The 72,089-nt window shown below is 46.0% G+C and overlaps 1 long non-coding RNA gene across 1 annotated transcript; it reads right to left on the bottom strand.

The window, feature by feature from the left end:
* Window positions 1-22,399: 22,399 nt before the first annotated feature.
* On the bottom strand, window positions 22,400-59,692 carry LOC141424603 (uncharacterized). Its single transcript, XR_012449476.1, has 5 exons — window positions 59,411-59,692; window positions 37,043-37,137; window positions 36,136-36,716; window positions 27,604-27,810; window positions 22,400-24,614 (listed from the first exon to the last, which is right to left on the bottom strand). It is a non-coding gene; the product is annotated as an uncharacterized lncRNA (long non-coding RNA).
* Between the last annotated feature and the right edge of the window lie 12,397 nt (window positions 59,693-72,089).

Raw genomic sequence — 72,089 nt, 5'->3', positions numbered from 1 at the left:
CTTGAGTGCCAATCTTAGAGTTGATTTGCTTTCTGTCCACCCAACCCCCACCCCCTCCAGCTCCCCAGAGCAGAGGGATATTAGTGGGAGGAGATAAGCCATCTCAACGGAGGGTCAGGTAACACAGTCATTACTTTCTTTGCTTGATGGCAACTAGATTCCCATTTCTCAGAAATGGCATCTGCATGAGGCTTGGCATTGAGTGAGGACTGGATAAATATTTATTGAATGGAGAAGGCCCACAGAGATTAAGGTACTTCCCTAAATCTCACAGCCAGTAGGGGGCATATTAGCTATTTTTATTTTCACTGTTCTCAAACACCTGGCAGAAGCAATTTAAGGAAGGAAAGATTGATTTTGGCCCACTGTTTCAAAGGGCTCGATCATGGTTGCTTGGCCTAGGTGCTTGGGCAGAGCATTATGGCAGCAGGAGCGTTTGTTGGAAGAGGTCTGTTGACCCCTTGGGTGACAAAAAGAAGAGAGAGAGATTTAGAGAGAGAAAGAGAGAGAAAGGGAGGGAGGGAGGGAGAGATAAAGGGGACCAAGGACAAGATACCTCTGGGGATCCAACCCTAGTAACCACTTCTATCTCTTAAATTTTTCAGAGCCTCCCAAAGTAGCACCATCAGCCTGGAACCTAGGCTTTAACACATGAGCCTGTGGGGGACACCATAATGTGGGGGCAGGGGGAATCTCCAGGAACTTTCCCTACACTGTGACCCCAACCCTGTGCTGGCATCTGTCTGCATCCTGCCCACTATGGACACAAAGAGGTGTTTACTTGGTGCTCATGGACTGAAGGCAGCATCCGTGAGACTCTAAATTTTGAAGCCACTGGCCCGTCCATGGCCACTGCCCAATATCACTAACTATCCTCCGGGAGGTTCAGGTTCTGGCTTCCTGGTGGACACGGGCAGGAGGACACTGCATTCCACATCCCAGCCATTACCCGCTGTCCTGCTGACCCAGCCAGTGACCCACAAATGAAGGAAAACGTGACCATACAGCTGCTTAGTTGCACGAGGGTCTGTCAAGCCTGATGTCCTTATAAACACATGGCAGTTCACAGACTGTCTCCACACCTGTACATCTGAGTTATAGGCTAGACGCTCACCAGACAGACAGTGAACTCTGGGAGGCATCTCCAGGAGGAACCCAGTGGAGTGGGCTGTGCTGTTCTACATCCGAGTCAGCAAAGGCAGAGGCAGCTGTGACCTAACCAAGCCCATACTTAGTTACACATCCACAATGAAGGCCATGACAACTTGTGCAGGTGGGACATTTCCATTAGGAATAACAAAAAAACATTGTACTAAAGAAGTCATCACACAAAATAAAAATGGGCTCAGGTTTGTGACAAGCTCATAAGGAGAACAAGACAGGGGCAGTGGAACAGAGGCTGTCCATTGAGACCCAAGGTACCTCTTAAGGTTCTTTTGGTAAAGTGGCTGCCATTTAGTCAATCTGCCATCTAGCTCTTTCTAAGCACAGACATGCCCCGGGGGCTGAGGACACAGTGACCCCTGCATCTTTGGAACTCATGGAAGAGGTAGAGGAGCAAACGGGAAACCAGAACCTGAGTGAAAAATGCCATCTGGAGGGGAATTACTCTGTAATCTCAGCACTCAGGAGGCTGAGGCAGAAGGATCATGAGTTCTAGGCCAGCCTGGCCTACATAGGGAGACGCTGTTTAAAAAAAAAAATTAGAAGAAAAGAGAAGAGAAAATGCTAAGAGAAGGAACCTTGTGGATTCTTCCTGGGGGACAGGCGGTAGGGAGGGAGGATTTCTAGGTTATAGGAATGAAAGATAAAAGTCAGCAGAGGCAACACTCTTAGGCAACAGATTTCATTACTATCCTCATTTTAAAGTAGAAACATGGAAAACCTTTTAACTTAACAGCCCATGACACTGGGTCAGGAAGTAAGGAAGCCAGCAGTCAGAACCAGTTCCCAGGAGTTCACAGCCTGTGTTTTCTCTCCTCTTAGTCCTTCACGAGCTCTCCTGCAGAAGGGCAGCTTGCTGAGTGGTGAGTGAGTGGTGGAGGGGTTGCAGCTTCTTCAACATGGAAATTCAAGGACTGATTGACATGGAAGGACCAGTGTGAGATCTGCACCTGCTCTGGAGCCTTCTTCAGGCATACCCTGGCCCTGAGCGCTTGGAGATGGAAGCCTATGGCATCCTGGGTTTAAATCCTCTTGCTTTTGAAATTGTGGGCCTGACATGTGTGGAGAACTTCTGGTATGACTGGAGACCTGTGAGGGAGACAGGGAGGAAAGCAATGGTTCACTTAAACTTGACGGCAAAGATTACAGAAAGTCTTCACAGGTTACTAAACAAAGGAACAACTCCCATTTGCCAAAGCTGTTTCTCACCCAGTCTTTGACTTGGGTATTTCAATCAAAATAGTCCAGATGTCCTACTTGAGAATTATGATTTTATAGCTGTTGTCTTCAAAAAAAATTAGAGTTGAAAGAGGAAAGAAGTAGAGGCAAGAAAACCTGTGAGGAGGCTCTGAAGTGACACACGGAAGTTAGCCGTCTGCCCAGGGGAAGTGGTCCTAGTGTTCTTGAGAGAGGACAGACATGGAGGTGTTAGAAATACCTGTGCTTGCTGAACAGACAAATATGCCATCTGCAGGGCACTGAGAATTGAGGCTGGTCCCCAGGTTTGGGACCTGGGTGGTTGAGCAGATAGTGAGGCCATTCACCAAGGAGAAAACTGAGGAGGCAAGGAGGTACAGGATGAGGTGAATTTTGGCCAATTTTGTCTGAGGTTATCAGTGAATCATCAGACAAAGTGGGCAGTGAAGGAGCTCAGGATGGAGCTAGGTCTATGGAGAACAAGCAAAGCCCCATTATTGCTGCTGGAAAACAGACAAATAAGAGCTTCAGACTAGCCTAACAACTCTGTGGCTGGTACCAGGCAGCAGGTTGATTGTGCTGAGCTCAGCCACTAACATCTTTGTGCCTGGGCCACAGAAGCCAGAGTGGCAGCCGACAGCAACCATGCCATCCTGTCACCCTTGGTGGAGTACCGGGTGTCAAGGATGACATCCCAGGCTCCTTTGGATTTCCTGGGTTTTGTTGGGCCTGGGTCACCACCTTAATGTTATTTAAATCGGGGGTTTTGGATTGAACGTTATTAAATGCCTCCTCAACTACATGATACTTGGGATGGGCCCTAGTGAAGACGGATTAGAGATAAATTGCTATTGTGATTCTAACATTATCACCAGGTCCGCTGAGGACAATAATTATGAAGCTTACAGTGTTTGGAAATATTGCCTAAACCTCCTCCCCACGTGTTGTTTGTGATGGAAAACAATTAGACAAAAGGCCCTTTTGGTAAGCGGCCTGGGACTCAGATCGCCTTGATGAATGGCTTTTCTCCCAGACCCAAAGCATTTGTTAGAAGTAAATTATATGTCATTTCAAATCCAAAAGGTCTGCCTCACCATGTTTATTGGGATAAATTAAATCTTCTAAGAAGGGTAAACAGAAAGCCCAGATAATTATTTGCTTCTGTATAATTTAAAGTGAAAAGGATGTCTCAGAGCGGAGGATGAGGTAGTACCACCCCTGCATTGTCCCCACCACAGGGAAGGCACAATAGGGAAATTTACTTTGATACTGATCTACACACATCATATCAAGTCCTGATGGGCAGCTCTGCTCTCAAGGCTGTTTTCTAATGCTGCTTTTGAGTTGCAAATTTCCACCAAAATCCTTTTGATTTGCTCTTTGAGAATTAACTTTTATCATTTCAAGGGGTTTCTTTGCACAGAGAATGCTGCTTCTCTATCAGACAGGCTTCCTGTCCTCATTAGACCAGGCTGGGATCCCCTCTAGTTTCTTCTCAGTTCAGACCTGAAGACTTCTTCATCAACATTGGTAAGAATCTAGATGTTTATCCATCTGCCCGCTCATCTGTCATGCATCCATCTACCCCCGATCCATCCATCCACCCATCTATCCATTCATCCATCCATCCATCCACTCACCCACCCACCCCTCTGCCCATCCAGACCCACTTATCTATCCATTCATCCACCTACCCACCCACCTGCCCATCCACATCTACCTATCCATCCATTCACCCATCCATCTATCCACTCATCCACCCACCCATCCCTCCATCTATCCAAATATATTTTGCCCATTTGTCCACCCATCCACTCACAATCTACAAATACTTACTGAGTGCCTCTGTTGAGAGTTGGCTCCCCAAATACCACAACACAAGCTATTGATAAGATAAAGCTGAATTTATTGTGAAGGATGGAAAGACCTGCAAAGCTTTGAGAGTGTCTCAAAGTAGAGACAAGTTTGGATTTAATAGAATTGAAGCATGTTTTTAGAAGGAGTTCTTTCAATGCTAGATGTGTAGGAAAACTGATTAGTGTTAAAAATTATGATACAATAGTCCAGAGTTGGTGGAAGCTATTTGCTTGAATAATAGGCTCCATAAGAACCACGTCATGTTGGTGAACACAATGGAACACAAAGTCCTGTTCATGTAGACATGTGTGGCTTTGGTTCTCAGTGTCTAGGGTGAGCTTGGGACCAACAGACTTAGTTCTTATCCACAGGGCATCTGGCCCTGCTGTTTCCCCAACAGAACCAGGCCCCACATGTCAGAACTTACATCAGGGGGAGAGATGGGTGTTAATGAAATCACAGCAGAGATAAACGTGTAGGAGCATAATAGAGTAGGGCATCTGACATAATTGAGGAGATCAAGGAAGGCTCCCTGGGGAAGTGCATTCGAGTAGACATTTCAAGGTGACTGGAGATGGCTGGAGGGGAGCATACCAAAGTGAGACCTGAAGGGAATTTCTGAGTCTGGCTGTTCTGGGTCAGGTGGGCAGCTCTGCTGGGATTCGCTCCCTCTGCCTCTGCCCTCCATCCCTGACACTATCCGACAGTAATCTCGGAACATCAACATTCTCCCACTTCCAGGTGAGACTGTGCCTGCATCCTGCCTCTCTCCCTCCACTCACCAGACCTTCACTCACCAGACTGGGAGGGGAAGAAAGGAGGTGGAGAGGAGGAACCACTGACAACTCCCAGGCTGACATCACTAGCACCCCAGGCCCAGAACAGCTCCCTGCCTTGATGGCAGCCTGGCGCCTGCCCCAGGATGTCATCTGTGGTGGAGAGGGGCAGGGAGGGTGTCCAGGCTCAAGTTTCACTGGCCGAGCTGTGATAACATCTGGCTTTTGGCTCCAAGGCCAGTGACCTCTTAGGCTCTCTGGTGCCTGGCAGTCTACAGGGAAAGTTTCCTCCTCCTGAGCTGACAAGCATCCTTTGCTGATCTTCAGGGATGTGTAGGTCACCCAGCTTCCTGTCCCTCACAGCTGACTGTCTCCTTCACACAGGAGTCCTGCAGTGTCCTGCCCCAGGGCTCTGCCTGGCTCCACTTTGAAAAACATTCCACCCACTATCACCAGTCTGCACCCTCAGCCTGAGCAAGGCTGCAAGAACCAAGCTGTAAAATTCCAAATGTTACGTTTTAGCTTCTGGGGTCAGCCTTACACATGGCAGTTGGAGCTGATGGACATTTATTAGGGAAGCATAGGCCTCGTGCAGAGTCATGTCAGTGCAGGAGCTGATTTGATTTCATCCTTGGTGTGCAGCGATAGCCCCATTTCACAGAGGTCCTTGGTGAGTCTGTGGGTAGGTCCATTCCTAAGGACACACCCAGGAGGTGGGACTTCCCAACACCTCCTCCCCCCCCACACTACTGGGCTTCAGGACTAGGAATGGGGTTGGAATTGCTTGTGTTAGGACTGGGTGGGAGTCTGCCTCTGTCTCCCTTGTGCCCTGAGAAGGTTGTGCCTCTCTTGCTCATCCTGAGAAGCCTCTGCTGTGAGCTACAGCATTGGTCAGATCTTTTGGAAGTTGGGATGGTGAGCTCATGTCATACTTGCATTTCGTACATCAGAAACGTGGCTGAGTCAGATGAAGCAGGTGTCTTTCTTTTACAGAGTGGGCACCTCACTTCCATTCCCTACATCCTCTCCTTCCTCGCTGTCACCTGCTCTCTGCCTAGAGCACTTCCGGTTGCCTCTTCCTTGCTTCTAGTCCTCTTCTTGCTAGGCCTGTCAGTGACACTGGGCCTTTCTTCCTTTTGGAGCTCCATCTGCTCATGCTGGACACATCCACCCTCTTCTGGTTCATCTCTTTTTACTTGAACCCTCCTGTGTGTCCCCCCAGAGACTACTCACTCCACCTGACTTTTAGGGATGCTCCTGGCCTCTGTGACCACCTCTGCCCTTGCCCCTTTTCTCTCTGCACACCATTGGCTCTCAAAGATGTGGCCCTTGAGCCAGAAGCACCAGCCTCATCTGCAGCACGTTCAACACCAATGTATATAGGGAGACCCTGTCTCAAAAAACAAAAAATGAAAAACAAAACAAAAAAGTCCCGGGCTGTCCTGTGCTCCACACCCCAGGTCCAGCAGGCCTCCTCAAAAGGCAAAAGCTCCTGGGGTTTCTCTGGGGCCTCTTTGGGAAAAGCAGGGGGCCTGAGCTGCTGTTGGCCGCCGTGAGATTAGGCACGGGTCACAGCCAGGGTCAGAGGACGGAGATCAAATGTCGGCACTTGGGGCCAGGCCCCGGTCCATGACACAAGCGATGTTATTTTCCTAAGTGGCTCATCTTCCAGTCCAAACCTGAACTCAGGGAAGGGAGCTGTCCAGGGGCAGCCAGGACAGGGGCTGCGAGGCTGGGCCTAGACTGATTGCAAGGTGGCCTCTCATCTCTTCTGCTCCCGACCTACTGTCACCTTCCCCCAGAGGAGGTGGTACCCATGAGGCACAGGAGTCCGGGGCCTCCAGAAGAAAGGACCTGGGAGCAATACCAGTGCCATCATAGCTGCCTGTCACTGAGGTCCACTCTGCACCTGTGCCCTTCACCTGATTCCTCCTTCGCCAGGGGGAGAGGAACTAGAGAGAGTGTTTTTAAAAATTGAGGTGAAATTCACATAATGTAAAACTAGCCAGTTTAAAATGCACAACTTGAGGGCATTTAGTATGTCATATTGTTGTGCAGCCACTATCTCTATCTAGTTCCAAAACATTTTCACCACCCTAAACTAAAATCTGGTTCCCATCACATAGATTTCTTCCTACGCCCCCTGGCCCCTGGCAACATCAATCTGCTTTCTGCTTCTATGGATTTACTAATTCTGGACATTTCATATAAATGGAGTCACACAACACATGACTTTTTGTGTCTGTCTTCTTCCTTAGCACAATGTGTTCAAGGGCCATTTACATTGAGGCATGTGTCAGAACTTCATTCCTTTTTATGACTGAATAATATTCTATTTGCTTATCCATTCATCTGTTGAAGGACACCTAGGCTGTTTCCACCTTGGGAAATTCTATTTTTAAACCATGTCACAGACAAGGAAATTTAGAGTTTGACATCCTTTCCCAAGGTCACCCAGTTGGTAAGTGTCAGAACCAAGCACGAAACCCAAGCTTTGAAACCTCCAATCTTGCCTCCCTATCAGTGTGGGTGCTGGTCATGGTCTACAGAGATGGAAGATCCTTATTCTCTGATACTCCTGTAATATGACTGTTTGAGGAAGGGACTGCTCTGTGTTTTGTATACCATTTATCATTAGAAATCAAGACTCCTCAAAAGACATTGATCTCTAATTCAACATAAATGACCTCACCATTCTGGTATTTTTAAATCTTTTTATTTAAATAATCTTTATTGAGTTATAAGTTACATGCAATAAAACTCATCAATTCTAAGTACAATTTGATGGACTCTCACATGTGTACAATTGTGTAGCCAACTCTGCAGTCATATAAAATATTTCTATCACTACCCAAAGTCTGCCCTTTTTATAGCAACCCTCTACCATGCCCTAGCTCCTCTCATTCAGCATAACACTTTGTAATGCACCTATGCTTCAGCTTTCAGTATTCTAGTCCTTTTTAGACCAGTAATATTCCCTGATTTGAATATACCCAATTTGTTTATTCACCCCAGGTTGATGGACATTTGTATCCATTTCCCATTCTAAGCTATTATGACTAAAGCTACTATGAATGTTGGTGACCAAGATTTGTCTGCACTGAGAGTGGATGGCTGGGCCATGTGGTTCTGTGCCATATTTCTGCACAGAGCGGTGCCTTCCTGTGACTGACTCACTCTGGGTCTGGCCCAAGGACACTAAAATGAGGGACCTGAGTCTGTTCTTCCTGGGATGGGGAGGCCTGTACTTTGCCTGTAGTTTACGGTTCACCTGTCCCCCACTGGGGTGATCTTGGGTGTGTTCATAGGGTGACTTCCCATGTAACAGACAGTTTGGAACTGGGGAGGAAACTTGTATTTTATAAATCTCATCTCAGTATTCTGAGTTGGTGACTTTGAATATGTTAAGCCCTTGGCTTGCAATGGCTCTTTCCAAGGGCCTTCCTCAGTGGGTTTCCTCCCAGGTGCCCTTGGATCTGCTTTTTTTCTTGGATAAGATGGGGCTCTGCTTGAGTCAGGGTTTCTGGGTGTTGAGTTAGGCCATTCCTCACTGTCTGGCTGGAAGGCAGTTAAGCTTGGGTGTCAACAGGCCTCTATCTACCTGCTGTTAGATTTTACTAAGCTGGTAAGTTTTGATATCCTAGGTTATTTGGGATGGAAAAGGGAAATAAGCTAGGGAAATATCCAGGCAAATGTCTGTGTGTTTGGAAACAGAGCCCTTCTCTGCCAGGCCCTTTCTCTTGGAGCCATTTGCATGCCCATCTGATAACAGGGCCCAGCCAGGCCCAGCAGATAAAACCCATCTGGGACTTTTGAATGAAAAACAAACATTCACTTCTCTTAGTTTCTGAAGGTCATTTGCATAAAAACCTAGAGGATTTTCAAGGCCTTGGGGTGGGGCAGAGACAAGGAGGAGGGACAGGAAGTTTGCATGATTCTGGGAAAGCAGAACTAAGTGGTTCAGATTAACCCTTATTGCTTCCTTGTAATTTGTGGAGTCCAGAGAAGTTGGGGTGGGGCCCTGATCCTCCTTCTGGGCCTACTTCTAATTTCCCACTTGACCTCTTTGGACCTCAGATCCTCCTCTGTAACACCAGTGAGACACAGCAGAGGATGGGATGATTGCAGGGAGGGCTACCTTGCAGGGCAGAGAAAGCAGGAGAAAGCAGTAACCCTTTTCATCATCCTCCCTCCTTGGGGTTTGGGGTGATAACTACAGGCCTTGGCTGCAGCATTTGAGAGGAAAGTGGAGCTGATTTGCTCTGGGCAGGGAATCTATACCCAGCCATACTTGTCTTGTGTCCTGTGACACCCTCTTCCACCCCTGAGACTGCAAAGTATTGCCTAGGGAGGCAGGCTGAGTGGGAAGGACCAGGATACCCTCAATGACTGCCACAGAATCAGCCTCCCACCTTGCAGTGGTAAGTCCTTTCCAGCCATGGTCCCTGAGGGAAACACAAAACATGGAGGCTGACCCAGCCATTCCCTAGCTACTCTGCCCTCAGCCACAAATTACAGTTCTGCCAGGCTCCAGCTCCTTTTTTTCCCAGCCCTGCTCCTATGGACCCTCTGTGAGGTAAGTCACATGCCTCTCCCAGAGAAGGGATAGTGCCTGGCCTCTGGAGTTTGATCATTCATTGTCCCTCACTTCTCTGAGGCCTACCTCAACCTAGCCCAGAAAAGTAAGCTCTATTTAGAAACTGCTCAGTGAGAGGAGCAGAAAGACATACAGTCGTGACTCTGCTTCTGCACCAAACAGGCAGAACTGTGAGCAACTCCTGCCTCTGCATCAGTCAAGGGCACCTTAAATGGACTCTGCCCCAGACATAGGTCATCCTGTCTAATGAAGCATCTCCGCTACTCTCTCCTGCCTTCCCCTTCCCTTTGAACTGGGAGTAGGCAAGTCACTGGGGTGATGTGGACAGTATGCTCGTCCACAAAGGCCTGCAGGCCTGGCATGCACTTGACATAGGATCTTGTTGGCATAGGTAGTTGAAGTCCACAGCTGTGGTCTGCTGTGTGCTGATAGATGTGGTGGTGGGCACCTGGCAACACTCAGGTACATAGCCTGGATGTGCTGGGAGTTGGAGCTCAGCAGCACAGGGGCTGGTCTCCTGGCTCTTGGAATGAAGCCAAGGAGGATCGGTGCATGCTACTTATCCATCAGAGAACTGCATTGCAGGTGCCTGGCTCGGTGGCCACAGGTAGCCCCACCACCATTCTTGGCCTTGCAGGAGCTGCTATGTGGCAGTCCTCAGCGCAAGCGCACATGGAGGAGTGTAGCTGTGTTGGCACACAGCAGGCTGCAGCTACCATACCCTGAGAACTTGGCAAAATCAGCCAGGAAAAGGACAAGCATATGGTCATTCCAATGCAGTGAGGGCAGGAAGGCGTGTCCTCAGCCCTCACCAGTGTGTTACCACTTATGTCTACTCAGAAGCACACTTTGGCAGAATCTATTACAGTATGAAATGTGCAGACCTTATTGCCTGGCAAGTAAAATCTTGGGACCTATTCTAGAGGAACATTATCCATTCATTCAGAAAAGACTTCATACGTACCTTCTACGTGCCACTTCTAGGAGATAAACCAGTGGATTTTAAAGTAGATCCACGTCTTCGTCCCCATGAAATTTATAGTCTGATAATCAATGAAATATTGTTGCTATAATAATAAAGGAAATGAAGGTGAAGCAAAAGCAAATAAAAGTCACTAAATAAAAATAAAAAATGAGCAAATAGTCCAGGCCTTGAGGTTGTTCATTCTCTCAAGCCATGGACATTTATTGACCATCTATTGTGTACCAGACACTCCACCAAGAGATTAAGATACAACAGACAGTAAAGGTCCCTGCTTTCAAAGAGCTCCCAGCCCAGAGGGAGCCAAATAGGCAAGTAGACACCAGCCTGTATGGTGCCAGCTATATTTAAGAAGAGAGATAAACCTGTGTGGGGGATGGGCATGATGGAGGATGGGGAGGGGAAACTTGGGGTGGGGGGAAAGAAATACTATCTTCCTTTTATGACTTTCAAATGTGGGACTATCCTGCTTGCCCTCACTGGGAAATGTGGCTTGTCACATGAGGGCTGGTGTCATGCCTGTTCCTCTGAGTGAGGAGAGGGTAAGAGGGATGGTGAGTGACTGTGTTGTTTCTCAAGCTAGAGGTGGACTGCTTACCCGGCCTTGCACACAATTCTTTGCACTGAGGATTCTTGGCTCCAGATGACCTGGGGGTGGGGGTCATGTCCAGATGACAGCCAGTGTTTCTCTGATATTGACAGATCTCTTTTGTGGATGCTAGTGGGGAGTTCTAAATGAGGACCCAATGTAAGAGCTGCTTCTCCCTGCTGCCCCTTCCCATCTCTCCATCGCCTCCAGGGCATAACCAAACTGTGGGTGTGTGTGGCTGGGAGACATTTATCACAGAATTATGGCTCCAGGACCCCAGCTCTGTGGCTGTGACGTGATAGCTGTGTATTTCACGCCTCTCAGTTTCCCAGCTGGGATTCGGAGATTTAAAGACACGGAGGATGTATTTTTAAATTTATGAGAGGGCCATTGATTTAATTAATTGTGCCCAAAGAGCGCAGTCAGTCAAGATAGGAATTCTTAAAGATGAAAAGGACAGAGGAGGAAGGTCCCGGATGGCTGCCAAAGCTGTGGTTCTCTAAAAGGCCAGTGAGGCCTCCTCGGAGGATGCATGTGCACACAGTGATGCTCCCAAGAGCACTCAGAGAGGGCCCAGTGCAGGCACCAAAGGATCCATGTAATGTGATCCTTCAGAAAGGACGACAGCCAACTCCTCGCCAGAAATATTCCTCTTTCTGGTACTGGCTGGGCCAGAGCCTATTCCTCCAATTCTTTGAATCAGGTTTTTCCTAGACAGTGGCACTAAGGATCAAAGTCGTGTATCAAAGACACCTGCAGCCTACATGGCAATTTTACAGAGGGGAAAACAGTCCCAGAGGCCTTTCAGGTGACAGAGTCTCCTGATCCTGCTCAGGGCTCTTTTTGCCATGGATGTTGCCTTGTGTCTGGGACGACTTGGGTTATTCCTCTGACAATGCTAAATTCTTCTGTTTTCAGACTTCTCTCTGTGCAGGAAAAAATTTTAATGAACATATTTTATTCCAGAATTTCACCCACGTTTTCTTGGGTACTTGCAATGACACTAAAATGGTATCATTGATACCTTAAACCCAGAAGCCAAAGAGACACAGCCCCATAGACACCAGGGCAGACTGGAGTAAAAACAGTCCCACTGTGGTGATGGTTACTGGGCTACCCTGTGGTTGGCTAAAGGACTGATGTGGACTAGGGCTCAGACAACAATGAAAGGCAAGATTAAGACTTTCTAGAAGTTCATAATACATTTGTCTCCATCTGTGGATTTGGGAAGAAAATCCAGAAATTCTAAGATTGCTAGGAAGCAGTATGAGGGCTTGTGTCATGCTTATTCCTCTAAGCAAGGAGGACCTAAAAGTGATGCCAGTGACTGACTGCATTGATTCTCTGGACAGAGACTGGAATGCTAATCTGGCCTTGCATAGAACTCTCTACTGAGGACCTGTGACAATGGCATTCGGGATGCCATGGGGACAAGAAAGCCGGCTGCTGCCTTATGACAATTGACAGCCTAAAAAGGCCAAAGATACATAACCCAGGAAGTCAGAGCAAGGTGACCACAGGAAGCAACCATGGGGCACTTGCCTTGCTGGATGGAGGTCACCAGAGAAGGCACTCCTAAGTGATGCTGGAAGAACTGACAGGTTGCTAGGGTTTCCGAAGTGAGAGATAAGGATGGAAAGTGGTCTTGGAAACAGGAAAGTCCCCTGTGCAGAGGAATAGGGGAGGGACAGCACAGCACAGGTTAGAGAAGAAGGATGGGGCAAGGGCAGGAGCAACCTGGCTAAGGCCTGAGCTTGGCACTGGATCCCTGACAACCTGGTAGGTGCCATCTCCATGAGCTTAGAGGAAGAGTGGGACTGAACGACCCAGGAATGTGTGGTGGCTCCAGCAGGCAGAAGGCACCCTTCCATGGATTTTGGAAATTCTCTTTCCAAAGTTGAATCTCTGCTAATTCAACTTGAAATGATGTTGAGAGTGAGGCTTTTCTGACCTGTTGGTTTCAGTAGATTCTATTTGTTTTTATTTCATTTCTTATGTATTATGTATTCATTCACTCATTCATTTTCTGCTATTGTTCCCAGTTCACTGATAATGGTATTTTAGAAAGTACTGTTTTCTGGACTCTTTGGCAGAAAGTTCCTTTTTTTTTCTTTGTTTTGACAATTAAGGAAAAGTCCCATGCCCAGGTCACACACACTAATCAATCTGCAGAAACTCCCCTTCTCCAGGAAATCCAAGCAGGCAGAATCCACTCACCCACCAGCTAGTGGAAATGTCCTAGCCGTGCTAGCCATGCACTTCCTTTCAATACCAACAGGCAGTGAAGGGGCCCTTGTAGGACAGCAGCGCCTCACTTATTCTCTCCAAATCCTACAGAGGGGACACAGTTTCCCACCTCAAGGTGTCAGCCAGGGTCTGAGCAATCCTAGGACCATCCAGGAGAGAAGGAACAAGACTTTCACCAGGGACAGAGCCCCTCTGCCAGCCATGGCGCCCCACAGTGAGGGGAAAGCTCTGAGCCAGTCTAGCAAGAAAGTCCAGCAATTGCCACACAGGTGACCTGAGCTTCCACAGAGAGGAAAACTGCACTGTGTGTGTTGGGTGGACCTCAAAATTGACAGTGGTTTCTGCCACACTGGAGGCTCAGTGCAGAAAGACACAGGCAGGGTGGTGAGCTTTCTTTTTTGCCTGCAATACGGAGTGTCCAGTGTTGCTAGATGCACCTGCTGAAAGCAATTCACTAGAACTGTTGCTTTTAAGCTTATTGTTTTAGCAGTGGAATTGTAAGACTAGTTTAATTTAAGCCAATTAAAAGCATACATAAGTAGATACTACAACTATAAAGTACACTGTGTATGGCAACAGGAGGTAGGGGAGAAGGAGGTCTTGCTGTTGCCTCCTTTCTCAGCTTCCCTATGCTGCTGCTGTGCCCTTTGCCCTCCTCCATGCAGCTCTTCAGCCCCTGGGTCTTTGTGAGCACCATATGAAAACCACTGATTGAAAATATTCTTGAATCTACATCTATTTTCAGCTTATGCTTGGCTCTTAGCATTAAAATAAACCCTAGCACCTCATTACACACTGGATGAAGCAGAACTGCCTTTCATTTTTAAAACTGTCTCCTTCAAGCTCCAAAGGCTGCTTTCCAGTTTCTGCAGGGAGTCACGTGATTTCTTGGGAAAGTTGCAAGTTTGAGAGGCTTGGGTTTGATCCCAGCTGGGTGGGCCACGTAGTGATTATCCCCACTCTGAGTGTCAATTCTTTCTTTGGTAAATATCCACTTTATAAGGAGTCGTGATCATGCAGTTAGACACTGTGTGTGATTTTGTTATTGTGGTCCAGAGCCCTGGGTTGAGAGTCCATGTGTACCACCTTCTCTATGACTCTTGGATACTGTGTCTTGCCTACTGCACTTCATTGCACAGATGGACTGTGCAAGTCTTATAAAGGTGGACCTTAAATAGCCTCCCTATTTTTTAGGTTTCTTCCCCCTCTGCCAACCCTCCCGGTCGTTTTGCAGTTTGAACTCAGGGCCTCATGCTTGCTATGCAGGTACTCTACCACTTGAGTCACTCCACCAGCCCTTTTTAGTGTTGGGTATTTTTTGAAATAGGGTCTTGTGAACTATTTGCCTGAGCTGGCCTCGAATCATGATCCTCCTGATCAGGAGGACTACAGGTGTGAGCCACTGGTGCCCAGCTTTTAAGCTTTTTTAAAGTTCATCCTGATTCAGTGTTCTGACAAAGCAAACAGTAACTCACTTGAACGTGGTGCCTGCAAACTCTGTTAGCTTGGGGGTCTCTGGTGGGTGCATATTGGAGCTGTTCAGGCCTCAGGGTCTCTGGTTTCTGCTCTAGGCAGTGCCCTGTGACTTCATCAGTCAACCCCACACTCTGCCCCTCAGCCCTGCTCTCTGCACATTACACCAACCCCTCTTAGTTCCCCAAAGAAAGACTTACGGTCCTGATCAGGCCCTGGACAGCTGATGGAGGCCTCTCTTACTCCTTTGATTTGGTCTTTGGCAGAGTCCCAGGAGCAGAGTCCTTGATGGCACCTGGCCCTTTCTAGTCACCGACAAGGGAAACCTGAGAAACCATTCTCAGAAATGGAACTAAATTGTCAGTGAATCTGTCCCCATCTGGAGAAGAGAGGAAGGTTTGGGGTAGCAACAAAGGCTCCTTTGATTTCCATTAATTAACTACTTTGGACTCCAAGGACCGGGAGCTGGGAGCTCCTTTGACACACAAAGAATCCGGGGCGTGGATGATACCCAGGCACAGGGTGTCTGCACTGGAAAGGGCCCCGTGTATTTACCTGTAGGGCAAGTCAATTAAAACTATAGAAAGGGGCAAATCTATGAGATTAGCTTAGGGACAATGGCACCAATTGTGGCTGACTCCAACGATCCTGACTAAAGCAGATGTTAAATAAATATTTTGATGGCTCCAATCATTCCCAATGTGAATTTTGTATTTTTCTCCTTCATTATCTCCAGGGATGGAAATTCTAAAATCTTCCTCAGCAGCTTCCATTGATGATCTATTTTTAGGACCATATGTAGAGAACTTGATTGGAAACATCCCCATGAAAGGGCACAGTTGATTGATAGGGACATATTCTGGTGGTATCCTCTTGCTTTTCCCCCCTCCTCTATCCTTAGAAGGTCCTTCCATTGCTGGGAAGGTTTCTGGGCTCTGTGACAAATTCTGGAGAGGGGACAAAGGTCTGTGGACTGACGACTGGGGTAGCACTGCAGGGAGAACCCTCGAAGAAGGCCATGGTGTTAGCTTTTTCTAAATATTTCAAAGAGAGGAGATGAGTGTGTGAGAAAAAATTATGGGAAGGAAAACGAATTTAAGAAGTGTCATCCTGGGCCATGGATCCTTTTCATGAATAGATACGAAGGAACGTATGTAGAAATGTGTGTAGGAGAAGTTGTCACGTGGAAATGGCTTTTTGATTGCCAGAAAGTTATGTGACCATGATGTTACTCAGAACTGGGACCACTGGGAAATGCCTTCCCCAGGGTGATGCACTTATCTACAGATGGACTCAAGGGATTTTTGTTAGAGTATTATTTTTATTTTTAATGGAGCAAGTGGAGAACTTGGCATCTTTTTAAAATGTCAAAATAGAAATATTTGGGTAGAAATAAATACACTTTAGACTATGAACCACACTTTGATCTCCTATAAAAGTGGTCTCACCACCTCTCTTCTGCAGACCCCTCCTTTCCCTAGAAGAGCCAGATGTCAGGCTCTGAGGATCAGGGCACAGTTACCTGGTCAACTGGGCCATTGCTTGCTCACCGTGAGCCTCCCCTGTGTCTTTGTTGAGTGAAGGAGGAAGGAATGGAAGCAAAGCCAGGTTCTCAGTGACAGCCAGTCCACAGCCATTTACACCAAGATGAAGCCCACCCATTGTCCACTCAAGGCCTCTGGGAACAAGTTTCTGCTGTAGCTCAGATGGGAAATTTGCTCTTGTGGGACAAATGCTCTGAGGATTTCCTTGACCACCACCATTGCCTCATCTTTACAAAGCAATTGGGCTGCATTTGTGACAGTGTTGGTCAAACTGAGGCAAGTAATAAAATCCAAGTGGTAGATATGGAATCATTTCATTTGAACACTTTTAGTTTCACATTTTTCAAACAGCCATTTAGCTTTGTATAGACACAATGAAAAAATTACAACTCTTGGCCAACATTACTGAGCAAGGCAATAAAATATAGTGGAAATGTATATATAGTGCCTTTTGATTTTTTTTGGGGGGTGGGAGGTGAACATTATTACAACATGCACTAATCTATGTCATCGGCATGGCTGGGGTTAGGGCATTCAGCAGAGGCTGCAAAATCCTCAGGCTCAGCCTGGGAGCTTTAGGGAGGGGGCAATGATGCAGGGGGTCAGGGGTGATGGGGACAGAGCTGTTCATGTGCTTATCGATCTGTGAGGAAGAAATGTCACATCAGCTCAGTGAGTCACTTAGCCACTCTGAGCCTCAAATGTCTCCCTTATAAAACATGGAAAATCACCATACCTGTTCTGCCTTCTTTTGGCCATGATTACATGAAGAAGTCAGGAAAATACACACCAATGTACTTTGCAGATTCTAAAGTTCCATGCAAATCTGTCTCGTGTCTTATGAGCTTAAAGCAACCCTACCCCAAAGGCCTGGGGTATATAACGTACATGTATATGTTATATGGCCATATGAAAAGATAAATCTTAATATTTGTTTTAAGGGTCAACAATACAGCATTAGTCTGCTACATAATCATTATTTACCCACAATTGCTGATTACTTTATGAGACTAATGACTCTTGGGTAATTGCTTTGTCATAGCAAGATATCCACACACTTATGGTCAACCATGTGAATTATAGCTTTTTAATCTCACAATTACAGAGCAGTGTGTGGCTACCAAAGAGGTTGAGATAAAATTGCTAATTGCCAAACAGCACACTAGGACTTTATTTATTTCCTCCTGTGACAGTTTAACGGTGAATGCAAAGTGAGGTGTGCCATTTGTCCATGGTTTGCATATGCCCAAGGTGAGAACTTGCACAAGATTGTTCAGAGTTGCATTGCTTTAGCTTGTGTTGCAATTGGACACTTCCCAATTGGAGATGCAAACATGTAAATTGGAAAGCTTGCCTTCAGTTCTCCAAGTGACAACCTGAGATGGCAGATAGAGTGGCCTCTAGGTTTCTTCTTGAGTGTCTACTTTGTCTAAGGCTCTCAGCAAGGGGTCAACATAGAGGTCACACCCTAATGACGCACGTTTGGATTGATTCAGGAAAGGGATCATTGACTCACATTCAAGTCAATAAGTATTGATTTAATCTCTTGTTAAGAGATGGCTAGCTCTAGAGTGGGCCCTTTGAGTCTGGGTCTTGGTTCCACCATCTGTGAGCTCTGTGACCTGGGCCTTGCTCACTTTTCCTCTCTGAGCTTTAGTTGCCCCATATACAAAATGGAAATGATAATAATGGAAACTTGGGGGCTGTTGTTCCTTGCCGGGTTAAATGAGGTGATTCAAGTTAAGTGTGTAGGGCACTGCTTGGCATGGGGGCCATTGGTATTCATGGGGATATCCCAGACCAATGCATTCTCCCACTGATTCCTGACATCATCGCATCATGGACCCTCACCATGGCCACAGGAGTCCTCCTATGCTGCCGAGTTACATGTGGATACTCTATTAGCTTGAAATGATGCTGCCTGTGGAGGGAACTAGTGTATGACCATGGCAAATCCTTCTGCTCCTCATATTGGCAAATCTTTCCTCTGGTGAGAATCAGTTATCTACCAGAGGGGACTGTACTTTGCATCTGGACATCCGGAAGATCCCAGAAATACTTTTTAGGGTAATGAATGGGACTTGGCTCACAGGATCTTTGTAAAGGTTCTTGCTTCTCTAGCTGGACTCTGCATGGGCAGCGACCCTCTCCTCACGGCACTTTTTTCTTTTTTCCATAGAAATTCCCTTTAGTTGCCAGAGATCATGTGATTTCCAACCTCTTGTGGAACTGTTTTCTTCCATTTCACCTTGCACATTTGTGAGCTGCCCGTAGTCCACACTGGTGACCTTCACAGTATGTTATCTAAGAACTCAGTTTTGACAGCTTCTTTGGAGAACGTCTACCCAAAGCCTTCAAACTTGCCTTCCTTGCAAGCAGATAGCAACTCTGTCTTTCTGAAAACTTCTGAAGTATCACTTAGGGCAGAGATCTTCTGGAATCTTCCCCTAGGAATACTCCTAGGAATACCTTAAGGAAAATTGTGTTGCAGAGTTGACATTTACATCAAAATTAGCTTTCTAGAGCCCAGTATGGTGACTTGTCCCTGTAATTCCATCTACTCAAGAGGTATAGTTTGGGAGGATCATGGTTCAAGGCCCTACCTAAAAAATTACTAAAAGATAAAAACAGCCTTGGGTTGTGGCCCAAGAGGTAGAGCACCTGCCTAGTACATGCAAGTCCCTTAATTCAAAACCCAGTACCATAAAAACATTAGTTTTCTAGCTTCCTAAATCCATAGTCCCAAGAGGTTTTTGACCTGAACAGAAAGACACGGGCAACCACAGGAAGAAAAGACCCTGCTTTTGATAGAAAAGACATGTGGGCTGGCTTGAGGTGAAGACATTTCCCAGGTGGCAACCCAGGTCAAGGCGTCTGTTGCATGAGTATGTCCTGGCCATTTGCACAGCTGTGAATAGAAACTCTCTCACAATTCTGCCCATTCTCAGGTCCAGGGGACGCACCCTGGAAGCATGAAACTTTGGATAAATGGGAGCCGTGCATCCTAAATACTTGACCTTTAGCATAAATGCATGGTGAATGGCTGCCTTAGCCACATCTTTTCTAATGCCATCAAGCCAAGTGCAGAGAAAATGCACTACCAAAGCAGAAAAGGCCAAAGGGTACCCACGCACAATTTTAAAACTGAGAGAATGAAGGCTTTTCTTTTTCTTTTCCTAATAATGCAAAAGACTTTCTATTCGAGGTAGGAGTCTTGAACTTTCTGTACTAAGGGACCTTTGCTTTCTAAGCCATGGTCAATTCAAAAGTTCTATGTGTTGGGGCCTGACCACCCTCTTCTCTCTGACTCTATGTCTGTGGGGGTCACTGGTCTGTAGGCAGCAGTTCCTGATGCTGTGCCCAGGACCTTCCAGGTCTGAATTCATGCTGTTCCACTTCACATGGTCATGGCTAGTTGCTGGTATTCTTCACTTGGCTGTCTGCACCTCTGGAGTAGCATGGTAACAGCTGACTAGTGGTGACATCCTGGGGATGTCTAACCTGTGGGGACACAGGAAACACCCTCAGGAAATGTTCATGCCTCCTCTCATCTGTCTCTTTTCATTTCTATCCCATTGTTTCCTTTCTTCCTTCCTTTTTTTTTGGAGTGCTTTCTCTAGAAAGTGGAGGTGTGGGGGAGAAGTGGGGGTCATTTGCAGGTATAGGGTAACAGGAAACTTGCAAATATTCCCCACTGAACAATGTTCCTGGGGTGTGGTCTGAGGTCACCCTGTCAGAGGCACCTTAGGGCTGTATGTCAAATGAGGGCTCTGAAGCCAACCATGGACTTCTGAATCTAACCAGAACCTGGGGGAAAGGCCTGCAATCTGTATTTTCACTAATACCAGTCACACCTGCACTGTTGAGTGACCACAAACAGCCACTGCCCTCCTTTTTTCTACGTTCTAACTTTGTTCAGGTGTGCTTCCCTCCCGACAAAACCCAAGGGCAAATATTGATTGGTCTAAACAGATCAGTAAGTCCCTAGAACCTCGGCCAGTGGCTGGGTTAGTGAAGGGATGGGGCCAGGTCCCAACCAATCAGATGTGAGAGGACATCTGCTGGGGGTGTGGCCCAGTTCTGACCAATGAGATGTGAGAAGACATTTGGGCATGTGACCAAGTCCTGACCGATGAGGTGTGAAAGGACATCTGCCAGAAAAGATCCTGCTTCTTTGATAAGTCACTACCATGGTGGGAAGGTTTGTGTCCTCTGCAAAATTCATGTTGGAACTTAAACCCCCAGTGCAAGCATGTCAAGTGGTGGAGGCCTCAAGGAGGTAATGAGGCCAGGAGGCTCTGTCCTCACAAGTAGATTGATGCCCTTATAAAGGAGGTGTCATGCTGTGTTCTTTTTTTTGCCCTTCCATCTCTTCTGCCATATAAAGACACAGTGCCTTCCCTCCAGAGGAGGCACCAAGAAGGTGCCATCTTAAAAGCAGAGAGCAGCTTTCACCAGAAAACTGGACCTACCAGTGCCTTTCTACCTCCAGAATTGTGATGAATAAATTTCTGTTGTTTATAAATTACGTAGGCTCAAGTATTTTGTTACAGCTTCACAAACAGACTAAAACTATCAACCAAGGGGGAATCCTCTCTGCTTCCACTAAATGTGGTTGTGTCTGTGGGTGATGGCTGGAACCTGAGAAATCATTCTGTAACTCAGGGATCAGCCAAGAGCAGAGCTGAGAGATTGTCACTTGTATGTCAGGTGGTTCCTTTTTTTGGCAAATTTTTAATTGTGCGGAAATTTATATGACATAAAGTTAATCATTTTAAAGTGTACAATTCAGAGGTTGGGGAGTACATTCATAATGTTGGGTAAACATCAGCAGGATCTAATTCCAGAATATTTCCAATACCCCAAAAAAGAAGCCTGTCCCTATTCCTAGGAACTCTCAATTCCCCCTTCTCCAGTGATCTACTGATCACTGACAGTCAGTGATCTACTTCTGTCTGTATGGGTTGGCCCTTTCTAGACATTTCAGTAAATGGAATCCTCCAATATGCAGCCTTTGTTTCTGCCTTCTTTCATGTGGCATAAGGTTTCCAAGTTCATTACATTCTTTCATGTCAGCACTTCATTCCTTTTCATGGTTGACAACATTTCTTGCATGAATATCCCCCTACCCCCTCCCCCGCCCCGAACATTGCTTATACACACATCAGCTGATGGGATTTGGCTACTATGAATAGTGAGTGAACATTTGTGTACAGGTTACCATGACGACGCATGTTCGCCATTGTCTCAGGTATGTGCATCTGTTAGTGCTTTTATTTCCTGGAACTTGAGCAACATGGCAGAATGGCGCAGAGGTAGACTCTGGAATTTGACAGCATGGACACAATTCCTGATTGTAGCACTTACTGGCCAGGGGACATTGGACGGGTTACCAGACCCCCTGTGTCTCGATGGTGAGGATGAGTGTATTGTCTTCACAAAGTGTGGTGAGGATCAAACAAGTTCACCCATTAATGTCCCTCAGAGCTCTGTGTGGCACATAATGGATGCTCAATAAGTGTTGGCTGTTACTACTGATGCCACATCTGAATGCCAGAAGGCCCCTGGCTCAGGCTGTCCTGTGAATTATTCTTACCTGTTTATGGAGGGAGGTGAGGAGGGAGTCAGGAGTCCAACTTTGAAGGATTGTGCATGGGGCCCTCAAAGGTGGCTGGCCAGTTTCATGCTCTCCTGTTTGTTTCACCTCCTGATTCTGGAATGAGTATGGAAAGCACAGGCTTTTTATTTCTATCAGCTCCCTAAGCCCGGCCAGTCTCAGTGTCCCACAGCTGAAATGACAGCAAGGTAACACCCTCTGAGCAGAATGCAGAGGTCCCTCATTCCTCCGGATCTGATGTCTCTAAGTTTCTTGTTCACAGGTCAACACTTCATAAAGACAGAGTGGTAACAGTACCACTGAATGGTACCAGTGTGAGGACTGCCCTGCCTTTAAGTACATCTTAACATGGCTTCAGGTGAGAAATACGAGCCAGAGGAGTGGCCTTGGGGGCGGCTGCAGCTTCCATTTCGAGGAATCCTTGAGTGTTGTAATTAATGTGCAATAATTAATACTTAGTGCTGTCTGCCTGAGCAAGAGTCACATCCTGGTCCCAGGGGGCACATGCATCTCAGCAGATCTCCAGATTCCCGGCCGTAGCTCAGTATGTCCTCAGTGTTCTGAGAGCATCAGTGCATAAGCCTGGAACCCCTAGGCCATGAGGGGTTTGATCAGTCGCACCAGGCTCTCTGTACCTGCCTCCAGTGGCCTTTGCAAACACCTTGCTCCCAGCAAGAGGACCCCAAGCCTCAATTCCCAGCTCTGGGCTTGTGTCTGAGAGGTCAGGCCCTAGAATTAGGCAGCCATCAGTGCACAGACTTTTAACTAAGTGGTTGTGACAAATTCCTTCACCTCCCTGAACCTCTGGGTTCTCATCTGTGAGGTAGGAGAAAAAGAAACACTACCTTAACCACCTGCTTTGTGCATGAAGTAAGACGATAGCAAGTGCCCTGGTCAATTCTCAACAAAGACTAGTGGCTCTCACTGTCTCTCCATCACCCTTGTCACCTCCTAATCGTGCACACACTTGGCCTGCCCTCCCAGACCTCACCATCTTGCATCATTTGAAACTGCCTCTGTTCCTCTGTTTTCTCTTAATAAGTAGCACCAATTCTCTGTCCCTCAGGAGCTGATAAGTGTTCCTGTCTCATCCTTATCCTTCATCATAGTGGGGACCAGCCTCTTCTTTCTTTTTCACCTTACCCAGTATCCATTGCTTTCCTCTGGCTCTGTATGTGCCTGGTCCTTTGGCACATCCTGACCTGCACAATGACCCTCCTACTGATGCCAGGCTGTCTTTGTCACCAGGGTCTCACAGAATTACATTTGCTAAAGGGAATCACACACAACCGTTAGAAACAGTCTTGGCTCTTCCTGCACTTCTGTTCCCAATTTGACCCAAATGACTGTCCTGTCTCTCAGCCAGCCTTTTCACTGCACTTGACAGCTCTGCAGCTGCCTGAAACACACTCATTCTCAAATACCATGTGTTGGTGCACACCACCTTCAGCCTGCACGCCCTCCTGCCCTGAAGCCCTAAGCTCTGTGGAACCCTTCTTTCCAGCCCTCCTGCTGGCCCTTTGTGACTCCCTGCTCACCTGCTACCAACCATATTGTTCTCTGCTACCAAGGTCTCACCTTGAGGTCCAGAGTGTGTCTCAGGATCCCCAAGGAATTACAGGGCCACATCCAGTCTCCCTCCCCCCAGTACTCCAGGCTGAGCAACGTGGACAGTGTCAATTTATTAGGATTCTGTCTATGACCTCAGAGGTTTAAAAATAAAGTTCTATTGCTGACAGAGTGTTCTACAATCCAGACCTGGGAGCAGCCCATTGAGGGCTAGGCCTGAGCCTGCTTCCAGGAGGTGTTCAGCTGATAGGAATGAAGTGGCACTTGATTTCTCAAATCCAGAAGCATTTCTACATGTTTTCTCTGGCTGGGAGGATGGGCCAGCTTTGCCTAGTAGGAGAAGGAGACGGGAGGCCTAGCTTTGGCTGATGAAGACGAGGCTTGGCCAGAAGTCCCTCAAAAGAAGTAGGAGACAAGGACAGTAAGAGTCAGCCAAATTGGAGGGAACTTCAGGCAAGGGCCTGACCTTTATCAGTTGGCAGCTCCAAGCCAGTGCCTGGCCCCTGCAGGAACTCACACTGCCCAAGCTGCTCAGCTCAAGTCTGTATTTCGAAGGGAAACCAGCGCCAGGCTGCTGGACTGTTGCCCAGTTCTGGGGTCCAATGCTCGTTACACACCCGTTTCCATGTCCAGGCCCAGAACGAAGCATCCAGATGCGACAGCTTCTACAGATTCCATGGTGTTTTGTGTAAGGGGAGAAATGCATCCAGAGCTTCCTACCAGCTTTCCTTGCTCTGTCAGCCACAAAATAAATTAGACAGGTCAAACGTTGCAGATTTAATCTCACTGTGAACTGAAAACATAGTAGCTCTCCTTGCCATCGGAGAATCTGCGAGCGCTCGGTGACCCCCCGGTGAACTGGAGGGGCTGGGGCGGCCGGCAGGTGCAGCTGGAGCCGACTCAATGTGACATTCACCGCGGTCCTTTGTGCCCTTCTGAGAACTGCTGGGTAGCGTTTGGAACTGAATACTCCAGGGCTTTCCTTCACCGTCTCACAATTACCTGTGCAAGGTAGAAAAAAGGAGAAATTGAGAGAGAGAAAGAAAATAGGAAGAGGAGCAAAAGGAGGAGGAGGAGAATGAAGAGTGTTCAAGAAAGAAGGGGGCAGGTTCCCCAGCGGTGCTGAGGAGGCCATGGCAGTACCAGTTAAAGGCAGAGATTGCACAGGAGCCAGTGAGACATATAGGAGCCATAGAAACAGTGTTTGGTGGAAGCCAGTCTCTGCTTCCAGACAAAACAGAGAGCTGTGTGCCTGGCCTGGTTTGGAGGAAGGAGAGGGACTATCGATGGGGAAGTCGTGGGGTGGCATCAACTTGGAGGGCAGAGGCCTGATGACTCTGCAACCCTGTCAGCTACTTCCAGGGGCAATTAGCTGTGATGATTTAGTGCACCTGTCAGGGATAGCCAGAACTCTGAACCTGCTCTCCACCAGCTCTTCCTGTGGGATAGACCTAAACTTGGGGGACAGTCTTCTCCCATCTTTGACAGCTACCCTGTAAGTGACTATTGGAACACCTCAGGCTTCCCTGAGCCCAGGCATCAGATGGGACTGCTATTTAGAGCCAGCGATGGCATAGGTCACTAGGTCAGATTTTAATTCTGATCTGATAGGTCTCCTTTATGGGGAACAGAGGCAGTGAGAGAGAGGAAGTCCTGTGTAGATCACAGAAGATGCAGGCCTTCACAGGTTCAAGGTCTGAGGCTACATCAACTGTGTTGGGGTGGTGGGAGGCTTAGGGTTTGCAAGGGGCATTAAGGTTGAGAGAGAAAGGGTTTGAATACCTTAGAGGTATGCTTTAGGAAAGGTCAGATTCCCCCAATGCCTCTCCTATCCACGTCTCTGGCTCTGTTATCAATGCCTTAGCAGAACTGATAGCTGTTCCCCATGTACTGTTTGTGTCTGAAATGCCACCATCATTGGGAGACTTGACAGGCAGAGTGAGAGGGCCCAGGGCAGCAGGGCTTCCTGCTCTGTATCTCCAACCAGATGCCCACCCAAGAATTCAAGCCCCAGGCTGAACCCTAATTTGTAGTCATCAGAGAGGCAAAAATGATATTTTTAAAGGATTTCCTAGACAGGCCAAGGACATAGCCCTCTGTAATTTGGCACTTGGGAAGGAGGGGAAGAAGGTCCAGGCTAGGGCAAGAGGAGACCCACTGGGGGGAGGTGTAGGATCAAGGCCAAAGGGTTTTCCATCCAAAGCTTTGGGCCTCACTGAGTGCCAGGTACTGTGCCAGGCTCAGGGGCCTGAGCTCTTGGACTTGCTCTGGTCTCTGAAAGGTTCATGGGCAGTTAGTGATGTTGACCTGGAGGGTTTTTGGCAAATCCAGTGAGCCACTCCACTTCTTAATTGCAGCCTCTCTCCCAACCAGAGTCAGCAAGGGACCTGAGTGGAGTGGGGGTAAGAGACCTGCTGCTCTGAGTCATTCAGCATGAGGCCAATCCATCTGCCACCCAAGTAGGAGCCCAAGGGCTATTACCTGTGCAGAGATCCCATGGTCTAGGAGCCCCAGCACCACTGCTAGTAATCAAAAAGCAAATTCATCCTTATCATCTGAGCCAGTTTCCACTGTGCCATGTCTCAGAACCCGCTCTGGACACAGCCTAACATCTGGGTTAGTCTGAATTCTGTGGTTACTGGGCTACTCCTGCAACTGTCCCTCAGACTCCCAGGAAGCCCAGCAGGGGACTGGACTCTTCTGTACTCAGGGCCAACCCTCCAGCATGAAGCCCAGAGAGGGCAGGGAGACTTGAGGCTCCTGCATTGGCTTTTTTTCCCTTGGTATCTTAAAAGCACTGCAAGGATGTATTTCCAATGACCTCTCACTTTCAGGTTCAGAATGGCATTTTCTGAGAACTCCAATCTGGGAAAAAAGATGGCCGCCTAGATGAATGCTATGGTTTGGATCTGAAATGCCCCACAATGGCCCATATGCTAAAGGCTTATTTCCCAAAACTTGGCACTATTGTGAGGTGGTGGAACCTTCAAGAGGTGGGGTCTAATGACAGGAAATGAGGTCACTGGGACAGGCTCTTGAAGGGATATTGGACTCCTGACCCCTTCCTCTCTTTTTGTTTCTTCATTGCCGTGAGGTGAATAGGCACCCACCACCATGTGCTCCTACCACAGTGTACTGTGCTGTCACAGGCTCAAAGCAACAGGGCCAAGCAACCATGGACCGAAACCATAAGCTAAAATAAACACTTATCCCTTTAAGTTGATTATTTCAGGATTTTTGTCATAGTAACTCAAAGCTGACTAGCACAGTGGGCTCAAGGGGGCTATTCAAACAAGGCACTGAGTTTTCTTTATGTCCCTCTTGTACTGAGGGTAGTCCTTGGCAGCTGCTGGACACATATCTAGGAGCTTCTCTGGGTAGACAGTGAAGGCCTTTTGTCACTTACAGAAACTCTGGGATCACACTTTTTCCTAGGTCTGGACAGGCCAAAAGGTAAACCTTGTGAGAACAGCAACCTTGCCTGCCTGCACACTACTTCCTCCCAGTGCCTGGCCCACATAGGTACTTGGTAAATGTTTGTTGACTGAAAAGTGTCCTGGGACTCTGTGGCCCCTTGCCCATAAGATAGTGAGGAAGCAGGATTTTCTCCTGGACTGAGATGGCTGGTCATCGGCCAGGCACTGGCAGAGCTTCACTTTGGCTTAGGCCCCCTGTAGAAGCGACCATTGTCTCTGATGACTTCTTGGCTCTGGTCACTGAAGGTGTATTCCCTCTTTTCTAGGTAGTGACTGAGCCACAGGGACAAAGACACTATTTGAGGGCCCCAACCTGCTCTTTAGGCAGTTGGTTTGAAAGATTCCAGTGTTGTGGGTAGTCTCCACATTACAACACCCACCCTGCACCTTTCTTTCATTCAAAAATAATGGAAATGATTAATCTGTGAAGGCCCTGGCTTCCCCGGGCACTGGTAATGATAGCCAATGTGAGGTTGAACTTGATCAGTTCCACAGGAGAGGTTTGGAAGACTTACTTTGGAAGTCCAAGTGGAGGCCTCCAATGAGGGCATCAGGAGAGATATCATGGATGTCCGGAAGAAGACAGTTGGGGTCAGCAGACGAAGATGGAAGGAAGGATGAAGCATGACAGCAAGTGTGGTCATGGAGCATCTGTTGTTCCACTTGAGTGCAGGGTCACAGGGATGGAGAGGTGTCCCAATGGCCATCTTGGTGCTGCAGTTCTGGCATAGGGATAGGGAGGAAGCAGGCCCAGAATGAACACTCTGGGAGTCTGTGGTAGAGAGGCTGAAATGAGGTGTGGTGCAGATTGTGGGTGGCTTCAATGTCGGGGTCAGAAATTGGTCCCTCCTCATTCTTTTGGCAGGAAAGCCACCAGAGATTTCTGAGGCTGCTCAGCATGACAGTTTAGGAAGTTAATTAAAAGTGGGTGCTGTATATTGTCTGGTCAACTTTAAATTCTTTAAGGGGAGAACTTAGTTGAAATGGCTCTACCTGGAATTCTTAGGTGTTAGGCCTCAGGGAGCTTCCTTCAGCAGTTACTGCTTCAGTGTCTTGGGATTCACAACTTGTCAAGACATGGCTTCTTTCTCATTTCACCCACTGCAGATCTGAGGCTAAACAGCACTGTGAGACCTCTTAGGAGTCATAGACCAAGGATCAGTCTTTTTTTTTTTTCTTTAATAAAGGAAGAGTAAATATTTATGGGATTTGGGAATAATACAATTTCTGCCTTTACTGCTCAACTCTGCCATTGTAGTTGGAAAGCAGACAAAGAAAACATGTAAATGAGTAGGTGTGGCAGAGTTCCAATAAAATTTTACCTATAAAAGTAGCCAGTGGTCTGAGTTTGAGCCACTTATCATAGGTTGCTGACCACTGGTGGGAACTGTAAAATGACTGGGGACTCAACCCCTTTTTCAGGCCACCTTGCCTCTTGGTTCCCACATGGACTCTCATTGGTGAGAGTCTGACTGGCCCAATTCAGAGAGAATGCCAACACTGGCTTCTTCTGTCTCCAGAGGTGGTGTCAAACCTGGTTATGCCACCTCAACAAAGCACATTGTTTGGCCTAAGCACACAGACTGTTTGAGGAGTGAAATATAGAGCTCAAACCCGCCCACAGATAATGACTTTGAGGGAAGAGTTAAGAGCTTCCATAACAAGGCCTAGCACCCCCCAGTCCAACTTCTCATCATTTCACAAAGGGCCACTTGTCAGAAATTCCTCTGGTGCCACTGTTGACATTACTGTCACTCTGTGTTGGTGAGTCCCCATCACTAATATGACAGACAGTTTAAAACACGCTTAGAAATGCTGCTGTCAGCTGTCCTTTTGAGACCAGCCTACGAGGACCTGATTGAACAGGGTTGGTCTTGAGGCCATGCCTTCCTAGAGGACGTGCAGTAAGTGGCAGGTAATCCTTCTCCTAATCTCCTTGCTGCCCCAGAGGCTCATGGTAACTGATACCCCTGTGAACGCCTCAGCGTCTGATTGAGTTACCCGGGGAGGCCAGGCCTTCTTCCTGCTCCTCCTGAATGGAATGTGTTCAGATAAAGGCAACTTCAAGTGGGCCACGGTCTCCTGAGGGGCTGCTTCGAAGGGAACATGGGACTTCCCCTAAGCTGTGCCCATATTACGTTTTGGTTTTTCCTGAAGCATTTCACCAGTGCTGTTCCGGTGGGGGCCACTGCACACCTGTCTACAATTATGGCCTGGGGGTTCGGCGGGGAGAATCCCTGGGGCTTAACTGCTTCCTATTGTGGCTGTGGCCTTTGATTCAGGGGTCTGAACAACCCTGACTCTCGGGAGAATTTCACTATCAAAATTCTTCCTTTTTCCAATACTATTAAGGACTGCTCTACAGCCTGTATGGACACCCAAGTTCAGTGGATCCGTAGGCCTGAATGGCTGAGTGGCTTGATTGAGTCTTTGCAAGTTTGTCGCTGGATCTTGGCCCCTCTTTCTGAGGACAAGGAAGGCAGTCTCTTAGAGCACAGAGAGTGCTGGACTGGGTCCTTGAAACCTGGATGCTGGCCTCTGAGCCACTAGCTTACTGACTCCATGGGTGACCTTGACCCTGTCTCTTCTCTTGGCTCATTTGTAAAACTGCTCAGTGAAAAGATCAGTCAGGTTTATCATGGCCAGATTTCACAAATAAAACCACAGGATGCCTATTAAACTTGACTTTCAAATAAAACCCAAAAGTCTTTTATTATAAGTATGCTCACGCAGCATTTGAGACATATTTATACTAAAAAAACTGCTGCCATTTATTTATTCAGTGATGCTGAGGATGGAATCCAGGGCCTTGCACATGCTAGGCAAGAGCTCTCTATCAGGCTGGATCCCTAGCCTACTATTATTTGAAATTCAAACTTAATTGGGCATCCTGTGTTTTAACCCGCCCATCTCTTCCTGCTGCTCCTACCTCCATACTTGGAGATGAGCATTTGTGTTTTTGTATCAGTGGCTGTTGGCAATGACTAGCAGGAGATAAGTTGCAATGTCTAGATCACTCTGAAAGTCTCATGACCCTGAGTACATGTCTACAGCTTTTTAAACATCAGTTCATGCCATGTCCCTGGCACCTAATGGAGTCCCTGGTACAAAGTTGATGTTTTGTATAAAGTGGTAAAAAGTGAATGTTTTGATGATGTTTTGAATGGATGAATGGTCTCCAGCTCAGTGTGCATCACTCCTCTTCAACCTTTGACCTTCACGTAGTACAGCTTCCAGTCTACTCTTTTCCAGAACATTTTGCCTTTGTTCAGGATGGCTTCTCCTCCAGGTGATCATGTCCCTCAGACAGAGGTGGCATTGCATAGTGGACAGAATCATGAAGACTGGAGCAGGTGACCTGGGATTGATTCCTGATTCTCCCACTGTGTGTCTTTGGGTAATTTCCTTTAGCTGTCTGTGCCTCAGTTTTCTCATTGTTACCTGGAGGTAACAATAAAACCTACGGCTGTTGTGATGAACATGCATGATATTATTATTTAAAAAAGGATTCTTATATACAGGGAACTTAAAAAACTAAATTCTCCCAAAACTAATGAACCAATAAAGAAATGGGCATGTGAACTAAACAGAACTTTCTCAAAAGAAGAAATTCAAATGGCCAGAAAACACATGAAAAAATGCTCACCATCTCTAGCAATAAAGGAAATGCAAATTAAAACCACACTAAGATTCCACCTCACCCCTGTTAGAATAGCCATCATCAGCAACACCACCAACAACAGGTGTTGGCGAGGATGCGGGGAAAAAGGAACCCTCTTACACTGTTGGTGGGAATGTAGACTAGTACAACCACTCTGGAAAAAAATTTGGAGGCTACTTAAAAAGCTGGACATCGATCTACCATTTGATCCAGCAATACCACTCTTGGGGATATACCCAAAAGACTGTTACTCCAGAGGCACTTGCACATCCATGTTTATTGCAGCACTATTCACAATAGCCAAGTTATGGAAACAGCCAAGATGCCCCAGCACTGACGAATGGATTAAGAAAATGTGGTATCTATACACAATGGAATTCTATGCAGCCATGAAGAAGAACGAAATGTTATCATTCGCTGGTAAATGGATGGAATTGGAGAACATCATTCTGAGTGAGGTTAGCCTGGCTCAAAAGACCAAAAATCGTATGTTCTCCCTCATATGTGGACATTAGATCAAGGGCAAACACAACAAGGGGATTGGACTATGAGCACATGATAAAAGCGAGAGCACACAAGGGAGGGGTGAGGATAGGTAAGACACCTAAAAAATTAGCTAGCATTTGTTGCCCTTAACGCAGAGAAACTAAAGCAGATACCTTAAAGCAACTGAGGCCAATAGGAAAAGGGGACCAGGAACTAGAGAAAAGGTTAGATCAAAAAGAATTAACCTAGAAGGTAACACCCACGCACAGGAAATCAATGTGAGTCAATGCCCTGTATAGCTATCCTTATCTCAACCAGCAAAACCCCTTGTTCCTTCCTATTATTGCTTATACTCTCTCTACAACAAAATTAGAGATAAGAGCAAAATAGTTTCTGCTGGGTATTGAGGGGGGGAGCGGGAGGGGGTGGAGTGGGTGGTAAGGGAGGGGGTGGGGGCAGGGGGGAGAAATGAACCAAGCCTTGTATGCACATATGAATAATAAAAGAAAAATGAAAAAAAAAATCAATGAAAAGAGAACCAAAAAAAAAAAAGGATTCTTAAGCTATTCTACTTACAAATCCCATCCTAGTTGTCATACAATGGTCACTTCCAACATAGAGTCTTCCATGATTACCTTGTTCACACCCCACAGGGGAAAGCAATCTTTTCCCATGGTGCTTTGGGGTAAAAATGAACTGGTTATTTCTCCCCTCTCCTACAGATTATGTATTACTTATGAGAAGTATCAGCTCTACCACACTTAGATTTTAACTCCTTGCCTGGTGCACAGAGGAGGCCCAAGACACAATTTTTTTTTTCTGTACTGTGGTTTGAACTCAGGCCTACACCTTGAGCCACTCCACCAGCCCTTTTTTTTGTGATGGGTTTTTTCAAGATAGGGTCTCTTGAACTATTTGTTCGGGGTGGCTTTGAATGCGATCCTCCTGATCTCTGCCTCCTGAGTAGCTAGGATTACAGGCATGAACCACCAGCGCCTGGCTCCCAAGACACCTTTGAATGAATGAAGTAACCAATGAAGGCACACACAGTTGCTATAGAAAAAAAAAAGTGCTGATAAGTTACAGTTTGGTATTGTGGACCAAGGGGGCATTTTCATGAGGTGCTCTCATCCAATACTTGGACAATCAGTGAAGGTAGAAAGGAGACAGCAAATGGTACCCATCAGACTCACCTGAGGGACCCTACTTGGTGTGGCAGGAAGATCAAGGGGCCTCCCGCAGAGGCCACCAAAAGCCCAGCGGAAGGCCTTCCATTTCCTCCTATGTGAGATGGCATAGGGACACTTCTCTCAGGAATGGTGGTGAAGGACCTGGCTGCAGGAGGGAAGTCCAGGACCCCTGAACAAGGCTTAGCATAAAGGGTGCTCTACAAATGTCTAGTTGTACCAGGCCTGCAGGAAGCCATTCTGGTGATTGAGTTTAGCCAATGCTGGGCCTGGGGGCCACCAACTCTATAAATGTTCCTGTTTGTGTCTGAACACAGGCAAGAAGCTGGCCTGCAATGCAGTCATGAGTCCATCATCCAAAGAGCAAGGACGTGTGTGAAGCCAAAACCCTGCCCAATAGCAAAAGCCCAGCTCAGGTGGAATGACAGGGAGGGTTATGGTCCCAAAGTCACTGCCTTCCAGGTCCCTAGAGGCTCAGAGCGGGAGGGCCTGGAAGTCACAGGCCCCACCCCCTGTGACTCTGGGCCTGATATATGGCATGTACATTCCCTACCCTACCAGCTTCTCACCCCAAGAATAAAGGTCATTCTGAGCTTCAGTGGTTTGAGCTAGTAAAGATTTTTATAAAAACTCACTGTCTTGATTTGTGTTCAAGTACTTTAAAGTTCACATATTTCTTGTTTGAACTTTGCTGGCTGTAGTCATTTCATCTGCAATCAGCCTGGATTGGTTCTGCTTATTCAGAGCCCATCAATTACAGAGAACCGGACTGCAGCACGCACCGCCCATTCACGGCTTGCCCCAGGCTAGCCGATTTATCTGACATTTAATAAGGAGTTTTAGATTTTGCAGCTTATCAGAAGAGCATGGAGCTTGTGCGGGTAAGCTGGTGAATCCCAAATCAGTGGGCTGCAAGGGAATCTCTCTTCCCTCCCATCCGCTCTGTCCTGCAGCACTGCCCGGGGTGAGAGGCCATTCTTCCCTCCCATGCTTTGGCCTTCTTTCTTTTCTTAAAATTGTTGAATGGTTGGTGTCCTGCATGACCAGGAGAGAACTCCAAATCAAGGCATTGCAGATCAGGATGAGGAGGTCAGCACGATGATGAAAGATCAAGCCAACTAACAATGACCATGGATGTGAGAAAGGCAAGGTCTCTGGCCTCAAGGATCACACTGTATGGTGGGAGAACAGGCACAGATGTAATACCTCGAGTCCAGGCAGATTCAGCTGGCTGAGCTGAGCACTCCAACAGGGGCATCAGAGCGGTGATGAGGGGTATGAGGAAATGAATGCTCTCCTTGCTTTTTACCTTTTGGCTATGGCTCAATGAGAGCATGTTTCCATATTTGACTGTGTAAGAGACTCGGGGGTTTTATAAAGGTGTCCCAAGATGGTTTTTAGTATGGTTTTTGAATGTCTTAGGTCTGTTTTCTTGTGGGGGGGGGCATGTTTAACCTTTGTAGCTTGGGTTTCCATCCTAAATGCTCCGTATGACAAAGTTTCACGAAATGAACATCACTGGTTGATTGTGAAATTTTGGCTCTGTACTTTTGGGGCACTTTGATAGGAAGAAGCAAATTCTCTGGGTTTGCCATCTAGTTTCTAGGCTTTTCTATGAACTGAGAACTAGAGATTTCTCTGGTGTTGCTGTTGTACAGAGTTTCTATGAATTTGGTTCCCACTGTCTCCTGGGGCAGTGGTGAGAGATCTGCAGTCTCTGTCACCCTCCCTGAGACTCTGGTGCTGAGATGGAGCCAAGAATTATTCCGATGGTAGAAGCCCAAGTGACTCCTCTGCACGCCGAAGGTGGGAGACCAGCTCTGTACCTTGTCCGTCAACAGCTCACACAAATGTCAACTTTGGTGCTGAGCCCTGTGGCACTTTTCTGCTGAGCTCCAGTCTGAGGTGGAAGCTTCCCTTTGGACAACCCCAGAGGCTCCACACCAGCAGTGCAAGGGTGAGCTCCTGTCCTCCTCCCTACACCTCTCCCCACCCCCAGCTAAAGTCAGCACCTGCCTGTGACAGGCACGTCCTTCTCCCTTCTCTCATATCCAACCAACTACTAAACTCTGAGATTAAAAAAAACACCACCACAAGAAACCCAATCCTAATGCATCTGTCCATGTGTCTCTGGAGTAGACTGCTCTCCTCTCTTACCTCATCTGGCCTCCCGGCCCAGTTCTTGCTGGACTTAATCATTTCTCTACACTAGCGACAGAAGGATTCTTTTATCTAAGTGGCCAATCCTATCTTGCCATTTGTCAGCTTAAGAGCCCAGTGACTGCCCACTGCAGTTTCTCCCCATCACGACTAGGAGGTCCCACTGCCCCACTTCTTGTCCAGCTCCTGGTTTTCCACTCTCTCATGGTGAGCTGTCCCACACTTGCTGCACCTTCCTTCCTGAGCCAGGCACCCTGGCTTCTTCTAGGACCTCAGACCACTGTACTCCCACTTGTAGGCCTTGCCCCTGCCATGCCCTCTGCCTGCAGCTCGGGGCCACCATCCCTGCTTTGCCTACAAAGAGAACACCCCTCCTCACCCACATCTCCATTCCTCATGTCCCACGCAGCCCTTTTGCCCCCTGAATTAGAATCGACTGCTCACCTGGTTGTCTCCCTCTGGATACAACCTCAGGCTGCCTCTAAATTTTGTCATGGGCACTAAACTCCAATCCTGGCATGAGTTTGAAATGCTACAAAATGCTATGAAATTGCTGATTTTTGACCAATCATTTTTTTGGGAGGGAGGGTCAGACACTGGGGTTTGAACTCAGGGCCTCATGATTGCTAGGCTGGTGTCCTACCACTTGAACCAGGTCCCCAGACATTTTTGCTTTAATCTTTTTCAGATAAAGTCTCACATGCTTTGCCCAGGTTGGCCTCAGACCTCCATCTTCCTACTTACGCTTCTTGAGTAGCTTAGATCACAGGCATGCACCACTATATCCAGCCCCTTGGTTGACTTTTTTAGCCTACAAAAAGACCATTTTGTATGGCTCAACCTCAGTGATCATTCATAACTTTTTGGTCAAATCAAATATAAACTCAGTCTGTCCTTATTTTGCTTAGAACGTCTTTGAGCATTGTCAGTTAAATGGTGTAGACTTTTGAATGCCAATGTCAACTGGTCACATGAGGTTGACAAAATTGGCATTAAAGATGAACAGATCTTTCAGATTGCTGTGTGACATCACAGAGGAAAAGCCTTCATTCCCTTGCTGGAAGTTTACAGCTAGGCAGTGTGGACGAGGTCCCTGAGAAGGACAGCAGGTGGAGGTAGGATTGCTTGAGGAGGGTCTCAAAGATGAATTGGGCTTCTTGCATGGAGTTTATGCCCCACGATTAAACATTCAGGGGACAATTTTTTTTCACAAGTTACATGTTTGTTTGCAGAGTATTTTTCCTTTGGTAAAAATTTGATTTGCAAATAATTACTTTAGAGACATACCTTTATTTCCAAGATTAAACATTGCTGATGGCCACATCGATCTCTGGGAGACTTATTTGATTTCTGCAGATGAATAACTAATTGTCTAGCTTTGGCTGTCCTTCCCCTGCTCCACTTCCAGAGTGGAGGCCCTTGGAAGCCCTGCTCCTGAGCTTGTAGCTAGCAGGAGGCTGCCATCTATAGGACCCCTGGCTCAATTACACACTGCCTGGGGACAGAAGCCACAGGGCAAGGCACTGGGGCTCCCAAAAGTTTCCCACACTCACCTCTGAGGATCTGGGTGCTAGGCTTACGTTAAGTTCTCCTCTTCGACTTAACGTAATTTGGTTTATTTTGCAGAGGAGCTCAAAGTGCTGACTGTATGAAAGTTTCGAGGATCTTGTTTTAGGAATCTTCCCCAGACCTTAGGTAAGGTCTAGGTCTAGTTTCCCATTTTGTAGAGGAAGACAGCGAGATCTTCAGATGCCAGAGGTCTTCCTGTCCATCCCACTCAGAACCTCAGGCCAGGGTTGAAAGTTTATTCCACTGACAGACATGTATACTTATTTTATTTATTTTCAGTGCTGGGGATGGAATCCAGGGCCTTGCCCATGCAAAACAGGACATAAGCTCTGCCACTGAGCCACAACTCAGGTCCATCCACCTTTTCAAAGCAGGGAAGAAAGGCTATCTCAGGAGAGGGTGCACGAGCAAAAAATTGAAAGTCGAGTTTAAGGTTGATGCCCCAGAGCAGGGGGCCTCCAGCAGTCCCATGGCGGGGGAGTTGCCTCAGAACTTGCCTTCTTCATAGCAGAGAGAAAGCCCCAAGTCCTTCGGCAAAATTAGTACTAACGATGGCCTGAGCGGGCTGTGGAGGGAACAGCATTCAGACTGTTTTCATGAAATGCCTCTGTATTTAGCAATAATATTATGCAATCAGCAATAAAATTACCCACTTCTGAGTAAGGAAAAAGGGAGCGCAACTTTAATAGACTATATTATACATAAACAAAGGGGTTCAGGTCCTCGGGTGTCCCCAAGTTTAAACCTGCCACATCCAGCCAAAGCAGACATGGCTGCTCCCTCTCCTCCCAGGTGCCAGGCCCATGGACAAAGGCCCACTTGTTATCTGGGGCTGTGCCAGGATGCATTTTCAGAGTGAGGTTTCCAGAGCACCAGTCACCTGCAACTCACCTGAGTGACACATGGCAGATGGCTGTGCCCCCTCCTTCATGTGTTCTACCTGGCGACTCTTTCTTTCCCCCCTGACAGCTGACCTGAGATGAAACCTGTTAAGGGAGGAAAGACACTCAACACACAAGGCCAGAGGTTCCCAGGTGACACGAGGCTGGCCCTCACCACCCATGGACAGCCCGTCATGGCCATTCCAAGAGGCGGGGCTCGGAGTGGGTGCACCACACTGAACACAGAAAGAAATGAGTGTGAAAATCTCGGTGTCTTGGAGCAGGTTGGCATAGCTGTGCGCTGAATGAGTTATACTTTTCAGTCCTGCATGGTACAGGGCGGTACTTGGGACCCATGGCTCTGCCCTCCATACTCCCTGCCCCCACCCTGGCCACCGGTCCTTTGGTTCTTTCTTGTGGCATGCCCTATCTCTCGAAATACTGTCCAAGTACAGTGAATTGAATTTCCTGCTTCCAGATGCCCCATCCTTCCCACTCCACTCTGGCACCCATTGCTCCATCTGTCCCTGTGCCTCCTCTCTGTGCCCTAATGTCCTTACCTGGCCTATAATGGTCACCACGCATGCTCTTCCTTCAGCATTCAAGGCTGTCATTGTTACACCAAGAAGCCATCTCTGCCTCCCCTTCTGGAGTGGGACTGGCCACCTCCCTCTGGTCTCCTACCAGCAAGGCTGCCATTTTGTTTCCCACCATTCTGAACCCCACTTCCGTGACTGTGTGATGGTGTATTGCACTGCACTGTGATCTCTTGTGGGACTGGGACTGTGTGCGCTCAGATTTAGCTCTCAAGGTGGAGCTGGGAGCCTGCCATGCAATGTGTCCATAAGAACTCAATGACTGAGGATAGGAATAGGGTGACACGCACACACCCTTTCTGATCACAGACCCAGCCAGGGCACAGCATCTCAAATCTCAGGATTTTACTTTTGGTAAATGAGGGCAGGGTCAGCAAACTGTTTTACAAGAGTCAGAGAATCAGTATTTTAGGCTTTGTAGTCAGGTGGTCTCTGTCCCAACTACTCCACGGTTGTAGTGCAAAAGCACAGAGACATTATGTAAACAGATGTTGTTCTAATAAAACTTTATTTACAAAACCAGGCAGAAAACTGTATTTATCCCACTGGCCACAGTTCGGTGATCTCTGGCTAAGGATTTGCAGTGGTGCCACCTATTATTACCATGTAGGCTTTGTGTGTCGCTGTCTCTGACCTGTTGGGACTAGGGCAGAGTAGATAAGCTTCCTGCACTTGGCTCTCTCTCTCCATAAGAGAGGCTCAGAACCTTCTGTGACCAGTGGTCCTCCAGCCGGCCTTCTCAATATCTTCTGTGACTGGTGGCTAAGATACGTAATTCTCAGAATGGCCCATCCCACTACAACTGGAAGAGACAACTCTGGTTGTCTGTGGTCTCCCTGCTCTCTGCTAGGTTGGTGTCCTTTCAGCCCCTCTATCCCCATTCCTGAGCTCCTTTCTGCATCGTCTCATGCAGAGCAATGACAACCCTGGCAGGGTCCTCCTGCAGCCACCCAGGCCTGAGTCACAAACCATCCAACCTTAGAACAAGAGCAGTGTGATTTTCTACTCTGGGCAGGGCTCAGCTCTCCTCTCTACTGGCAAAAGTGGGAGTGGCTGGAAGGAAAGCTGGGGACCAGACCATCTGGAAGCCCCTCACTCGCCACTCTTTGACCTGGGCCAGGAAGACTCCATGGCAGGAGATGTGGCAGCCGGGGCTCCCTGTCTATCTCTGTGTACTTTCTCCACCATCTCTCTGGCATGGTGGTCACCAGTTTCTTCCTCCCAACCTTAGTACTGGACTTGCACTTGCTAGCAAGACATTCTATTACTTGAGTCACACCAGCTTTTTTTTTTTTTTCTTGCTTTGGTAATTTTTCAGATACAGTCTCACATTTTTGCCCAAGGTGGACCTTGAATGATGATTTTCCCATCTATGCCCTCTGAATAGCTGTGATTAGAGGAGTGAACCACCACATCCAGCTTATTGGTTGAGATGTGATCTTGCTAACATTTTGCTTGGGGTTAGCCTTTTACTGAAATCCTCCTGATCTCTGCCTCCCAAGTAGCTGGGATTATAGGTGGGTTATAGTAGCTGGGATTATAGGTGGGTCATCAGTTTCTTATGTCAGTCCAGGGATTAGGAGGTGCAAAGAGAAAGAGCTTCACCTTTAATGACCTTGCCTCAGTAGTCTCATAGGATTACATCTGGTGCATTTGATTCATTGAGGAAGTCACAAAGGCCCACAAGGTTCAAGGGAATCCTGATGGGAAGGGGATGTCCTGGGAGAGCATGTAGGAACTGATCAGGGTCTGCCACACTCCCTGGGATTGTACTTGGCACTGCTGTTTAAATTGCAATTGTTTTAATATTTCTGAGAGGTCAATGTCATCATTCTTGTTAGGTCGCAATTTGACATCACTTAGGCCATCTTAAATCCTGCTTGATCCTAGAGTTGTTTGGCTCCAGTAGAGTCAACCCCTCCCAGGGAAATGTCTGGTTTTCCAGCACCGTGCCAGAACACAAGACTCAGCTCCTTGACTACTCCTAGCAACAGACAATGGACAAGTCACAAAAAAAAAAATTCCCCCACCCCTTACCAGGTCCTTCCTCTCCTATAAAACCCCCTTTCTGTAAGCCGTAGTGGGCCCTAGCATCTGCTGGAGACCCCCTCCACACTTTCTTCTGAATAAACCTGTGCTGGTGTTGAGCCATCTCTTTGTCTATCTCTCTGTGCTTTTCAGTCTAACAGTTCCCATTTCACAGATAAGGAGACTCAGGTCTAGAGAGGTTGTAACTTAGGAGTTTCAGAGCACATGTCTGTAGGGCTTGCTTCCTCTTGAGTCCTAGTTAAGTGCATGCAAATCATACTCTGCGTGTCATTGCTCACAGATCTTAGCACCATCTATTTTTTGACAGGAAAACACAGCAGAACCTTTCTTACAGACTCCAAAAAATAAAAGCTAACAGGCAGCAACCCAGCTGTAATGATGGCTGGTGTTCCACACATACCCAAACCCCTCGTGATTCCTGGTGTCGAGCCTTATTCTGGGGAAAACATTGTCCACAGGCATCAATACAGGAGCCTCAGCCTTCCCTTGACTCTTCTGTCTGAAGCAACTTGGTCCTATAACCACGCAAGACCTTGCTATCAAGGGGAGGACGAGGGCTGAAGTAGAATTCCTCAGAATTTCCCAGCAGACCAGGGAGCCATACATTGCCACAGTGCACCTCAGCTCACTTCAGCTTCCTGATAGATGTGGGTTTTAATTCTAATCCTGTTTGTAACATGTGAACACCAGCTCAGGGTATTTATTCTTTTCTACTTCCCCGATTATGCTGATATTAATGGCCCAAAATCTTTAAGCCTAAAAGGTTCAGGGGAATTATTACCTTTAAAAATAAGAACTTCATATGCTTTCAGAGAGGCCTGGACCCTTCAGCCATCATGCAGTGCCCTTCATTTTGCCAGTGAGGAAACTGATACTCAGAGAAGGGAAGAGACTTCCGTGAGGTCACTTGCAGGTTTTGTTCACTGCTGCCTCTCTTTATCCAGAGGCTCATTACTCCCAGTTTCTGAGTCACACACTTTTGTTGGCCCTGCTGCAGTTAGTCAATTGTAGCTCTGAACATTTTCCCGACTCTTCCAGAACTTTCTGGGCCACCAAGGACCCTGCTAGCGACTCACCACATCTGACTCTGGCCTGTGACTTCTGTATTTTGTGTCATCACCAACTGATATTCACCTTGTGGTTGAAGAACTGCTTTGATCTGTGAGCAGCGGGACCTCAACATAGGTCCTCCCAGGCTGCCTCTTTTCCTCCTCCTCTCTTCCTGGGTAGCCATTCTGCACCATATGTCAAAAATCTCTACAACAGGCTGAGTGTGGCAGGAGAGCTATACCCCTCTCAGCCCTAAGAGAAGAACTTCCTGAGGTCTAGTGGAAGGCACAGGTGTGACTCATTGGCGCCAGCTCTTGACAGCACAATCTCAGTTTCCATTTCATGGAATTTGATGATGATGATGTAATAAAGAACACACAGGCTCTGTGTTCCGTCATGGTATACAGTGGCGTTTAATTCTAGGACCTACGCACCTCAGGAGAATTCCTGATACCCTTTCCCTTTCAGATTTCCCCCAGGTTAGCTTTTCTCAAAGCCCGGGCCTCAGAAATCAACTCAGTCTGCAGTCATATCATTTCAGTGTTTTAAAAAAATTTAATCTTATTTTTATTTTGCATTTTATGAAATGCAGATTCCTGGCCCCTTAAACCCAACTCTGGGGATGGAGCCCAGAGCCCCTGGGTGATTCTTAGCACCAGGAGTCTGAGTGTGCACTTGGGGAAGGCAGAGATGGTCATTTTGTCTGCAGCTGTCCACCCAGCCCGGCCTGGGACAGAGTGGGAGGTAAACATTTCTCCAGTAAATGAGTGACTGAATGAGGCAGGCCATGTTAGCAAACCTGACCACCAAAGAGCTTCTGTTCCTTCTGTAATTATCTGCCACCCATCCTCTAAGCAAGCAGCCCGTCTGCTACTCAAACACTTAGAGTCAACACTGCAGGTGACACCTCCCACTGCTCATAAATTGTTTCTTTGTCACATGTTCCTGAAGTGTGAGCCTCAGGTCTTCATCCCCCTGACTGTCACTGTTCTTCATCCTCCTATGTCATTGTCATATTACATGCACATGGGGCAGAGGTATGGGACTTGCAGGAATTGCTCACCTGTCTGCTGAGTTGGGTGACCTCAGCATTTTTCTGGGGAAATAAAACTTGCCTGTAGCTACCCAGTGGACCTCAGATGAAAGCCCTTGGCCACCACCAGCCTGAGATGGCTTCAGCTTTGCCACTCCCCTTCCCTTTGTCCTCTTACACCCAAAAGGACTGTTTTTCCCTCTGATGGTTTTACTTGTGTTTCTCCTCCCCACACAGCAGCCTTTGTCATGGCCTCAAACGTCTTTCTCCTATCTTTTTCTCCTTGTCATTTTTGTTTTGTTACTATCTCTCCATCTTTCTCTGAACTTGGGATTCAGGAATGGTTAACAACTTGAATTGGCTTTTCAAAGCCCCATCACACTGGTGCTTATGACATAAATCCTTCTGTAAAGCAGACCCCTGGCACATCTACCCAACTCCACCTCCTCCTATTCCTCCATCTCCCCACTCTTTTCCATTCACTCAGTGGTTTTCATATGCAGAGATTGCTTAGTCTCCTTGCCTTCCCACTATGGCTTAGAGCAGGCTCAATTCTTTATGTCCTGTGTTGGGTTTAATGCCCAAGTACCATAGATTTTTCACCGCATTAACTTTACAGCACCATCTCCTCTAAAACCAAGCCAAATGGGCAGGCCTTGTCTCTGTTTTATGGAAACCCAGTCACTGTACAAGAAAAACTGGCTGTTTAAAAGCTAGTTAAACATCGTATAAATTATCCACTTTTTTTTGCTACTAAAGGCTTTCTAAGAACCTGTCACTGGATATCTCCTGCCGACCTCACAGACTGGATCCTCTGTGCTCAGTGGCTTGTGCCTGGTGACAGAGCAGGTCCAGGCCCTTCCCCACCTCAGTCTGTGTTTCCAGCATCCTAGCAAGCTATTTTAAAATGTTTTCCTGTCAACTGCATGAGCAGTACGTTTAATAAATGACACCGTGACCATGAAGCATTCGTGTATTATTCATTGATTAGATACACCTAATTCCTTCAATAATTTTCCTAGTTCAAATTTAGCATGACACCCTTCTTTTGAACTCTTCAAGCAGCTACACAAAACACACACGATAAATGATTTTTAAAATTATTAACTTCTTATGGGAATCCAAGTGCTCACATGATAGTTCAATTCAAGTCTGTGTCATGTGTATCCTTGTTCCTGAGCCCTACTTGGGTGTAGGAGGGCATGTGTTGATGCAGCCTGGATTTCAGTAGCAGCACTGGACCACGATGGCAGAGACAGGTGCTCAGGCTGGGTAGACTTACAGGCCAGTGCCTGTGCCAATGCCCCTTGGATTGGGGCAGGACAGGAGTACAACCCAAGTGTGGGAATAGTGCCCATGGTGATTTATAGGCCAGCCCCTGAGCAGCTGACCTGTCCCTACTGTGATTTGTTTGAGGCTAGTTTTTCACCTGAGGCCTTAAACAGAATGAGGATTCGTTTGGCCAAGACTCTTTCGGTCCTCAAAGTGAGTTGCTCATGTCAGTGACCTGACCTCTAAAGGCACTTGGCTGTAGCTGAGGGGACGCCCAAGGGGGTGTGGGGGGATGCCAATAGGCCACCAGAAGCCCTGTATTGGGACAGAAACTCAAGATGTGAGGCAGGTCGAGGACAGGAAGCTGGCCAGCATCCAGAAGTGTCTGGGGCCAGACTGCAGGCCAGAGATAGGTAGCTACTGCAAAAGGAGCCTGGGAGGCCAGGAACCTCCTAGGAGTCTGACCCAGGAACCCACTGCGGCAGCCCTGGGAACTTGAGATCCTCAGCCTGCCATCTAAGGGAAGCAAGTGAGGAAAGGAAGGAAGTGAGGAAAATTGATCCTCCCATCAGTGGTGAAGAGCAGGGGCCCAGAGAAAAGGGGGATTAGGAGTGAGGAATGGTGCAGGGGAGGGGAGGGCTGGGAGCAGGTGGGATAACAGGACACAGAGAAGATGGTTTGGGAAGTGAGTGGGGCACTGACTAGACAAAGCTCAGGCTGTGATGCCATTGTGTCAAGAGCCTCAGTGAGCCTTGATCCTCACTGAGGCACACACAGAAAGGACTGGAATCAAATCAGGCCAAAGTAATTATGGAGAAAGCAAACAAAAACAAATATTGGCGAGGACATGGGAAGAAAAGAACCCTTAAACATTTCCATAGCCACTATGGAAATCAGTATGGAGGTTCCTCAAGAAACTAAAAATAGTTTCTTGCTATAAGGGGATCAATGACAGATGTGACTCCATTTTGGATGAAAGAGGCACTTTAAAAGCAGACATCTAAAGAGATGTGGGAAACAATGGGCTTCTCAGAGAAGTAACAAGCTTCCTACCAAAGCAACAAGATGCACAAGGTGGGTAGTGGGCCTCAAGGCCAGGACAAGCTGACCACACTCTCCTGGGATGTCCAGTTTGATAAGGAGAGGGACAGACAGGTGGCCAAGTTCAGCAAGAAGTTGACTCAATGTCAACCAATCACAAATAGTTCCAAGGTAAAACAGTTGGACCTAGGCCAGTTATTACCCTGTATCATCTCCCAGACTTCAGTCTTTCTTTGGCTTAGTCTTTCACTAAGTCCACCCATCAGGGAGCTTTGCTGTTCTTTCCATAAACTGTGTGCTCACTTTACTCTTAACTCCTGGTCCAGTGTCTTCAATCATCACCTACACCATCGGAACAACTCTCCAGTATCACTGCCATAAGACTCTGGGCATTCATCTAAGGAATGTAAGTCAGGGTACAGTGGAGACACCTGCTTATTGCAGCACTGTTCACAGTAGCCAAGCTAGGGAATCAGCCCAACTATTATCCATCAATGGATAATAGTTAAAGAATGCATGGTATACATATACAGTGGAATATCCTTCAACCATAAAGAGGAATGAAATTATGTCATTTGCAGGAAAATGAGTAGAATGGTAAAATATGTTAAGTGAAATAAGCCAGACTGAGAAATGTACATATTGTATGATCTCTCTCACACGGAATCTAGACCAGAATGACACAAGTATAAAACAAGGGGGCTACTTAGGGGTAGGAAACAGAAAGAGGGTGAAAGGAGAGGGTAAATAGGGTGTGGAGAGCATGATCAAAAGACTTCATTCATACATGTGTATGAAAATAGAATAAGGAAACCCATTAAAATTGTTTTATGAGAGTGGGAAGGGGTTAAGAAAGAGAAACAGTGAATTTGATCAAAGTACGTTACATAAGTGTATAAAAATATCACAATGAAACCCTTTTGTATGATTAACACTTGCTAACAAAAAAAGAGGGAAAAGGGGGGGGGCAGGAAATGCTACCCCCAGGCCCCAGTAGCACGGTCAGCCATCTGAAAGGCTGAGTCCCCACACCACATGGAGGCCAGGCTGGGCCTGTGTCTGAATAGTTCCCTATCCCCAGTGCCCACCCAGCACCTGCCCGGCGCCTTGAGAAGAGATGAAGAATTAAAAGCACATCTTTGGGACCGTGTTTTTCCACGTGTCTCCTCTCAACTGCTAACTTGCTCCTGAAATACTGCCTCTTCCAGAAAGCCTGCTAGTGAGGCCAGAAGGCTGCTGGTACAGGCCTTCATAGCAGTTCTCCATGGCAGCTCCAACCCTGGCATCAGTTTTGCAGGGATGAATGTGACTTTCTGGAATCATTGCCCCTTCTAGTCAAGGTTTCGGCTCCCTAAGTCTCCCTGCCCTCTCAACAACCCTTGGGTCCACGTGTTTTGCCTCACCTGGGCAGGTGGGTTTCTGCAAGGGGAGGCAGGGTCGCCTTGGCCAGCTTTGCCCAGTGACTTGTGCCAGCCCAGATGCTCAGAGCTACTTAATACTGAGCAGACAGCAAAGATGGTGGCAGGGCATTTGGGGTTCACCAGATGGTCCTTAGGAGCCCGTGGGATCTTTACTCAGTAGTTGGCCTGTATCTTCGCTGCAGTAGAGGGGAGAAAGTGGTCGTTCCACCCAGAGATCAAACAGCCATGGGCAGATCAAAAGGATCTCATTGCACGTTAGGAACCCTTGGCAAGTGGGGTTTTCTTCCTTACAAGATGTCATCAACAAGAATCTCCCATTCCCTGAGTCCCTAACTAAACCTCAGTGGGCAGATTCCAGCCAGGACTCAGAGAAGCCTCTCTACTATGGAATCTCTGATGAAGGGATTAGTCAGGAATTCATAAAGTATTTATTTAGCTGCCAAAAGCCACCCCCCCTCCTTTCTTGTACGTTAGAATTGATGCAAAGTTTCCGAGACGAGCCTGCGATTGCGGCTGTCACCAAACAATACCATATTTCTTTTCTTCTCTTAAATTCTAGGGATCATTCCCTGTAAGAGGGCAATTTGTCTGTCAGGCAGGCAAAACAGGGGCCGCTCCTGGCTCTCATTAAGCTGACAGCACAGTTATTAGCAGAAAACGAAGCCAGCCTGCCATGAAACTAGCCACTGTTTTGTGGCGAGTGCCAGGGAGATATTTTCAGTAATTAATTTGATAAATATATTAATTATGAATTGAGTTGACAGTACAATCAGATTGTCAGCCTTCCAGACAGCCTCTTGTGATAAGTAGCTCTGTGATGAAGTGGTTGGATTTCAGGCCTGTCATCCTGCAGGGCAGTGCCTTATCAAGCGTCTGCCCATTCACTCTGTAATTTCCTGCGCATTGTAATTAAATGGTGGCTTTCTGATTGGGAGTGACTCCTCAAACTTAATCTCTCTTTCTCTTGGCATGTGGGGGTTGGGCACAAAAAAGCCCTTTGTTTCAGGGCATTTTTTTAATGTTAAGAAGCAGGTTGGTTTCCCCCACTCTTTTTAGTGAACCTGATGTGGTCCTGAAGGGCACAGTGCAGGAGGAAGCTGAATGGGACTGCTTCAGTCTTGCAGGGACCAAGCTAGAGCAAGAGGACACAGGGCTGGGGGATGTCCTGCATGGCCAGTCTCTGTCTCTGCCACCTTGGGCAGGGCCACTGCTCTGCCTGGGACCAGTTTCCTCAGCCAGAAAAAGAAAGGGTTGTCCAAAATGATCACGAGGGTTTTCCACAGGACTGTGCTTCTGAGATCCTGTGGACAGAGCTGCTATGCCAACTCCCCTCCACCCCCATCCTGGGGAAAGAGGAACGAGCCAGTGTCAGCTGTATTTCTCCAGGACAGGTCATTTAGGGAGTCCCTTGCCAGCACTTTTTTTTTTCCTTTTGATGAAATTAATTATGAACACTGCCCGGGGTCATTTGACTCCGGAGATACATGTCAAGATAAAATATTTCAGAAACACTTATATTTAATAATTTAATATGGTGGTTTGCATTTGGGTGCAACAAAGGGAGTTATTGGTAATTGCAAATTTTAAAGAGGCAGGATGAAGCCTAACAAAGTAGGGGACCATGGGACAACATGGGAAGGTCACCAGAGGGTTTTGTTCAGCAGGACCTGAGGCCTGAATTTAGGATGGGCAGCTAGTCCTTTGTAAGGAAGATAGGAACCTTCCCAGTGGGTGAGACCATTGTCCTGCTAGATAGACAAAGAGCTCAAGAGAACCCTCAGAGAAAGGAGCTCTCCGCCTCAGTCATAGGAAATCCAAATTTGAGACTCGGAAATCCAGGGGTCCTAGGCTCCACAGCTAAGGTACAAGATCCCAATAAACTTGACCTCCTAGTCAGTGCCCCAGGTCTTGGAGTTCCTTGGGATAGCTTTGCATCAGGTAGGCCCAAGTTCCAAACCCAGCTGCTACTTTTCTGGTATGCCTGTCTCTGTCTCAGATATAATGCAAAGACAAAAAGCAATCATACCTGTAAGGTAGCTTTCAGAGAGGCTCAAACATGAAAATCAAGTAGTAAGCAGATACTGCAATGGCTAATAATAAAATCTCCCCGAAGCTGAGTGACACGATCATTTCCACTTTACAGATGAGAGACTGAGGCACAGAGAAGCTAAGTAACTTGCCCAAGGTTACATAGCTAGTTAGTGGCACTGCTAGGATTTAAATCCAAACACCATGGCTCCATGTCTCTATAAAAGGAGGTGAGGCCAACATGGGCTGGGAGACTGTGACACAAAGGGACAACATCCCATGCCTGCCAGCTCTCTCCGGATTTGTTCTAGACAAGAGGTGGCCTCGCTTCCTTTGCTCTGTCTGCAGGAATCAGGGACATACCTGGTGCTGGCTGATCAGAGGATTTGCTCCTCTGACCTTGGAATCTTCTTAGTCATATAATGAAAAGGGCAGCGGCCTGGCAATTGGAGACACACACTCCAGGTGACCTTGGGTAGTCATGATCCTTCTCTGAGGCTGAATTGCTTCCTAAGACTCTATAAGCATCCAACTTCCACTTCCCTCAGTGAGCCCTTACTTGTAAATGAGGGTTTATGAAGACATATAAATGTATTCTATGAACAATGGTGATGTTTACAAGATATTCAGGCACTGATCTCCCTGTATTTCCCAGCATCCACTGCAGTTACAGTGGGATCTTATGACTTGCTTTGGCCAATAGACTACTAGAAAAAGTGACACATGCCACTTTCAGGCGGAAGCAGTTAAGGGCCACAGAAACCTTGGAGGTCACAACTTGTTTCAGGTGGGACAGGACTGACCAAGACCAAGAGATAAATCATCCCTGGCCAGTCCACTAAGATTTGGGGATTTCTCTGTCACTGCACACACGTGCCTGAGCTTTCTGGACTATTGTATACTCTTGGTTCATTCTCTGGGCAGCTGGTTCATCCTTGCCACTGGGCCTTTGCACCTGCCATCACCAAAATTCCTTTCCCTTCCTCTTGCTGCTGAGTTTCCGTCCCTTCAGGCCCAGCCCCCTGCCATTCAACCTTTTCCAAAGACCTGGAAAAGTTTCCCATGTTCTTGTCTGGATGGCCCAGGGGAACATTCCTGCCTCCATTTTGTGCATAACTCTCTCTGTCACTGTTGTGTACCAGTCCTCCCTAGTGATTTGTGAGGCCCTCAAGGGCAAGAGTCACGTCCTGTCTGTCTTTATACCCATGTCTGGTGCTCACCAAGTGCTCTGTTAACATGAATGGCATGAATAAATGAATGAGTGAGCCCTACCTGTCTCCTTATCTTACTTTCACAGCCGAGCATGTGGCTGGGCCTCCCTGGAGGGCATGGCCTAATGTTGAGAGTTAACAAGGACACAGACTGGATTCAGTCCTGCTCCTCCACCAATTTATCCTGTGGCTTTGAGGAAATCTCTCCAAAGCCTACTGTTGCTCCATCTTTAGACAAGCACCTTGCCCCAGGAAGTTGCTTGTGCTGAGGTCCACCCAGGGTGGGGGTGGTCTCTGATGGTCTGGGGTGGAACAGGGCTGGGTGCAGAGTCTGCTCTGAAGTAAGCAGGGTGGTCCCTGCTCTGCCAGTGGCCTCTGCTTCCTCCTCTGTAAGAGAAGGTACTGAACTTGGCCATCAGCAGTATCCACAGAGAAGCTAATGTGGCTGGCTATATATCTGGACCGTATTTAAATTCAGTTTCCTTAGGGAACCCTGGCACCTTGCTGGAAAACAGCTCATGCGTGTCACCTGGAAATCATGCACTCTATCGTGAGCAGAGAAAAGGGGCCAAGGATGGGTGCTCAGATGCATGAGTTTTGTGTGAGTCTTCTTATTAGGGCTCCCCCAGCTAGGCTTCACCCACTGGAACCCACTAGCAAATGAGAAACAAAAAATAACAATGTAGACAATCTCCAACCTCCAATTTACACAGCTTTGTTAGCACTTCACTGGAGAGGAAGTCAACACATAGGTGCAAATACCACTAATCAAGATCAAGTTTAAGCACAAAGTAGGAAAATGATCACTCGTGATAGCAGCTGATTTCTAGTCATGTCTTTTAGGAACAACCCCAAATTTATTTTTTCCCCCAAAGTTCCAGATTGTTCTTCTCTTCCAAACTTTTCAAAGCGAGCTTAAGGACTCTGAGCAGGAGCGGAGTCGGATATTTTCCTTTGTCAGGATCTATATTTTAACATACTCCCATTATATTTCAAAGAGTAGACATGATTGCTCTTGAAAAAAAAGAAGACCAAAGCGAGGGCATTGTCTATTATCCCACCCTCGGCCCCAGAAATGCTCTCATCAGAGTCAGCCGGGTGTCACTTATTAAATCCCACAAGATGAACCACGAGCTCCTTTATTTTATGCCAGAAGCAACTGGTAAGTGGACGCAAATTGATTTTTGAGAGGATGCTAAGTGATAATACTCCCCAGTTTCCCAGTAAAGAAAATATACCTATTTGAGGGAATTTTCAACTTGGGGTTGAACTTGCCGATGCCTTTTTAGAGTCCAAGTGGAAACTATGGAGCTTTTGTGTGCCCGTCAGATGTCTTTGCTTAATGCTGAGGGAGGAATGATAAATATGCAGAATGCTTTGATGTTAATACCAAACGGGCCTCCGAAGGAGCGGACTAGAAGGCGGTTGACACTGTGGTTTTCATCCCTCGGCAGGGATCGAACGGCTGCTTGAAAATAAATGGCACCTGTGGAGAAAGTGCGTTGCCTGTGATTATGTCATGGGAGCCTGTGTTCCCCACACCGGCTGAAGGGCCCTGGGCTCAGAGCTCCTCCTGGCAGGGGAATGGGAATGCAGCCAGGGGATAAAAGCCAGTGACTCACTTTGTTGTGTGCTGTTTGCCCGGGAGCCTGCAGACGAGCCCAGGCAGTGGTAACCAAAGGATTCACAGGAAATGGAGGCTAATCTGCAGGTGGGGTGTAAAAGGAAAAAGCACTCTAGAAATGAATGGGAATGCCACTGGGTTCAGCTGCCTTCCCTGTGGGGCCTTGGTTTCCCCAGCTACAAAAGGAGTAGTAGAGTTGGGTGATCTCTAAGATGCTATTATTTGCTGTTGGTTAAGAAGATGAAGTGGCCACACTGTCCCTTCTGTTGAGGGTGGGCCCCTTTGGAGGTGTCTGTCTCAGTCCCTGCTCCTCAAAGTCAACCTCTTCTCCCAGTGTGGTTGGTGAGGGTCAGGCCAGGGAATGGGAGGCCGGGGTATATAAGACCCTGCCTCTCTGGCCTGCCATGTGATAACTGTCAAGAGCACTGTGCACTTTTGCCTTCACATACCTTTCCTTCATGAAAAAACTAAAATTATTTTATGACTGCCTGGGCCTAAAGATGACTATAATCCCAGCTATTATTTCTTATTATGCATCTATTGTTCTTGTATTCATGTCTTTCTTCTGATTTTAAGAGAAATAAAATGAAAACATTTCCATGGACCCTGCTCATTGACTTCCTTGGAAGTTACCCACTGTCAAAGCTGCCTGTCTTCCTTGAACTTAATTCTCAAAGACCAGACCCTGCCCAGTACCGGGCAGAGGGGCACAGGCAGGTGGGAACTGTGTACTGCTGAGTTATGTAACATGAACTTGGCTGAAGGGTGGTAGGGGACATCCAGAGCCCAGCCCAGCCCAGCCCAGCCCTGTGCAGCCAGCTGCAATGGGTATGCTGTGTACTTTGGGGTCAGAAACCTTTGGGTTCTCGTTCCCTTGCCCCTTCTTATCTGAACAACCTGGGTTATTTTGCTTGCTCTTGGCCTCAGTTTGCCAATCTGTAAACTAATGCCAACTTGACCACAGGTCTCCTGAGGCACGTTGGCACTTGGTAAGTGGGAGCTGTTGTGAGAACGTCTTGTGTAACATGACAGCAGGATTTTCCCAGGAAGTGTCATTTATTCCTAGGCCCCTTAAATGCATTTACATTCGGCAGCCCAAGTCTTATTTCAAGAATTATGGACCCACTAACTTCCCCAGTGGGGCTGATACCCAAGATAAGACAAGGGTATTTTTGATTTCCTTTTTCCACAAGACATTCCAGGCAAATCAACTGGAAATGATTGTGGAGAACAGAAGCTCTGGGGGCCTTTGCCAAATTCTTTCTGTTAGTTTGCAGGTAACAGACTTTTTGTAAGTTGGTCCATCTTGGTTTTTAAGACATGACATGCGATTCAGCCCTGAATCAAACTAACGAGAGGTTCTGAAGGCTTCTGGTAATTTCATGTGGAAACAATGTCTTAAATTAATATTTTCTTTAGTTCAAAAGGCTGTCTCGCCTTTTGCTGAGTGCTCCTGCTGCAGGGTACAGAGAGTGACCCTAGCCAGGAGGCTTTGCGACATGGGGGTAAAAGCCCCCATGTACATATCAATAACAAAAAAATATCTCACCCGGCGGCATTAGTCTACCAAAAATGTTTTACACCAGTTGAGTACAAAAAATCAATTCTGAAGTGTAGCATATCACAGCCCACAAATTACATGTGTCCAGTCAAAAATATGAGGGGAAAGACGGGGAGGTGGGAGGGGTGTCGGACATTTCTGCTGTGAGAGGGAGCTGCTGACACAACTCCAGCCTGTCTTTTCTGAATGGTGTCACCCTCTGCTCCATGGGCCCCCTGAAGCTCCCTAGCCCACCAGGAGTGGCCTTGTATGGATGGGTACAGAGTCAGCTGTCAGAGCCCAGTGGCCAGGCCTGGGCTAGACACTAAGTTCTTCAGAGGGCAAGCACAACTTTGTCCTCAATGGACTTCAGTTTAACAGAATGAATAGGTCAGGGGCTCAAAGTTTGCAACGCTTCTGTGTGGCAGGTGTTCTCCGGTTTCCATTCTTCATTTACTTGTTCAATCAATATTTACTATGCACCGTTGTGAGCTAGGCGAAAGCCCAGGGATGGGCAGTGAACATGAGGATAATTTTAGGGCCTTCACAGAGTGCATGGTTCCCTTCCTCCTCCCCACCGCCCCTGCGCTCAACTGTGCTCCAAATGAGCCTCCTTGGAACCTGGCCAGCCATTACTTCCGCAAGCCCATGCACAGGTCAACACTTTGCCCACAAACTTCCTCACCTGGAAAACTCCAAATCATCCTTTTGAGCCCTAGTTCCTGAATTCCCTCCCACATATGATGCTGGATGCCTTGGCAGAAGCACGTTCCTCAGCTGTGCACATGGTTGGGCACTGTCCCCCGCCCCCGGCCCCAGCCTGTGATGACCAGGATGTGTCTTTTTGTTGGCAGGACTGGGTCTTGAGCTCAGGGCCCTGAACTAGCTAGGCAGGCATGCTGTCACTTGACCCATACTCCTAGCCCTTTTTTGCTTTAGATTGTTTTTCAGATACGGTCCCTTGCTTTTGTCCAGGCTGGATCTCAGACCTTGATCCTCCTACCTCTACCTCCTGATTAGATGGAATCACAGGCACAGCTCACGCCTATCTTTGCCTTCCAATACTCAGCATGGCGCTTCACTTATACTAGTCTCTATTCATATCCATGTTATTATTGAACTGAATATTCGACTGCACACCCCAAATTCTTAACTTCCACACCCTTCTGCTGTGGTGTGAAGCCACATTCAAATTCAACACACAAATGAGACAGTGGTCTATTTAAAAAGAAAATTGATGTGTGTAAGGGAGGTCAGGAAAGAGTGGAGGGTTGAAAGGAAGAAAACCAGACTCTGGTCCATACTAGATGGTCACTTTTTCCAGACCTTGGGCATCGGAGGATCTCAGTGCCACAGACAAAGAAGGCTCTCAGGGCCTGTTGGCTCCATACCTGTTCTGAGCCGAAGCCATCTGGGGAGGGGGCTCTCACCTGTCAGGAATTCAAAAACTTCATTGAAATGGGTACCACCTCCATTGTCACGTGGCCCTCCCATTTGTTAGGATCTGCTCCATGGCAGGCCTAAAGTAGCTTAAAAACTCTTAATGTGGGAATGAATGAGTGACTGATTAAGAAGTAAAATTAATTTGAGGCAGTTGGCATGTAAAATTATGGCTGTGTGAGGTAATCACACAGGAATGCTAATGTTAACATCTGTGGAGCCCCTAGGTTCTCAGAAGTGGGTCAAGAGAGAGAAGGTGCCAAGTTTTCATTTTCAGGCTATGGGAGCTAAAATCCACAGAGGTTGTGGAATTCTCAAGTTCATTCATTCATTTATCAAACTAATATTTATTTAAGGTCTGATACAACCACGCATTCACTCTTTGCACATGTGGGATACATCAATAAATAAAACATAGAAAATCTACGTCTTTCTGGGGGTCCTATTCCAGGAGGAAAAATAGCCATGAGTAAAACACATAATAAATCAGTAAATTTCATAGCATGTGAGATGGTGATAAACATAGAGAAGAAACTAGACCAAAGTAAGGGGCCTGTAGTTTAAACAGGGTGGATGGAATAGACCATGTCGAGAAGAAGGAAGTGAGAGAATGTGTGGCTTGTTATCCTGCAGGGATGCCGTGAATATTAAATATTACCATGTACGCTGGGCATGCAGTAAGTACTCAGCTCTGGTATTGATGGTTTTCACTGTGGTCATCACTTTGACATTTTCATCACCACTGTCACCCTCAGCTTTGTTATCGTTGTCTTCATTGACCTCCTCCTCCTCCTCATGGTTGTCCTCATGTCATATCATCATCATTGTCACCATCAACTTATTCTTCATTTTTATGCTTCTACCTGTACGAGTTTCCTTTCCTCTTACTATTTTGTTACCCTTCTGGGATGACCGGGGGTGGAGGAAGTGCTGGACTCTATCAATGAACTCACAGCTATCATTGTCACAGGTCACATCTCCCAGAAAGACTTTTCTGGGACTTTCAGTCCAAGGGTGGAGGTTGTTTCTGTTGCAGGTTGTTATCCTGGTAATAAACCAGGATGAGGGAAATTGTCAAGAACTATGGAAAGTCTACCTACAAGTTAACAAGATGGTTTGCCACTGTTTTATGGATGCTGGTAGAAGACACAAGACTCCTGGGTCAGAGAGAAAGGATAATTTACTAACTCAGAGCAATAGTGGTAGTCAGAGAATCCACACTGACACCAGTTCTCTGAACCCTAATTCCTAAGGGCAATGTAAAATGTGGGCAGGGGATTCTGCTCAGGTAAAGAGTTAATAACCAAAGGAAAGTTTGGGAAACCTGGAGCTTTAGAATAGGCAACAAGCCTACCTGAACTTGGCCCTGGATTCAGACATTACCTTATTCTACTGGTCAGTTAACAAACCTACCCTTTGCTCTAGACACTGAGAATGTCTTGTTCTTCCAAGGCTGCTTGCAGTATAAACATCTGTGAAAAGATAGTCTGGAACAAAGGCTGTGTGCATGTATGGAGGTAGGGAGTCCTGCTCTCAAGACATGCAGAAATACAAGAGACCCAGGGATAATTATCTCGAACAGAACAGAGCTGGAAAAGAATTAATAGTAAGAATTATTTGTAACAAAGTCATTATTAGTTTGGGGTTCATTAGTCTCCTGGGAACTCTGGGATGAGTGAGAATCCAGGCTATTACTTTAGGACTGCTGTGTTTCTGCCATGTCTGGGAAGCAGTGTAGCAGTTCTGGTTGTGGTCTTGGCTTTGACTCCCATTGCAGCTACTTTCTTTTCTCTCTCTCTCTCTGTCTCTGTCTTTCGTTTTTGTGGCTACTTTCCTTGTGGTGTAGCTCTGGGCAATTCTGGGCTTGTTTCCTTATCCTTAGCATGGGAATAATGATGGTGGTTACTTTAGGAGGTTATGGTAAGATCAAATTGTACGCCTCAACAATGCTTAGCTCAATGCCTGCTATGTGCAAGAGCTCAATTAATGATAAAGATGGCGGGGTGATGGTTTTCCACAGAACATGGGTCACGGGAAATCAGCAGGAGACTGGTGGCTTAGTCAGGTGATAAACTGTAACTTGACCCTCTGAGATCAGAGGTCGGAGACATATTTTTTTCATCTTTCCATATAGTGATTCTTTTGGGCTTTTAGAATTGAGCTGTTTCAGAATTTAATGCCTTTAGATTTGCTTACATGTTTTTTTCAGAATTGTGTCATAATCAAACAAGAATTCTTGTTCATAGAAATCTCTGAAAATGTCAAAATTGAATGTAGAGTATTAGTTTTTCCTTATGTGCCACATTAATACTACTGAAGATTAAATCTTAAACAGACATATATGTTCATAAACCATAACTCAGAACCCTAAGATAGACATTCTATTTGTGGGAAAAGTTAATCAGTTCAATGTACTATATAAGACTATATATATATAATAGATGTACTCCTGTATGTCTGTTGTGTATGTCACAGAGAATGTGATGGCAGATAGTTGACCAGCAGTAAGCATGACACAGCCTCTCCCTAAAGTCATGAATGCTGTTGCTTCATAATTCAAATGGAAAGCAGAACATAGCTGCATAGGAAGGTTTAACAAGGAGATGAGAGAGAGAGAATATCATAGGGGATTGTCTTGTTCTGTTTTCTGTAGCTATAATGAAAGACTGGGGACTTACAAAGAATCGAAGCTTTTTTGGCTCATAGTTGTAGAAGCTGGAAGTTCAAGAGCAAGAAACCAGCATCTTCTCAGCATCTGATGAGGCCTCATGCTGCATCGTAACAGGCAGAGGGGAATTGTGTGGCAAGAGAGCAAGTGTGCCAGCTCAGGTCTCCCTGTCTCTTCTAAAGTCATGAATGCCCTCATGGGGGCTCTGTCCTCGTGGTCTCATTCAATCTTAGTTACATCCCCAAAGCCCTTCACCAAATATAATTAACAATGAATTTGGGGATTAAATTTCCAATACATGAACTTTAAAGGAATGCTTTATAACCATAGCAGAAGGGTATCCTGATGGGGAAGGGATCTTTGACAGGGCCTTTAGAAAGAGCCAAATCTGAGAGTTCATTCTGGATTCCAACCTTGACTCTTATCTCTGTGACCTTGGACAAATTGTTGTAACCTTAGCTTTTTCTAAGGCTTTTTCTTCAGGTGTAAAAGGGAGTGTTAAAACTGTCCTTAGAGGACCTTGTGAAATTCAGTGAATAAAGTATTTCATCTGCTTAGCAAGTGATAGAATCTAGAAATTGCACTTCAGAGTTTGTGGGCCAGTCATAGATGGAGTCCTGAGCAAGCAGGCTCTCTGATGGAAGCGCCTTTGCTGGGATGGCTTGTGGGCCCAGCACCTGGAGCTGTGGGAGGAGGCAGGATTGGGCAGAAGGGGAAAGTGAACCATGGTGCTGTGGCAACAGAGGGTCCAGCTCAAGACAGGGAGAGCTACCGCTGGGGTGGCCCTCTGAGTTGAAGCTGAAGGTGGTCTTCTGTCACCTTGTCAGCCAGTCACTGAATAAGGACTGCCTGGAAGGAGAGACCACAACATGGCAAGGGAGCTCCCTAAGCAAAGACAGGTCTAGGAGAGGGAGCTCCCCACAGCTGGGGAATGAGCACCCAGGTCCTGAAGGAAAATCTAGGTGGCACACTACAGTGTCCACTACAGCACGCAGAGCCAGCAGGACATGTAGAATGGACAAGAACAAAATCAATTTCTCTCAGGTATCCTATCACTTCCTGTGAGGCCTGGGTCCAACAGACTGGGTGGAGCCTTCACCATGACAGACAGGAAGCTGTGTTCTGCCTCTGAAGGCTCAGCTCTGGCCTCATGCTGCATCACCTTGAGTGCTTTACTACTCACCCGCCCCCTTCCTCCTGCCTGGCCCCTGCAAACAGCCCGCCTGAAACAGCCTGTCCCCTTCCTCCTGCCTGGCTTTATTCTTACTTGTGATCTTTAAATTTTCTTGAGAGGATCAAACAGTAGAGTATCAAAGAGCAAGTTCTCATAAAGAAATGGAGAACCCCTAGAAAGCCCTAGAAATTGCACGAACTCAATTGCAGGCCCCATTTGCTAGGCCAGGATTGGTGGAGTCAAATTAGAGAGCTGTAGGATGACCTGCAGATTTAAGGCAGTACTCCTACCCAGAGTTCCACCAGCTCCAGCACCCCGGACTCTGGACAGTTCATTTGCTCCGTTTGTAGCCTCCTTCCCCATTACTCTCTGCCTCTGACATTTAGAAATGTGAACTCCTCCCCTCCTATCTAACAGATGGGGGCTCAGGGGGCTTCAAGGCTTTAGGCTAGTCTGCCAGGAATACCACCTTCAAGGATCTTTATTCACATGGAGCATAGAGAGAAGTCCAGTCACTACTATTAATAATTGAACAAAGCCTCCAATTTCCCTGGAGACACTCCACAGCTCCTGTGGCAAAAGGATCAACAAGGACTTTTTAAAAATGGAGACGAGCCTATTGTTGGCTCTGATTTGATGGATGCCAAAGTCTAAGGTGCTTCGAGTTCACATTCAGCCTGAACCGCGATGTGTTGCAGTTTCTTCTTCCCAGAGCCACTGGATAAATATTTAGTGATTTGTACAGAGGCGAAAATGTCAATTAATTGGAAAATTACTGCTAGCCCTGACCCATGAGAACTAAATTCCCTCAGAACAACTTTTGAGTTTTCTTTACAGAAATTCTCTTGAGAGTTAATAATGTCTCCAATATAAAGAAAAATTTGGGGGCTGGTACACACGGCCTGCAATCCCAGTTTCTCCAGAGGCAGAGAAAGGATTATGGTTCAAGGACAGCCTGAGGAAAAGTTAGTGAGACCCCCATCTCAAAAACAAGCTGGGTGTGGTGGCCCACAACTGTGGTACCTACTCAGAATGTGGAAGTAGGAGGATCGTGGTTTGAGGCCAGCCAGGGCAATGTTAGCTAGAGACCCTACCTAAAAAACAAAATAAAAACAAAAGGACTTGGGGTGGTAGAGCTTCGGCCTAGCATGTGTGAGACCCTGAGTTCAATTCCCATTATGGCAAAAGAAAAAAAGAAAGAAAAGAAATTTCTCCCATTAGAACCTCTTCCAGTGCTCTGTGTGTGGGTTTGGGGTTTGAACTCAAAGCTTTGTGCTCGCAGAGCAGGCAGTCTACCACCTGAGCCACACTTCCAGTCCATTTATTCTGGTTATTTGGAGATGGGGGTCTCACAAACTATTTGCCTGGGCTGGCCTTGAACTATGATCTTCCTGATCTCAGCCTCCCAAATAGCTAGGATTACAGGTTTGAGGCACCTGCACCTGGCATATTATTATCATTTTATTTTTGCTTATTTTTTTGGCTGTACTGAAGTTTGAACTCAGGGCCTTGTGCTTGCTAGACAGACACTCTACCACTTGAGCCACACCTTCAGCCTCCAACTGGGATTTTAAATGGAGATGGAGACAGTTGTCCTTCTTTTCCCAGGCCAGCACCCCGAAACACAGCGACCAGTGAAATCCACAGCTGAACTCTGGTCTCCTGGAGCAATGTGCCTATCTGGCTTCGAGGACGCCCCTTGCAGGGTTCTGATCATAGGACAAGTTGGAAGCAACTTGGGTGCCCTATAACAGGGAACTTGTTAAATAAACTCATTTGGTTATGCAACCATGATAGAGACATTGCAAATGTATAATCCACAGCATGGAAATGTCTACAGGGCAAGTCACAAAATAGTAGGTGGCTATAGACCTGTGTGTGGGGTCTGGAAACATTCAGCCTCAACATCATGGTCATTTCCCCCAGCAGTGAGATTATTGGTGAGCTCTATTTTCTCTTTTCTGCGCCTTTTCTTATTCTAATTTTTCTGCCATACACGTGTATTTCTTACATACAGGAAGAAATGGAAAGTTGTGAGGAGCACGCCAAGGAGGAGTGTCCCTGTTGAAGTGGGCTCTCAGCATGAGGAGGCAAGAGCCTCTGGAGGGTCCTGCTCCTCAGCATTACCTATCTACTCATCTTGACAGGAAGGAGGGGCAGGATGGCCAAGTGCAAAGCCATTTTAGACCCGTTTCCATCTTCTAGAGTGAAAGCCACAGGGAGTGTCTTACCCTCTCTGAAACAGCTCTTCCGGTGGTCCTCAGATCTGGGTTGTGAAGCTCTACAGCCAGGATGCCTCCCAGTCTTGCAGAAAGGGCATCCTGGTGACTTTGTGCCCACAGGCAATACTTTTACCCTATGCTGTCACTGTCCTCCTGGGGTCTGAGTGCCAACTCAGGACAGGACAGGCCATCCATCTAGGCCCCACATACCAGGCTGGGATCCCAGCTCTCACAAGGACCCAGGCACTGAGCACCCCACAAGCAGCCAAGTGGCCTCCTTTAAAGTACATGTGTGCCTTTGCTCCAGGGTACAGCACGGGGTGGGTGCCAGTCAGGCCGGGGGAGGCGATGATGGTGGCAGCTATCTGCTGATCTTACTGTGGCTAAGGTTGCATGGTTTGTAATTAGATGAAAGGTCTGGGGGCAGGGAGATCATTTCCCTCAGCAGGTTATCATTTGGGCAGAATCAGAGGCTCGTCAGGCTCTGTGGGCTCTGCCTCTCTCTCTGTTCCACCTGCTCTTGCTCCATGGCCCTGGCATTTGGGTACAGAAACTTGGGCTGCTGACTCCCTCCTGTGCACCCCACAACATCCATGTTCATTGAGCAGACTCTCTTGCCCACAAGTCCAGGACCCCTTGCCTCCCCTTCCCACCTATCACATTGATCTGCACAATTATTGATCGCTGCCTTCCCCACTAGACTGCTTTGTTCACACTTGTCTCCTGTCACGTGACACAGAGCATGGCATAGAGTAGCTCTCAGTAATGAGATGAATGAATGAATGCATGTGTGATTAACACCTGGCACCCACCAGTTGCATTCTAACCTGGAGACCAGAACCAGCTTTCCTGGCTTGAGTCCAAGTCTAGCGACCACTAGCTGTGTGACCACGGGCAAGTTGCACGACTGTTCTGAGCTGATTTTCCCACCTGTCCAATGTGGATGCAGATTCCAGTGAGTGTAATGAGGTGGTGCCTGCAGAGGGCTGCCCATGGGACGCACAGCATGAATAGCAATGTGCTTTTTTTACTGGCTTTTGAGCCTCTCCCAGGCAGAGCTGGAGGTCACCTTTGTTATAAAATCCCTTGGTGCCCTTGTGGATCTTGGCTTCTTTGCCTGCCTGTGTGTCACCTTGTCCTCTCTACTCAGTGTCCCTGGCTTGGGGGACAGAGGAGGGCATTGGGCCCCTTGCTCTCCGAGGCTCTGCTGTTGTGAGGTGATGCACTCAACTGAATACTGCCTGGAACTCTTCTGATGCTGCTACCATGGGGTCTCTGCCTTCAGTCCCAATCAGTGCAGGCAAGCAGCCATCAGAGAAGGGAACTGCTCCCAAAATTCGTGTGCAGAGCCCTGGGTTGTGCAGAAGACCAAGCAGTGGTCTCCCTCTCCTGCCTCCTGGATGAGGCTCCACACAGGGATGACTACTGTGGCTTAGAAAGGGAACCACACAGGTTTTTATCTATATGTGAAGGATCCTGTGAGAGGGAAACTGCTCCTTCAGAAACTTGATTCTGACACAGGGCACAGACATGGAGATTGTCACCTCTGGCCCATTAAGCTGGTGCATTCTGAGTCTGCATCTGGGCCAGGTGTGGAGATGCATATCTGTAATTTCAGGAGGTACAGGTAGGAGAATTGTAGTCAGAGAACAGGAGGAAACCTATCTGAAAAACTAACTAAAGCAAAAAGGATTGGGGGTGTGGCTAAAGTGGTAGAGCACCTGTACAGCAAGTGCAAGGCCCTGAGTTCAAACCCCAGTGCCATCTGACTCCTGGGATCTAGTTGGGCTTAGAGAGGCAAAGCATCTACAAGGTGGTCACACAGCTGTGAAGTGTCACAGGCAGGGTTCCAACAAGTCTGGAGATGACAAAGCTTTTGCTAAGCCATACTACCTCTGCCTCCAGCCTTTTCAGTTCAGGATATCTGGGTGCCAGTTTTAAACGCCTTCAAACTGTATGGAGGGAGCCCTTGCACACACAGCATGTAATCACCAAGTTCCAAACCCGGTCCTGGCAAAAGTGCTGTGAATATAAGCCATGAGTAAGACTGATGTCCAACTGACAGAATCATAGTTCATCAGAGAAACCCTGTATCTAGACACAATGTTGTCTTACTGCAAGCTCCCTGTAAGTCCTTATGGAATGACTTCAGTTCAATTTTATTCAGTGAGCATTTATAGAGCACCAACTGTGTGCCTTCCATTGTGCTAAAGGCTAGAGATACACTGTGAGCAGAAAATACAAAAAGACATGACACCTGCCCTCATGAACTTAGAGTGGAAATTTTTTTTTTGGCAATACTGAGGTTTGAACTCAGGGCTTCACACTTGCCAGGCAGGCACTCTACCACTTAAGCCACTCCACCAGTGCTATGAATTTAGAGTGGGGACACGTTAAATATGCACGCAAGCCACTGGGCTAATTATTGCAGGGGGCAAGAGGGGAGGCTTCCCTATGGTGCAGACATTAGGCTCAAGCTGAGGCTGAGTAGGTTATAGCAAAGCAGAGATGGGAGGCAAGCATTCCAGGTGGGAGTAGTGGACTATGTGAAGGTCCTGGGGTGCAGAGAATGCTTACGAGGGACTGTGAAAAGGCTGTGAGAAAGGAGAAGAGAGGAGGGGCTGGATCAGGAAGAGACAGGACAACCAGATCAGGTGTTTTGTCTTTATCTTCAGAAGCCATTTCAGGATTTTCAGCCACAATTAGACTTACATTTTGAAAATGTCTTCATTCCAGAGCGGGGCTTTGGGTTGGAAAGCAGCAGGAGAGGAGAGGGCTGACCAGCTGAAGGCTATGTCACAGCCCTGATGGACGGAGGAAAGTGTCTAGAATCAGTGGGGACAGGACAGGGGGAGAGAAGGTGGCATGCTGGAGATATGTGCAGGAAGAGGAGTGGGCAATGGAGGAGGACTCCAGCGTCTCTGGTCTTGGGGCTCCCTGAGTGTTGGCTCCAGTAGCGAGGTGTGAAAGAGAGGAGACATGCTCTGCATTGGCTGTGTTGAGTTTGAGGTGACTCTGAGCCAGCCGGGGGAAGCACAGAGTTGAATCGTGGCCTGGGACATGCAGGGGAGATCTGGGGACGTGATGTGTTTTGGAAACAGCCCACTGAGAGGTGTCCATTATGGGTTTATGGGGATGCCACTGGCCGCTGGATTAGAAACTACAGACAGGAGGGCTGAGGAATTTGCACCTCATGTTTCCAGTGGGCAGGGGCGAGGTGCTGCACTGCTTTTCTTCTTTCTATTTTCTGTTTTTATTTGAAGGGATCACCCATTTAAAATGTCACTTTGAAAGCTCACAGGGCATTTGTGGTGTGAGTTTATCAACTGTTGACGGGGTGTGCCTGCTGGATGGACAGAGGGCTCTCTACATTTTGGAAAACCTAAGTTTTCACTTCTCATCCAGTATCTGAGCTTGGGAGGAATGCAGCCACCTTTCAGAATCTCAGGAAGATTTTAATGTCTTCCTTTAGTAGGTTCAGCTTGGCCAGCTGAAATGGTGATTAGCGTGTAATCACGTGAGTGGGAAAGTCAGCCTGCCCAGAAGAGGGCATGGCCATGTGAGAGTTCTTCCCTTCCCCTTCTGCGTGTTATTGTTTCATAAGCAGCATTCTACTTAGTCCTCCAAGCCACTAGTTAGGCAGGTTGTGTGAGTCTGTTCAGGATGCTATAACAAAATAACATAAACTGGTGCCTTACAAATGACAAATATTCATTTCTCACATCCTTAGAGACTCAGAAGTATAAGATCCTTGTGCCAGCAGAGTTCGAGTCTAATAAGGACAGCTTCCTTGTTTACTGACAGTAACTTTTGCCCTGTTTTCATCTGGTAGAAGGGGCAAGGCAGCTCTAGGGCTTCTTTTTTTAAGGGCAAGAATTCTGTTAAGGAGGGCTTCACCCTCATGATACGATCCTCATCTCCAGCTATGATTTGAACAGGGTTTGTCCCCACCAAAACTCGTGCTGAGGCACGGTCCCCAGTGTGGCAGTATAGGGAGTGGGGGTCATAGAAGGTGTTAGGGTCACGGTGGTAGAGCCTTCATGAATGGGCAAATGCCTTTCTCACATAAGTGAGTTCTCACTCTCTTGGGTCTGGGTTAGCTATCTCCAAAGTGGGTTGCTTCTTTCCTCCACGATTTGAAGTAGCATAAGGCTTTCACCAGACACAACCATCTAATCTTGTACTTTCCAACCTCCAGAACCATCAACTAAAATGAACCCCCTTTTCTTTATAAATTATTCAGCCTCTGGTATTCTGTTATAGCAACAGAAGGCAAACTAAGACAGCTCCCAAAGCCCCCACCTCCTAATAACATCACACTGGCGACTAGCTTTCAACAAATGAATTGGGGTGGAGAAGATGCAAATATTGAGACCAAAGCACAGGTGTTGTTGTCTTATTTTACATCTGAAGATGCTTTGACTCTGAGAAATGAGCAAGGTCACTGACTTCACTGGGAGGATGGGAAGAGGGAAATACAAACACCATGGAAGGTACCACCTTCTCTCAGAGAACCTACCATTGGATTTAGGGATCCTTAACTAGAAAGCCCTTGAAGATCAGCTGGTGGCCTTGGAGATCTACCTAGGAAACAGGAGGTCCAGGTAGAGGAGACAATTTGTAAAAGGTTGAGAGAGTGACAGCAACTGCTGGGCTCCTTCCAGGATCTATTTCTACCAGGCAGAAGGCCCTCCATCCCTTGTATGTGTGGTCATACAACTAAATATGACCAACAAGATAGGACTTGGGGGTCTCATTCAAAGGCAGGGGCTATGCTTTTCTTTGTTTTTTGGGCCTTCATCCTGTTATCTGAAACTTGGGGCTCTAATAACGATCTTGAGACAGAAGGACTGGGTCACCCCATGGGAATGGAGCAGAGGAGAGCCAGAAGGAGTCTGGTCTTGCTGGACCTCACTGAGCTGCCCCGGACAGGGCTCCAAACTCCCACCTCTGGATTTATTTATGTGAGAGAAATGAAATTGGGAAATATTTCCAAGTTTCAATTTAGTGAAGAAAAAATAAAGGAAAAGATTGAGCCATTTAACTACCAAAAAAGGAAAAATTTCCTTAAGGCCAAGAAAACCAACCCAAAACTTCACAAGAAAAAATTTCCCAGAATCTGACAAAAGGTTTGGATATAAAGCATCTCCCCCAAAAGGCTCATATGTTGAAGGTTTGGTCCCTGGTTGGTGGACCCAGTGACTGGATCATGAGGGTTCTGACTTAATCAATGGATGAATCCATGGATGAGTTCATAATTTTAGGACATTATTGGGAGGTAATGGGAAATCTTGGAGGTGGGGTCTGGTAGGAGGAAGTGGGTCATTGGGAAAGCATGTTTTGGGGGCCCATATCTTATCCCTGGTCATCTCTTCTGTCTCTCTGCTTCCTGAGCACCACAGGGTGACCAGCATTTCCACCATGATGCTGTGCTTCAGCATGGCCCAGAAACAACGGGGCTTCTCCACCATGGACTGAAACTGTGAGCCAAGATAAATCTTTCCTCCTTTTAAATTGTTTCTCTCAAGTATTTGTCACAGTGATGAAAAGCCAACTAACACAGGTTATTAGCTTTAATAGATTGTAAATCCATTCAAATCAATAAGAAATCACCATGATCTTAACAGACCATTGGGAAGAAAAGGAAATGACCCTCTTCAAAATGCAAATGTATAGTATTCAATTTGAAAAAGATCTTCAAACCTACTAATACAGTCAAATAAATAAAAACCAAAATATTAAAGAAATAAATTTAACAAACCGAGTTAACATTTTAAAATGAAAATTCTAGACTTTGCAAGGTCACAGGAAATCTCATTCTGCTGTAGACTGCCCACCCTTCTCTTCTGGAAAACAATTGAGCAAGAGCTAATGCTTCCACAGCTGTTAAATCATTAGCTCCACTTCTGGGAAAGTATCCCAAGGAAGCAATATGAAATGCAAAAGAAAAGCTTTATGGTCAGAGATGGGTACCCTGGTGTTATTTACCAGAGAAAACAGAAAGGAACTACAGAAATACCCAGTTCTTGGCAGGAGTATCTTAAAATTTTCAAGGAATGAGGTGGGGTATGACTGTAAATAAAAAGTTAAAATTTGCATATGCAGACCAAAAACTACTGGATATCTTTGTGTAATAAATCTTTTGTACTTTTCCTTAAAAAGCTTTACCTTAAAGGCTTAATTGAGGTATTACTGGCATACAATACCAACATGTGTTTCAAATGTATAACCAATAAGGTGTAACATGTGTGCACATCTGAAACTATCACCTCCATCAAGACAGTGAGTACATGAGTCATGCCCAAAGTCTCCTTCATTCCTTTTCCAGTGTTTTGCTCCAGTCCCCAAGACAACCACTGATTTACTTTCTGTCACTATAATGTTCATTTTCTTTCTTTTTTTTGTTGTTGGTTTTTGAGACAGAGTCTCTATGCAGCCCAGGCTGGTCTTGGACTTGCAATCCTCCTGCCTCAGCCTTCCAAGTGCTGGGAGCACAGGTGTACAACTCCGCAACCGGCTAGTATTAATTTTCCATCATTTTATTTGGAGTCACTCAATGTGCACACTTATTTGCCTGGCTTCTGGCTTATTTGTCTAGCATAATTATTTTGAGATTCATCCACATTGTTTTAATGGCTGACAAGTATCCCTTTATATAATCTGTCACAATTTGCTGCTGTTTTCATGTTGCTGGACATTTAGATTGTTTTCTGTTTTGAGCTATTTCAAACAAAGGCACTATTAACCAAGTTCTAACCCAGGAGTACAATGTGTGGGTCATGGGACGGGTATGTGTTTAACTGTTACAGAACTGCCTATCTCTTTTCCACAATGGTTGCACCATTTGGCATTCCCACCCCCCCATGTATGCTGGCTCTGCATCCTTTCAAAAATTGGTATGGCCAAGTCTTACGAAATTCTGACATTCTGACAGGCAAGTATGATATCATTGTATTTTTAACTCACATTCTAATGACCGATGATGTATCTTTTTAATGTGGTCATTTTCTATCTATTCTTCAATGAGTCATGTTTCTAAAACTCTCACACACCTTTTAAGTTGCATTGTATTCTTAATACTGAATGTTTGAGATTTATATATAGTGGACAGAACACCTTCGTCAGATGGGTGATTTGCAAATGTGTTCTCTAAGACTGGCTTGTCATTTCAGGATCTTTCAAAGAATAGACTTCATAATGTCAATGCAAAATGTATTTATTTTTGCTTTTGTAGATATGCGTATTATGTCATATCCAAGAATAGTTGTCTAACCCAAGGCCACAAGCATGTTCTCTTATGTTTTCTTCTAGAAATTTCACACTTTCAGGTTTTACATTTACCTCTCTATCACTGAGTTAGATTTTGTACAGTGAGAGATATGGATCAAAGATCATTTTTACATAGGACACCCAATTTGTTCCCATATCATTGTTCTAAAGACTGTTTTTTCTTTAACCAAATGTTTTTGCATCCCTGTGGAAAATCAATTGACCATATTTACATGGGCCTATTTCTTAATTCTCTGTTGATTCATTGATCTATTTGTCTGTTCTGACCAATATCCTGTTATTTTAGTGACTGTGGTTTTGTAATAAGTTTTAAAGACAGGCCATCATCCAGCTTTGTTCTTTTTTTCAATGTTGTTTGCACTCCATATGAATGTTAGAATTATCTTGTCAATTTCTACAAAAACACCCTACTGGTATTTTGATTAAATGAAATCTATATATCAATTTGGGATATATAGTGAATCTTTTTTTTTTTTTTGGTGGGACTGGGATTTGAACTCAGGGTTGCATGCTTGCAAAACAGGCACTCTACTGCTTGAGTCACACCTCCAGTCCACTTTGCTCTGGTTATTTTGGAGATAGGGTCTCACAATTTATTTGCCTAGTCTGGCCATGAACTATAATCCTCCCAACTCAGCCTCTCAAGTAGTAGGATTACAGGCATGAGCCACTGGTGCCCAGATGACAAATGAATCTTCTGGTCCATCGTCTCAATATAATTCTCTACTTATTTAGGCTTTCTCCATTTTATTTAGCAATGTTTTCAGTGTGTAAGTCTTACAACATATTTTAAGAGGTTTATCTTTAATTTTCATTTTTAATTTTAATTTTTTTTTTGTGCCATAGGTAAATGACATCTAAAAATTTCCATTTCCAATTGTTTGCTGGTAAAATATAGAAACATAATTGACTTTTATGATTTGATCTTGTATCCTATAACCTTACTAAACTCACTTTTTGGTCCTAGTGGCATTTCTGTACATTCCATTTGATTTTTGATGAAGAAAACCATGTCATCTGTAATTAAAGACAATTTTACTTCTCTGTTTTCATTCTGGACCCTTTCATTTCTGTTTCCTGCCTAATTACTTTGACTAGAACCTCCAACAAAATGTTGACTACAAGTGGTGAGAGTGGTCATCCTTGCCTTGGTTCCAGTCTTATAAAAACTTTCAACCTTTCACCATCAGTTATGACATTAGCTGCAGGTTTTTGTGAGGTGACTGTTAAGATGTTGGTGAAATTCCCTTCTGTTCCTAGTTTGCAAAGTGTTTTTACCTGGAACAGATTTTGGATTTAATCACATGTAGTGAAATAATCATAGCATCCCTCTTTTGTAGTCTGTGAATATAGGGAATCCCATCAATTGATTTTTGAATGGTGAAGCAACCTTGAATTCCTAAAATAAACCCCACGTGGTCATGGTGGTATAACTCTCTTTTATATTTATATAATGAGAGATACTCATCTGTACCTTTCTTTCCTTGTAGCACTTATGTCTGGTTTTAATGTCAAAGTAATGACAGGACTTTTCCTTCTTCAAATTTCTGGTATAGAAAATGTAGAATTGATATTATTTCTTCCTTAAATGTTTGGTAGAATTTAACAATAATCATGGAACTTTTGTGGGAAGGTTTTAAATTTTCTTTTCTTGGTGGGACTGGGATTTGAACTCAGGGCCTTGTGCCTGCAAGCAGGCACTCTACTGCTTGAGCCACACTTCACTCCAGAAGGTTCTTTCGTCCATATAAGACTACTTAAGGAATTTGTTTTTTTCTTGAGTAGGGTGTGGTAGTTTGTCTTATAAGGCACTTTTCTATTTCCTAGAAGCTGTTGAATTTATTAGTTTTAAGTGTCTCATAATATTCCCTTATCATCATTTTAATATCTGTAGAGTGTGTGGTGGTTTCACTGCTTTCCTCTCTACTACTGCTGATTTGTGTCTCCTCCCTTTTCTCCTAATTCATCCAGATAGAAGTTTGTGATTTTATAGGCCTTCCTAAAGAACCAGTTTTTTACTTCATTGAGTTTGCACTTAGTATTTTGTTTCCTGGTTTTTGCTTTGATCTTTATTTTTTCCCTCCTACTTGGTATGAGTCTATTTTGGTCTTTTTCCAGTTTCTCAAGGTGGGAGTTGAAGTATTTCATTGGAGACTTCATTTTTATCTAACATAGGCATTTTAATGCTACAAAATTTCCTCTAAGTACTGTTTTGACTATATCCCACAATTTTGGTATGTTCTGTTTTTATTTATTGCAAAATATGTTTCTATTTCCTCTTACATATTTTCTGTGACCCTTGGACTACTTAGAATTGTGCTATTTAATTTCCCAGCTATCCTTCTGTTACTGATTTCAAATGTAACATTATTGTGGACAGATAATACACTTTGTGTACTGTGAGTCTTTTAACATTTGTTGACATTATTTTTTGCTTTTTTGAGACAGCATTTCATTATGTAGCCCAGGCTGGCCTTGACCTTAAACTCTTCTTCCCTCTGCCTCCTCAGTTCTGGGACCATGCCTAGCTTACTGACAGTTCTTTTATGGCCCATACTAAATGTTTATGTCCACCAAGGAGAAAGTGTATTCTGCTATTGTTTTGCAAAATGTTTCATTAATGTAAATTAGATCAACTTGACTCATTACTTCCAATCTTGTGTTGTGTTATTTTGGTGGAAGATTTAGGGTTTATAGTATACATCCTTAACATATAACATTCTATTTTCAAGTGATTGTATACTATTCATATATATTATAAGGACTTTTCAGCATTATATTTGTTTTCTACTTTTGGCCTCTCTAATGTTGTGTCATGAATTTTACTTCTAATTATTTTATAAACCCAGAGTACATTGGTATCATTTTGCTTTACATGGTTGATTATCTTTTAAATATTTTTAAACAATAAGAAAAAAGTGTTCATGTTTAGTAGTATAGCCTCATTTCTGGTCCTCTTTATTCCTTTGTATAGCTCCATGTCTTTATCTTGTACCATTTTCTTTCAGTTTAAAATTTCTTTGAATACTTCTTGCAATTTGAATTTAGTGGCAATTAAGTATTCTTAATTTTGTCTGTCTTTGAAAGTCCATTTTTGCCTTAATATTCAAAAATATATTTGCTGGGCAAATCATTCTAAAGGGTCAGTTTTTCCCCCAGTAAAGATGTTGCTCCATTGTCTTTTACTTTGCATTGTTTCCAGTGAGAAATCTACTGTCATCCCTATCTTTGGTCTTCTATATGTTTTGTTCTCTGTGTGTGTGCTGCTTTTAAAATTGTCTCTTTATTGGCCATGTATCAGTGTCTCATGCCTGTAATCCTAGCTACTCAGGAGGCAGAGATCAGGAGGATCATGGTTCAAAGCCAGCTCCAGGCAACTAGTGTTGGGTGAAAACACCCAACACAAAAAAGGGCTGGTGGAGTGACTCAAGTGGTAGAGCACCTGCCTGGCAAGTGTGAGGCCCTGAGTTCAAACCCTAGTGCTGCCAAAAAGAATTTCTCTTTATTGCTAGTTTTAAGTGATTTGGGTATAATGTGAGTAGGTCTTGTTTTCTTTACATTTCTTGCGTGTGTGGCTCACTGATCTTGTATTTATGGGTTCATAGCTTTATTAAAATTTGAAAACATTTGAACTTTTTACTTAAAGTGTTTTTTTGGTTCCTTTACTTTCTTCTGTCTTCCAGAGACTCCAATTTCATGCATATTTGGTCCCTGATATTGTTCCACAGTTCTCTGATGCTCTGTTAATTTTTAAGTGTTTTTTTAAATCACTGGGTTTCATTATGTCTCTAAATTTACTAATCTTTTCAGAAATATCAAATCTTGCAAAGCATTCTTAGTGTTAGAAAATCCTGTGTTTATTATTAGATGAAAAATCATCTCATATTTTACGTATTATATGGCCTTGAATATGATTAAAATGTGTCCAGAAAATATCAGAAGAGAATACATTGATGTAAACACTGGATTTACCTAATTTTAAGATTATGGATTTATTTTTGGTGGTACTATGGTTTGAACTCAGGATTGTGTGCTTGCTCTACTACTTGAGACACACCTCCAGTCCTTTTTATGTTTTAGTTTATTTTTTAGGTAGGCTCTTGTGCTTTTTGCCAAGGATCAGTCTCAGACCAAGATCCTCCTACTTTCACCTCCTGTCTAGCTGGGACTATAGGTATGTACCACCATGCCTCGCTAGCTTTTTGAGATAGGGTTTCACTAACTTTTGCCCTGCAGGTATGGAACCAGGATCTTTCCATCTTTAATCCCTCATATAGCTGGGATGCATGGCCCAGGTCATGCATTCTTGTTTTCATTATACTTTTCAGTAACTGCCAGAATTTGACACTAATTATGCATTGCTTTTACAGTGAACTGTGTAAGAAGGAAAGGATATAAAATGTAAACAATATTCAGCTATCACTTATTGACTAGAAAATTAGTAAAGATTAAAAATAAAATGAGACTGTCCAGCATTGATGAGGAATAGTGCACACTTGTTGAACACACTCCCCTTGTGGGTCGTTGTATGTGTTCAGTTCTGGAGAAATTAGTTTCTCTTTCTAGGCCTCTCTCTTTTCTTAATTGCAGGAGAAAGTACTAGTTTCCTAGGGCTGCCAGGACAAACCACCACAGACTGAATGGCTTAAACAATAGACATTTATTTTCTCTAGTTCTGGATGCTGGTAGTCCAGGATCAGGGTGCTGGCAAGGTTGGTTTCTCCTGAGATTGGTCTCCTTGGCTTGAAGACAGTGCCTCCCTGCCATGTCCTCAGATGGCCTTCTCTGTATGTGTGTTGCTGGTGTCTCTTCCTCTTCTTAGAAGGACAACAGACCTGTTGGGTTAGGGCCCCAGATCTATGCCCTCATTTCACCCTAGTTACCTATTTAAAGGCCCTTCTCTCCATGCAGAAACATTAGGGGTTAAGGTTTCAGCATAGGAATTTTGAGGGGCCCACAATTCAGTCCACAGCAAGAATACTAGCCACTATATGATCACAGCAAGCTCTTGGGGATATAGTTCAGTCCATGACAGGAGGAATTAACTCTAGACCAGTGGTTCTCAGACTGTAGTTGGTTGGAGGAAGGCTGAAATCTGATCTAGAGTTTCTGATTCAGCAGCTCTAGGGTGGGGCTTGGGATTTCGAATTTCTGATAAGTTCTCGAGTGGTGTTCTTGCTGCTGGTCCAGAGATCACACCTTACAAATCAGTGTGGAGACCTTTGACATAACTGTGAGCTGTATAACAACAAACTCATGATAGAGAGAATATCTTCAAAGCATGCTTGCAAGGGGGAGTAGCAAAATGGTACATTTTGCAAGTTAACTTTATAAAAACATATACATTTTTAAAAATCAGAAGGTAGAAAGCAATAGGCCTGTGTCTCAAGAATTATAC

This window comes from Castor canadensis, chromosome 7, assembly GCF_047511655.1.
Source record: "Castor canadensis chromosome 7, mCasCan1.hap1v2, whole genome shotgun sequence".
NCBI classification, from domain to species: domain Eukaryota; kingdom Metazoa; phylum Chordata; class Mammalia; order Rodentia; family Castoridae; genus Castor; species Castor canadensis.
Note: the sequence above shows the minus strand (reverse complement) of the source record. Positions and strands in the feature narration are given on the sequence as shown.